Source organism: Myotis yumanensis, unplaced genomic scaffold (genome assembly GCF_028538775.1).
Source record: "Myotis yumanensis isolate MYYU_CA2020_CCGP unplaced genomic scaffold, mMyoYum1.0.hap1 SCAF_9, whole genome shotgun sequence".
Taxonomy (NCBI): domain Eukaryota; kingdom Metazoa; phylum Chordata; class Mammalia; order Chiroptera; family Vespertilionidae; genus Myotis; species Myotis yumanensis.
The window spans coordinates 82594994-82667082 of NW_027223760.1; positions in this window are offsets into that span (position 1 = coordinate 82594994).

Below are 72089 nucleotides of genomic sequence, written 5' to 3' on the forward strand. Positions count from 1 at the left end.
GCCTCTGCATTTTCCATGCTTGGCTTCCATGGCCATCCTGCTGTGCCAGGAGGAGTGGGACTCACTCTGTAGACGATGAGTTGGCAGAATTTCCTTTGTAGCAAATGTGTGCCCTCCCGAGATGAGAGTCTAATAAATGGTCATTTCTGCCATAAAAATATGAGCAGATGAGAGGAGTCATGTCTTGAGTGAACTTCACACATTGATAATGTCAGGACAGAGTTTGCTAGTAGCTGTGGAAGCTACAAAAACAGATTCCATTCCCGCGAGAGAGAGCTGGCTACAAATCTCATTGAACAGACCCCGTGGAAGGCAGCGCTACCTCTCCAGTGGGAACCCTGAGACCTCTCGAGGCGCCCCAGGGAACATGAGCCAGGAGCCAAGCGCCCAGAAGGGACGCACGGATTTCTCTCAAGGCAACACTGGCTTTTGGACATCACATTTCCCATCTCCTCCGCAGAAAGCACACTTCCCCCAGTTGGCGGGGACCCCGACACCTGAGCCTGGCTCCAGTTGCAGAGTGTTCCTTCATAAGGAGAATCTGGTTTGTCTTTCCCACTCACGGGGGCATTCTGAGAAGTGCATGGAATATCTGTCTTCATGTCAATGCTAAACTGCTATTGGTTATGGGAAATGTGTTACTATTCAGTTTGCTGAGTAAACAAAAGGAGGCATTTGTTGAAGAACCCCACCAATGAAACTTCCAAAACGGAGTCATTGGCATCCGGGCATGTCCAGGCGTGAAATGCCACTTATTTCTGTACCACCAGCTAAAAGTCGTTATTGCTTTTTCAATTGTTAGAAACAAAACAGAACAGAAAGGAGTATATATTTTTGACATGTGAAAATTATGTGGAATTCAAATTTAAGTGTGAGGACAGAGTAGAGATAGGGACTATATAAAATGGAATGGCTTTCACCAAGTTGCTAAAATTAACAATATAAAAAAAAACCCCCTCTATTTTTGGAAAGACTCTATTCTTGTTCTAACTTGCCTGGAAGCTTGCTAATGAGGGTCCTGAGGAAACAGAGGGTAAGTAACTTGGCTAAGTTATACTGCTACTAGGATGAAGCTAATAGCTGGAGATGTAAAATAAATTTTTGAAATTTCAAACTTAAAAAAATTTTATACTAACAAAAACTGTTACTATATAAAAGGCAGAGATGCATGCACACGGATGGCCCCTGCATCCACACACTCCCAGCTGTGGGTGGAACACAGTACAGGACTCAGCGAGAAAAACCTGCACGGAGGTGGACTGAGCCCTTCACACTTGGGTGTGTTTTTAAAAGGTCAGCGGCATATTTAAAAGTCATGTTTTATTAGGCAGCAATATGATATAAGTGTTCTAATAATATCTGTCGCACCAGAAATTAACTTCCGATCTCATCCCCTGCGGCAGAAAAGGGGCCAGCCCATGATGATACGGTGGGTAAGTGAAATCGAGTTGCACCCTCATTGAGCTGACTGTTTAATGGGTGAACTAGATTATGAAAAAACCAGGCCATAAAATGTAAACAGAAGGCCTGAGAACAGAATTGGGTCTTTTGCTGTCAACGCCTGAGGATTTCCAACGACCCCACATGCCATCCTATTTTACGGCCCAGCGCGTGTGCCTGTCGGTGCTCTTGTTGGCCTGCTGGACCAGCCAACATAGCTGCACACCCTTAACTGACCTGGGAGCCTGGCTCAAGGTTAAATGTACAGTGTGAAACAGAGAAACACACAACAGCTCAGGTAAACAACAGCTGTGATGAAGTTGCAGAGGCAAAATGTTTATTATATAAAGTGTGTAGGTAACCAAAAATTTTAGGAGTATTGGATTAATGTGAGTGTGGCTACAGGAAATGAGCCCATGACGTCGCCATGTTGATTTTGTCAGCAATTCCCAAAGAGGTGCAGAAAGGGGGAACCTGATTCAGGTGAACAGTTTGCAAACCAGGGAGACACAGCCGCTGGTGGAAACCAAAAGTGCGCTCTCCAGAGACGAAAGTCTCTTTTCATAGAGAAAGTTGCACTCAGGTTCCCAAATAGTTCAAGTTTATGCCAATGAGGCTTCTAAATTTGTACAGTGGTGATTGGTGGGAGTCACGCAATCCTGATTGGTTGTTGTTACGCATTCTGATTGGCCATTATGGAACAGTTCCAATTGGTTGGCATAGATGCAAATGAGAATGTAGTTGTGCAGTTCTGGTTGGACGGGCAGCTCTCAGCCCATTGTCCCAAGAGGAAACCAGGAACTCCCCGGTAAGCGTTGACTCCGAGAGCAGGGGCCCAGAGCAGGAGGCTGGCATCTCAGACTGCGGCTTTTCCCCGAAATGCTGGATGCGTGAGGGGCTTGTGTGAGCAATGCCTGCAGGAGGCTGGTCACGGGTTCGGGCCCAGTTCACCAAGGGAGTCCTGGGCAGACAGATTTCATTCCAGGGCTCACTATATGATCAACTGGATCTTGAAACTAGCAATCAAAATGGTCAGCGCTCATTTACATAGGCAAGCTGTTCATATAATTTTACTTGAAGGGGTAATTTATTATTAATTTTACGAAAAATAAAGGGATAAGCAATTCTAGGACTAATACTTCACTTTACATAGTATTGAACTTTACAGTATATTAAATATTTTCCCACATATTGTTTGAAATGGTCCCCAGAACAAATGGTTAAATCCACAAGGCCATATTTTACTTATGTTTTGTGATTAGAAAATTGTAGTTAAAATGGCACCCTGTTGAATATGTTTCCATTGTAAAGGGATTTGAGAGTAAAATTTGTAATATGATAGAATTAGTAACATAAAATTATGGTGTGAGTAACAAAGCGGAGCCCATTTTAAGGGTTAAATGGGCTCCAAATGAAAATTTTGCTCTTTCTACTGAGCCACACAGTTTATCACACGTTCTTCCACCATTGCTCTAATTATCTAATAGATGCTCTATTTATCTAATAGATGATGGTGCGGAATATTATTTTCTTAGCATCTTCAGATCAGTAATATTTAAATGTATAAGACTTTTGTGTAATATTTTCTATGCATAAAATCTTTCATTTTAAATGAGGTGTTTTTTGCATTTGAAAACCAACACTGAAGAAAATCTATACTCATAAATTTTCATACGCAATAAATCATACATTTCTATCTAAAAAAAATCAATGAGATTTAAGAAGACAATTTTCCAATACAGTAATAACGAAAATAAAACAATTTGCTTAATGTTCTGTTCTTATTGACTTTATTTCCATGGAATCCATAGAGCTCTTTGAGTACAATCAATTATGTAAACCAATAGAAGACCAGACTAATAATACCTCCAATACCATAGAAATTACATGTAAATACATTGGGTTCCAAATGAAAATTCAATATTATCTTCAGTGTGTTGCTAAAAATTGTGTGATATAGAAAAGTATTTTGAAACAATGAATTGATATCCATTTATCTTCCATATCTCTTGAATACCTGTAGTGCTGTCTCATCTAGAACAGAAAGTGAAATTTCCAGTTTTCACATCCAAGGTCATTTACGTCTAGGTGTGCTATTTCCTTTCAACAATTTTCAGATCACAGCATAGACCACGACAAGGTTTCTAATTTGCAGAGGTGAAATATCTTGTTTCTTAGGTTAGTTTTAAGTTACCTGGGACTGAAACCATTGTTAGTGGAAGCATCACTTGGGAAATGAAACCGCATGGTCCCTTCCTGTGAGAAACACCTTAGGCATTTGCTAAAAATAACAGTTTCAATCCAGAGTTTCCGGCAGGTACAATACTTTGCAACTTATTGGCGTATATTGTGAACTCTTCTTCCTTCTGCATTCCATTAAGCGGAACAATGCTCAAGTCAATTACTACTTCGCTTGGACACACTGCGTCGTTCAGGTGGTACTATCCTTTATACCTGCATGTGCGCTCAAAAGCTGCCTTCCGCATGTTTCATTTGTTGTGGAATATTTATAATAACCATTTATGTGCAAGTCTAAGCGCAAAACTCGTTACGTGTCCCTTGGCCTGAGTCATTAATTAGCAGTAATTGTTACACTGAGCGCGAAGATTCCTGCGGTGTACCTGGCTAACACGGATGTGCTCACTTGGAAGACATGACTAGCGGGAAATATTTGCATGTATGTGATGGGTCACTTCGTATTTCAGACATTTGCGTTCGCTTTCCCTAATCCACGTAACTACCCCACGAAAGAACTACTGTCATCTACCCACTGTAGACACAGCAGAGACGTAGCTATATAACCCAACCTGAGCAAAGTCCCACAATTACTTAGAGCTGAAGCAACAATTCTCTTCAGGACATTAGGAAATACCAGCACCTGTAGTGAGACAGAACTTTGGTTATTATTTTTTAGTTTTCGTTTTTTATCTGTTGACTATTCAGTGGGATGCTCACTGCAGACAGTTACCGAGGATGGCAGGCTTAGGGGGTGAGTGGGGGCTTTGGAGGCTGGCAGACTTGTTTTGTACTCAGTTTGTGCCACTTCCTGTTGAAGTCGCCTCAGTGATGTCACTTGACTATGGCGAGCCTGCTGATTCGTAAAAACTGGCGTTCTGAGGTCGTTAGGATGATAAAATTAGATCGCATTCAAATGCTGTCTGACATATTTATTAGCTTAATGAATGCTAATTCCTTCCCTCATCCTGATCGTGATTAACAGTCTTCTCAAAGGTAAAGTTTATTAAAAATCAAAATTAAGATTTATTTGATTTTAAAATTGCTTCCGAAGCAGACACGTTGGCTATTTAGGTGACTCAGCTGTCTGCTGAAGTTCCTTAGGATTAGAGGATATTATTGCTGGTGAGATTTTTATGAGATGAAAGTTACATAATAGACGCCATGGCCTAAAACTATGACGTTAATAGAGAATTATGCCCCATTACAGAGCCATTCCGCCAATTTAAGCACTTTTGAGTCGGATGCTTTGTATCTGTGTAGCATTCCAAAACATCGAATCAAACCATCTGATAATTTCTGTCATGCTTCACAAATTAGGAAGGAGGATACAAAGGCACCCTCACAGCCTTGCTCGGAGGACAGACAGTTCCCTCTTTAAGACAATTATCGTCATTGTTGAGCATATTGCAGATGTCCCCTTTTCTCTCTCATTGACCCCTCCCCACCTCCCCAGGCTTTCAGCCCCTTAATATCTGTGTCTACGGGTTATGCATTTATGCATGTAAGTTCTTTTGTTAATTTCTGCCCCTTCCCTCTGAGAATCGTCAATCTGTTGCATGCTTCCATGTGTCTGTAGTTATTTTATTTTGTTCACTAGATTCCACATCTGAGTGAGATCATGGGATACTTGTCTTTCTCTGACAGAATTATTTCGCTAAGCATGATACTCTCCAGGTCCCTCCATGCTGTCTCAAAGGGTAAGAGATCCTTGTTTTTTTTTTTACAGCTGCACAGTATTCCATGGTGTAGATGTACCAAAGGTCACTGCCTATTAAAGGCTCACCAACATGTGAAAGCAATGACCTTCCCAGGGCTCTGGAGCAGTGGTTCTCAACCTTGGCTGCACATTAGAATCACCTGGGAATCTTTTTAAAATCCTGATTTCTGGGCCTCATCCTCCAGAAATTCTGTTTCTTTGTTATGGGGTGGGGCCACAACATTAGTAACAAAGAAATAGAATTTTCGGAGGATGAGGCCCAGAAATCAGGATTTTAAAAAGATTCCCAGGTGATTCTAATGTGCAGCCAAGTTTGAGAACCACTGCTCTGGAGGAAAGGAGGCTACAAAGAATCATGACATCATTCAACTTCTCTGCTGCGGCTGTCGTCCCCTCAACTCACCCGCTGAGGTCACTGTGCTTACCAAGCCGTCAGGAGGCCTCTCCACCATGGCAGAGATGGTCTCCAGCCTCCAGCCTCCAGCCTCCAGCCTGGCTTTGAACAAAATGCCTCCACATGGTCCTCAAGCTCTTGCTCAAACCCCCCTCCTTCTTCCCTTCTTCCCTCTTTCTTATAAGACTAAAAACATGTTCCTTCATGACATTTAGTCTCCAAACCAGAACACGTTTGAGAGTGAAATATTGCACTAAACAGACTGACAGCTACCAGAAGGGAGGGAGCTGGGTGCTGGGTGAGAAGGGTGACAGGATTAAGCAAAGAAAAAAAAAGACTCATGGACACAGACAACAGTAGGGTGATGACCAGAGGGAAGGGGGTGGGGAGGTAGAAGAGGGCAAAGGGGGAGTAAACGGTGATGGCAGGAGACTGGACTTGGGGTGGTGAACACGCAGCACAATATACGGGTAATGTATTAGAATTGTATAACTGAAATCTATTAACCAATCTCACCCCAATGAATTCAATAAAAATTAATTGTTAAAAGCTACATAAAAAAATAAACCTGCACAAGAGGAGGCCCCGGGCTGTTCTGGGAACACACCGACCTGCGGTCCCTCTACGCAGGGGTCTTCAGGAGCTGACCTTGCTTGCTCCTCGAGCTCTACATCCTGTAATTCTCAACCCTTGTTTCTACATGTTCTGGCTACACTGAGTTGATAACATGCCCCAGATGAGCTATTCTGTGCCATTTTCTCAAACCTTAGATAAGGCTCACATACGTAATCTGTCCTCTTAGGTCAAATAGTCACTTCTCTGACCTCATCTGCCACACTTCACTAAAACCCTCATCCAGCGACATCAGGCTCCCACTCAGACTTTTCGCATTGCTGTGCCCTCCACCTAAAATGCATCTCTCCTGGAGCACCTGGGCCCCTTCTTTTCCTTTTGTGTTTAAATATTTTTTATTAACTTCAGAGAGGAAGGGAGAGGGAGAGAGAGATGGAAACATCAATGATAACAGAAAATCATTGATTGACTGCTTCCTGTCCGCCCCCTCCTGGGGATCAAGTCCACACCCAGGCATGGGCCCTGACCAAGAATTAAACGGTGACCTCCTGGTTCATAGGTCAATGCTCAAGCACTGAGCCATGCTGGCCAGAAAAGACCTTATTTTCTTTAGGTCTTTATTCAATGTCACCTCCTCAGTGAGACCTTCTCAATTTACATCATTGAAAAGGTAACCCTCCCCCACTACATTTTCTAAGTCTCTTCCCTGATTTATTCCCCCTTTAACCCTTATTTTCAATTGTCGTATAGAGTTCACTGGTGCCGGGGTTCATGTCCCAGCATCAGGAAGGGTTCAGGAATCTGGAAAAGGGGCTGCGCGTAGATGACATAGGAATCCAGAGACTAATAAAGAGTCCAGAGACGAGATATAATTTTGAAAGGCATTGGGGTTCAGAGGACCTTCAGCTAAAGGAACTGGAGAGTGCCTCCTTGTCTAGGACCCCTGCTTTTATTAACACAATTTGTCCTAAGGCAAGGTGGAGATAATACACTTCAAAGGGTAAGGCTTCAAAGGGTACAGAGTCCATTGTCAGAATGGGGGAATAGCCTACGGCTGTTCAGGTGTTTGGCCAGTAGGAGGCAATAACATGTAGATTAAGATGCCTTTTAGCTGTCTGGCAGCCACAATCAGTTTCCTATTCAGGTTTGGGGAAATGCCTTCAGCCATTCCCAACAGGTTTCTACATGTGTGACTCAACCCTGTTGAATCCCCAAGTCTCATCAACCTTTTGATGAAACTCTTGAAATGATGACATGCTGGAATTGGTCTCCGGCAACTGGTATTTCCAGCATCTCCCACAGTGTCACACAGACCTTTGTGAACGGGACTCTGTCTATGCCTTTGCACCTTCCTTTGTATCATCCCATCTGCTTTCTTTGTCTGGATAATGTGCCTCAGTCCTTCAAAACTCGGTCGGTTGTAGCCTGTTTCAGGAGGCCTTCCCGACCTCCGTGTCTTTAGGCACCAACCTTGGGGACTACCATGGGCACCCTTTGTTCTCAGCCTGCGTCCGACTTCTTTTCATTGTTCTCCTTGCCTGCTGCAGCGTCAGACTCTACCTCTTTCCCTCTAACGCAGGACGATGGCTGCAACATTGGCTGGGTGATAATTGCACACTCCCGGTGTTAGGAAACTCGCCGCATGTGGAGTCTCTGCACGTCATGTTCAGATGATTACAATGTATACACATTTTCTAATGCTCCTTGATTAATTCCACCTTTGCATAGACCTTATACTCCCTAGACTAATTACAATTCAATCTAAGGTTTAAATTGCTGTGCATTTGGTGCCACACTTAACAAAGTTTTGTCTAACCTATGATTATATAGATTTTTCTCATATTTTCATCTAGAAGTTCTACATTGTCAGATGTGATATTTAGGTAAATGTTACCTTGAGTTATTACTTGTGTGTGATATGAATAAGGGTAGAAATTCTACTTCTGTTCCTCCTCCCTCTCCTCCTTTTTCTCCTCCTCCTCCTCCTCCCTCTCCTCCCCCTCCCCCCCTCCTCCTCCTCCCTGTCCTCTTTCCCTCCTCCTCCTCCTCCTCCTCCTCCTCCTCCTCCTCCTCCTCTTCTTCCTCCTCCTCCTCCTTTTCTTTCTTCTTTTTCTGTGTGTACATCCACTTCTCCTGGCACCATTTGTTAAAAAGACCATTCCTTTCCCTAATTGAATTTTATTGGCATTTTTGTATAAGAGCAATTGACCAAGAATATATAAATACATTTCTGAACTCTCAGATCTGTTTTATTGGCCTAGCGTATTCTTTCATCAATACCAAAATGTTTAGATTACTGCAATTGTTTTGCTTCTTGATTTTTTCATTTTTATGTAATATTTTGGGGTCAGCTTTCAATTTCTACCAAAAAATAAAATAAGCCCACTGGGATTCTTCAAAATTATGGATCAACTCTGGTAGAAAATGGTGTCTTAACAATACTGAGTCTTCAGCCTTGAAGGTAGAATACCTCTTGATTTATTTAGAATTTTAATTGCTCTCAGTAATGTCTTGCTCTTAGTATACAGATGTTACAGCTCTTCTGTTTAGTTTATTCTTATCTATCTCATTCTCTATGATTCTATTGTGAATAGGATTACTTTTTGTATGTTGATCTTATAACCTTGGATAATTGTTTATTTGTTCTGATAGGTATTTTGGCATTATTTTTTATTTTTTTAAAATATATCTTTATTGATTTCAGAGAGGAAGGGAAAGGAAGAGAGAGATAGACACATCAATGATGAATTAGAATCATTGATTGGCTGCCTCCTGCATGCCCCCTACTGGGGATCGAGCCTGCAACCCTGGCATGTGCCCTGACCGGAATCGAACCTGGAACCTTTCAGTCTGCAGGCCGATGTTCTATCCACTGAGCCAAACCAGCTAGGGCTATTTTGGCGTTTATATTTCTTTTCTTTATAGTATGTGTTATAAAAAATTTCTGTTGAATATGTTGTGGACATGCTCATCATCATCGTTTCTGCGTATTTATTATAAACTACTACTAATGTGGATTTCCCACTTCACAGGTCTTACCCATGAGGCAGATGTGCAAGTCCTAGATTTGTTCCATTTACTTTAGAAGAAGAACAGACGGCCATGACCAAAGAATTCTTCCTGCTGCTTACAAGAGCGATCTGAAGTCAAGTTTGAATGTAACATAGCGAAACCTCCACCATATCTTTTGTTTATGGATTGTTGTATAGTCTCAGAATGCTTTCTCACGTGTTATCTGATTTGGTTCTTACATGAACCCTAGGGAGGAGGCAAGGCCTGCAAAATTACTCCCCAGTGAAGACAGGAGCAGGCGGAGGCTCAGAGTACGTTCTCTGGTATTTGGCAAAATCTGGGGGGAAGTCTGCAATCCCTGACTCCTCTTTAGAGTTTACGCCATGGCGTGTCCTCGCGTGGGGTAGAGCACACGGAAGTCCATCCTATCCCATCACTGCGGAAGCTTCCGTTGGATGATGCGTTCTTTCCTGTGACCGGAGAGCCTTGTCATTTGGGATAATTAGCCACAAATGGAAATTGGAATCAATAGCTGAATCACAAATTCACTAGTGTCACTCCACACTGAACAATGCTAGTGAGATTACTGTCCATGAAAAACACGTCAACTTTATAAAAGTACTACCGACTCTCCATAAAAATTCTCCTTGAGTGTATAAAGGCCTATGCATTTATTTTTACAAGAGTCAAGTCTAGAAAATAGGCAATGCTTCTAATTTACATGCAGTGTAATCATCTGTTATCTATTTAAGCTAGATGGAGAAAATGAGATAAAGGAAATAGGCACCAATTTACGCCAGCGATTAACTTTCCCAGAGGTACGCTGTCAGAACTAAAAAAAGTTCTGTTGAGATTGTCCTTCAGTTTAATTTCATGTGGTAATATCACTAATGGCCCTATTAAGGACATTAAAAGTTTCCTTTTCTGATCAGTCTTTAGAATATTGAACTCCATAAAGTATCTACTGACTTGTCAGCTAAGTTAATAAAGGCCACCTTTCAGGTGGTATCCCAAAGCTAACTGTGGTCCAAGAGCTGTTATGCAGTTCTCATCCAGATGTAGTTATTTATTTTTTAAATCCTTACCCGAGGATATGTTTTTATTGATTTTAGAGAGAGAAAGAGAGAGAAACATCCATGTGAAAGAGAAACATCACTTGGTTGCCTCCCATATGCTCCCCAAACAGGGATTGAACTTGCAAACCTAGGCATGTGCCCTGACTGGGCATTGAACCCACAACCTTTTGGTATAAGGGACAACACTCCAACCAACTGAGCCAACTGGCCAGGGAGGTAGTTATTTCTTTTAAGCACCAGGGTTGCACCAGACAAATTACTTCCCTTGCTTGTTCAACAATCTATTCTGAGGGCAAGTTTGCTCGGGGGGAGTTGTAATAATTTGGAAGGAAAGATTGCAGTCAGAACTATTTTTAAAGGAAGTATTTTTATATGTTTTATCCAATATTTGTTTGAATGCTTACAGTCTAAAAGTTACAATCTTAAAGTGAGTGTGTGGGCAAGATGTCCCTTTGCTTCTTTCCTTCTTTATTTTTTAAATTATATTCAGAATTGAGTGGGGAGACTGAGAAGCTTTGTATTAGGTTAGTTACTTACTAGTCATGTACTAACACTGCCAGCTATGGAGGCAAGTTACATAAGTTACTAGTAGATCCTCACTTTGAAATCCAAAGTTAATACATTTCTCTCTTTCTCTCAAAATATAGTTTGTAGGTTCTTTTTGACTGTCTATTCACTATTGCAATAGTATATATATTGTCATATGTATCTTTAATCTTTATAGTAAGAACTGAAAGTGATTAAGTTGAAAACAAAGACAAGATTACGCTCCCAATACCATCCAGTGGTATCAATACACCGAGTTCATTCTGTGTGCAGTCCATGGGGGACACACAGAGAGCCCACAATGTCCTGAGCAACTCAGACATTTGAAACAGACACGAGAGGTAAAATAGAACTCCTTTGAACACTTCATCAAAAATACCTTGTTTGTCTTAGAAGAGAGCCACGGGAGATGATTTAAATGAGCTGTTTCTTTCAAATACTACACGCATAACTTTGTGTCTTTGTTTTCTGGTTAAACAGTTTTTTCCCCAGTAGAAGCAGAAGCATTCGAATGCATTCCATTGGTCTTGCGGTTATCTCAGAGTGGTTTTCTAGGCCCTTCATCAATGCTTGTGGTTGCTTTCATCTTCATGATGATGATCTTGTAAGGGAAATACATTTTTTTAATGTGCAGGTTGGCCCAGTATTTCTCCCCTAACTTGCTCTCATAATTCCTTGAGTTCTTCAAAGCTGACCCCAATGTTTTACCCTTGCAAAGTTACTAGGAAACCGGTGCCTACCACGGAGTTGCTAAGTCACCCAGATTCATTAGGTATAACAGAAATTACTATGCAATTAGCTCTTAAATAGCACAGAAAAATTACTACTATCGGACACTTGAACATGTTGGAAGAATGGACTACCTAAGTCAATCAAGACATGCTTTCTTAGAAAGAAAACGGCCTCTTAAAACTTCAAAGAACACATTTTCAGAGCATTTGGCTCAAATCTGCTACTTTCTGGCCCCCTGGGAGAATGGGAGAATGGGTCTCCCTTTTTCTCTTTCTTTTTTGTTCAAATGTTCTTGGATTCCTCCCAAAACTCTCCACAGCAATGCAAATGGATGACTTTTTCAAATGAAAGCTAATTGTTTTTTCGATATTTAAAAATAGACACATGGATAAATAAAAAATTACTAGATAGATGGTAGATAGATGATACGTAGGTAGATAGATCAAATTTTGTTAATCATACGTTAATTTACCAATTAAAATATGATTTCTGGAACTGATAGAGCTTTGGTGTAAACTATATCAGTTTACGTGGGAAGTTTCATTATGGATGAGTTTGTGCAGAGGCTCCAATGGGCTCTCATCATTTAATGTAGAGCTCACATCCTACAAACCCAGATCTGCATCTGTCCTCGGCATTTCTCCAACTGATGACCATGCCTTGTCCTCACTGAATATTGTCTCAGGTTCTTTCCTTCACAAATCTGCCCTCTATGCAGCCACCTGGAGGATCAGCCAAAGAGCATGTCTTACATCTCACAAAAAAAACACACCCAGAATAATGAGAAATTGAATATAGTAAGGGAACCGTGAAAGCATGAGAAAAAAATCATAAAAGCTTTATTTCATACATAGCTTTGGGAGTGTGGAGGTTTTGATAATTATAAAAAAGTAAAAGGCATAAAAGAAATGCTTGATAAGCTCTTCTCATAACATATTTTTAAATGCATAGAAAAAAGCATCAGGAGAAATTTAAAAGCAAATGATACACCAAAGAAAATATCTATAAATCTTAAAGCCCATAAAGGGTAATTTCCTTAATATATAAAATAACTTACACAAATTACAGCAAAAGAAATAATAGAAAAGAGTATAAATGTGTTAGAAAATGAAATTAACATGACTCTTAAATATGAGTAAACATCCTGAGCTCCTTGCAAAATTTGGGAAATGCAAATTAAAACTGTAATATACCATTTCCCGTCTTAGGCAAAATTCATAATACTATACATATTTATGTGCATATGTGCATGTGTGTATATTATGTAGATAGATAGGTAGAGAGTTGATATAAGGAGAGAGGTAGAAACAGATACAGAGACTATATATTTGTATAATCTCTGTTAAGATAAAGTTGATGATAATAATGCAAGTCATTTATACCCGTAATGTGCTGCTATGTGAAATGACACATGTACAAATGCATTTATATTCTTTGGGGCATCATTCATATTAGCATAAGATTGATCACCCACGAGCATTGGTGGCATCAATGATGCATGCCTAATTCCACCCATAATTTCTCAGAATTGTTTATGTTTTGATTTGGTAAAGAGAGTGAACATATTATTATTACCACTGTCATATTCTGATAAAGATGAGTTTTGTTCTTGAAAGTATTTCAGCATGGTTTGCTCAGTCTCATGATGGAGAAGTTGTAACAGATAAAATGTTCAACTACTAATGGACTGCGTCACTATATGAATGTGAAGGTACTTTTCACCCTTTGGAGGGTACTTTTTCTTGGAGATAATGTGGTCTCTACCATCAATGCATTTATCATCTAAGGCAGCGGTTCTCAACCTGTGGGTCTCGACCCCTTTGGGGGTCGAACGACCCTTTCACAGGGGTCACCTAAGACCATCAGAAAACACATATATAATTACATATTGTTTTTGTGATTAACCACTATGCTTTAATTATGTTCAATTTGTAACAATGAAAATATATTCTGCATATCAGATATTTACATTACGATTCATAACAGTAGCAACATTACAGTTATGAAATAGCAACGAAAATAATTTTATGGTTGGGGTCACCAGAACATGAGGAACTGTATTAAAGGGTCATGGCATTAGGAAGGTTGAGAACCACTGATCTAAGGGGATGGAAATTTCAAATATGATTTTCAGTTAACTAACTTAAGTATAAAAACAGATTATAAAAAAAGGTAAAAAACAAAACAAAAAAAATAGCCTTATTATAAGATGTATCATTATTTAAAGCATTGTTTAAACGGGTTATATGAATTAGAGAAAGTTCTAGTATCTGTGATCTTCTCAAGAATAAATTCTAATTCGGTCAGCTTTATGTAACAGGGTGAAATAGTTCCATTTCTCCATGCTAGCAGAGTGGCTCACCCCGCCTCCGCACGCATTCCTGGCCTTGCCAGGTGATGTTCCCGAGAACTGGTATTCTTGTAGAATTTATAATCCGTTGGCATCATGAATTATCACGATTCATGCCAGAATCAGGGAAACATTAATTAGAGTTTTTTCAAGTTCAGATCCCGTGATTTATATAGTATACACATTAAAACCAAGCTCTCAGTTACAAAGCGAGAATTTGAAAGCAGCAAGAAAAAAATGACTTACCCACACAAGGGGATCCTGATAAGACTATCAACAGATTTCTGTTAAGCAATCTCATAGGTCAGGACAGAGGGGGGTGATACATTCAAAGTACAGTCTTGCCCGCATAACAACTTTTCAGTCAATGATGAACAAAATATATGATGGTGATATCAAAGGTTACAATGGAGATGAAAAATTTCTATCACCTAGTGACATCATAGCTGCCCTAATATCATAGCACAATACCTTACTCGTGTTTTCGGTGATGCTTGTGTAAAAAAACCTACTGTTCTCCAGTCATCTAAAAGTATCCTATATAATAAAAGCCTAATATGCTAAGTTTCCGTGATCCGGTTGCCCTTCAACCAATCAAAGCGTAATATGCTAATCATATGCTAAGGCTGCTCAACTGCTCGCTATGATGTGCACTGACCACCAGGGGCAGACACTCTGACCAGTAGGTTAGCTTGCTGGGGTCTGGCCAATCTGGACTGAGCAAGATGGGCCGGACACACCCTGGAGCCCTCCCGTGGTCCCTCCCTAGCTGGCCAACTTCCTGCATCCCTCCCAAGCCCCAATCATGCACTGGTGGGGTCCCTCAGCCTGGCCTGCATCCTCTTGCAATCCAGGACTCTCAGGGGATGTCAAAGAGCTGATTTCGGCCCGATCCTGCAGGCCAGGCCAAGGGACCCCACTGGTGCAAGAATTCGTGCACCGGGCCTCTAGTAGCACATATAATTATGTATAGTACGTGATGATTGATAAAAAAAAGTTTGCTCTAAAACAGTCTGCTGTGTTACGCTGGCTTTACCCAGTCTCTTGATTGCCTCATTTTATCTTGTGCTTGATTTAATCTTGCTTTGTTTGGTGCAGTGACACATTGCACAGGCTTGTAGCCTAGCAATAGGCTGTACCATATAGCCTAGGTGTGGAATAGGTTTATTATCTAGGTTTGTGTAAGTGCCCTCTATGATAGTCACATAATAATGAAATTGCCTAACGACACATTTCTCAGAACATATCACCATCATTAAGTGGCACATGACAGTATTTAAAGAATAAACTGTCAATTAAGAATACTTTACCCAACAAGATGTCCTTCAGAAATGAAGGAGAGATAAATACTTTATCACCACTACACCTGCTTCATAAGGAATGATAAGGGATGTTCTTAAAGCTAAAAAAAAAAAAAAAGGGATACAAATTAGTAATATGAAAACACTAGAGTATAAAATTCATGTCTTAGGAGATCTGTGCCAGAAACAAAGATAGGAAACATATATATTTACTATAAATCACAATGTGATACAACTTAAAAATTGACTGTGATACATATAAGATGTATTATGCGAGCCTTATAGTATTCACAAAACAAAACCTATCACAGATAAATGATAAGGAGAAAAGAATCAAACAATCATTAACTCACAAAGAAAGAATTGCTTTTTTATTATTTTCTAATTCTTTTTATTCCTTGCTTGCTTTCTTGGTGATTCAGCTAAGGATCTTAAGAATATTATAACTTTAAAGATCGCAAAAAAAAAAATGTAAATGTTCAAAATAGTTTGGAAAGGCAGAAAGAGTTCTGTAATTCTTCTAAGAATGTTTCTATAAGGACAATGACTAGTCACTTTTATTTGGTCTAGAAAACCAAATTCAAAAATATGGGCTCAAAAATACTTCTAAGAAACAAGTGAAAGGAGGTGAGGATGCATCAATACCTATCAATGGTATGGAGGGCTTATAGGAATTGAGGTTATGTTAACAAATGAAAGTATGTAGACAAGAGATTTTTGAGCCCTTTTCAATTTGTGTTGAACTACTATGTCAGTTTGCATATAAAATGTTCAATTTAACTTCTAAGATATTATCAGGGATAGATGAAGACTCGTAAGTACTGTTAAAGGAGAGGCAAGGGTTCTTGAAACAAGAAGAAAAATGGGAGTTCTACCTTGGGAATGTAAAGATACAAGGACTATCGCTTTTCAATTGAAGTCATTTTCTGTCAAAAGAAGAGGCTGAGAATGGTATGCTTGGTATAAAAATAAATGGGTGTCTGTGTTAGCTCAGTAAAAAGTTTTCCTGAACCAGGAATCTGATAATGAAGCATTTGCACGTCTGGGAGTTTGAGGAGAAGGTCTTTACGACGGTGTGCAAGGAATGCAGACATTGATTGATTACAGTACATTTAAGTTCATCCTAAACCTACAGAGTTGTATTAAATTATGATATAGGTCAGAGGGGAGATGTGATTAATATTTAATAGTTGCTTTCTTTAGCTTTTAATGCATAAAATAAACTCAAGTCGAAACCCTGAACTTGCAAGGGGGTAATCACCCCTCCAGCTGTTTTCTTGCTGCCTAACTAAAGTTCTGCAGATTAGTATACTAGTAAATGGTACTTGTGGTATAAGAACTGTTCATTTTAAAAGATTGATTTCAGAGAGCGAGAGGAAGATAGAACATTAATAATGAAAGAGAATCCTTGGTTGGCTGCCTCTTGCACAACCCCACTGGGGTTCAAGCCTGCAGCCTGGGCATGTGCCCTGACCGGGAATTGAGCCAAGACCTTCTGGTTCACGGGTCGATGCTCAACCACTGAGCCCTGCGAGTCGGACAGAACTGCACATTTTTAATTTAGATGTTTATTGTTGAATACTGTTAGATTTGGAGAACTGTGGAGGTATTACAGTTTCCATGTGACTGTCACCCAGCTTCTGCTAATGTTAGCTTTTGCATAACCACTGTACAGCTGTAGGGGTGAAGGTAGCAGCATTGGCGCTGCAGTATTAGCGGAACTACAGTCTGCTGGGATCTCACACTTCCTCCATTCCTGTCCTCCTCCTGCTCCGGTGGAGCGCCGGAGTCCTCCGCGAAGTGCTCTCACCTGAGCCATGTCACACGTTAGGGTTGTTGCTGACCGGGTGGGAAATATTTGCTCAGGTAAGTCTGACACTGAGTCCTCCTTGGGTCTCTCTCTAGTGGGGTCAGGAATGGAGAGGCAGAGATCCCAACCCAATACTTAGGAACTGGGAAACCTTCATCCTTTTTATTTTTTCTTTTCTTTTAAGGAAGGCGGGGTGGGGGGAGGGGAGAGAGAGAGAGAGAGCGAGAGAATGAATGAATCCTGAATCCTTTTCCAACCAGCCAGACGAGCCCATGAGTCTGACTTGGTCTATGTGAGAAAGATGTTGGTAAAATGAATGAAAAATTGGGGATGCTTCGTGAGTGTATTGTGCCCATGTTCTGGTTTATGGCTGAGCAGGAGGGTAGTCAGGGGCCTAAGCGAGCCCTCTTTAATCCCTGCTACCACGTGGGGATACTTGCCTCTCCTCCGCATCTGTAACCACCTCTGAGTAATCCTGATTTAAACCAAACCTTAAGCTGCCTTTGCGTGTGCGTGAACTTGGCAGCGCGCCCCGAGGGGACTGCAGGGCCCTCCCGGAGCAGGAGCTTTTGTGATCACAGGCGTCTCTGCCACAGTCTGAGGTGAGTTACCCTCGTGTTCATCGGGGCGGATGGCCTTGTCCCGGGGCTGACAGGGCTGCTGGCAGAGATGCACAGATGGCCTCTGACCCCGAAGCTCAGCTCCTCCATCAGAACCTCTCTCTTCCTGGGGCCAGTCCCCCATGTGTCCCGTTCCTTTGGCTGTGCTTGGGTTTAGGGGCCATTGAGTTCTCCTCCAGAAGCTGCCCTCCTCCCCTTGAGGATTTGAAGCTCCCTTATTTTTCCATTCCCGCCCCCTGGCCCAGCTTCTCTCAGGTGAGATGTTACTGAGTGCATTTCCTCTGCGGATGGCTACCACCTGTGCTCTGGCCCCGCCTCCCTGGGTGAGGGGACTCGGGGTGCTCATTATTCAGTCTGTCCATCACCCCGTTTCCTGCCTGCTTGACTGAACACCCCTGGCCTTTGAACCTGGTCTAGTCCCTGTGTCTGCATGTGATGCCTTTCGGAAATAACAGAATAATTATAGGGCGAATTCAAGGTAACAGTTGCTTGAACAAATTAGTTATGCAATTTCATCAGCTTCAAAAATTACACAATAGAAAGATCACCCAGAAAACGAAAACAATGTTTCTAGACTGAAGAAAGAACCCCAAATAGGGATGAAGGAGGAATGGGGGACATCTTCCTGCTCCTTGTCCTTCCACCAGAGGTAAGTCCTCAGACAGGCTACTTCCAGAGCGCCCGCCTGTCCGCAAAACTGCCTCCCCCAGTCTTTACGGGGCTCACCCTGTAATGGGCAAATGCCAGGCCACAGAACTGTACCCGAAACCTGCAGGACCTTAGTAACCAATGTCACCCCAGTAGCCTAAATCAATGTTAATTCAGGCCAACTGGCCATGTGGGTAGAATGCATCTGGGGGGAGGGTGCACGCTTACATCCTCAGAGTGAGAGAGTATGTTTATGGTGAAGCTTGTCAATGAAGGCAGGGGAGGTCACACACACACAAAAAAAACAACAGAAAGTGGACTTCACCTCCTGGTCACATTTCAAATAGTGGCCCTAGATCAGCTGCCGCAGTTCTCTGCAGAGCAGCTACCTTCCCCGCCTGTCACTGGGGCTGGCCGGGTCCCTGAGGCTGGAGGGTCCCTGGGGCTGGAAGATCCCTGGGGCTGGTGGGGTCCCTGGGGCTGGTGGGGTCCCTGGGGCTGGCGGGATCCCTGGGGCTGGCGGGGTCCCTGGGGCTGGTGGGGTCCCTGGGGCTGGCGGGTCTAGGCCACTGCATCACCATCACCGTGAACATGGAGCTCCCCTCCCGCAGGCGACTCCGGCCTCTTCTTGGTGCTCACTCCTGTGGGTGCTCCTGTCCGCCGCTGAGAGTCACCCCAAGAGGCGCATCTCTTCCCCCGAGAGGTGGGTGGGAGCAGGCCCAGGAGAAGGGAAGGAGGTGCCTGCTGTCTTTCTCATCAAATCGTTTCTCTTGTGGAACTTAGGCGTCCACAGACTGAGCCACGGGAGCTGCGGGCTGACTTCATCCGAACGTGAACCCCATGGACCAGGGGTGGCCTGTCTGGTTAGCGGCCCGATTCCCAGGTCAAGTCCATCTGCAACCACGCCAAGCTCAGCCCCTCCGCCCCCCGAACCGGGCACGCGGCCCAGCCCTGCTGTGGTTCCCCGGCCGCAGGCCCTGCTGCTGTTTCCATAGTGAGGATCCCCCTGAGGAGGCCAGGCTGGTGTCCGGGGGAGAGGGGTCCTCTGTCCTCGGCTCCCGAGAGCACACACTGGCGCCGATTCCATCAGCAACTTGGACTTCTCGGCACGTCTAGCTCCTGTGTGAGATGAGAAGGACCGTCCGTGCCATTGGCCCCCGGGTGTGACAGGTAAATGCGATTTCATACGGGGACGTGAGTACTTCCCACATGGGATCCCGTCCCTGCCGGGAGTCAGCAGCCCGGGCTGTTCATTTCTGAGCGAGGTGGGCACCAAGTTCGCTGGCCTGCAGCCAAAATACCGCCCTGGTCCTGCTCTTCTCAAGGAAAAGAGCCTTCTCGCCACAGCGCAGACCGTAGACAGTCAGAGTAACTTCCTAAGATCCCACTGAAAAATCAACATCATCCAGTTTTTATTTTTTCTTACACGGTTGTCACATCCGTGGGTTCGGAGAATCACAGCCAATGGGAGACACGCATCCTAAAGTGACTTCAGCGGCAGGGCTAGGGATTTAACTCTTAAAGTGAGGAGACCAGGCGTCAGTGGGGTCTGGGTTCAAATAAATAAATTCAGGGAAATTAAACCAACCCTCCCCACCTATATTTAGATCTGAGACCCAACAATAGGCGAAGTTGGAGGGATTTACCGAAAGCTGTAAGCGAGAGAGCTTCGAGGTAGAGTTCCTCCCAGCGAGCCTCATCTTTTCCTTTAAACATCTATCACTTTATCACTGACAAAATGACTTTTTTAAAGGACGCTTTCTACTTTGCAACATTGACTTTTTAAAACACTTTTCAAATGGAGTTTTCTATGAATATGGAAAAGTCACATATCATCGCATACCTCCGTGTACCAGTTATACACCTGGATGAATTTGCTAAAACTGAGCTCACTCAGGTAGGTCACTAGGAGACCAAAGTAAGCACGTGACTAGTACCTAGCAGCAGCCTTCCCATCCCACTCCCTCTAACAGCATCCGTGAACTCGGCATCTAAGAGCATAGATCCAAGCATTTGTATTTGCTATGTATAAAAACAGGCTTATTCCAAGTAAACATAAGTACTCCCTGTTGGACTATAAGAAAATTCCTAACAGCATTAGCAAGTAAAATAAATATTACGCTTCCAAGATGATTGGGTAATAACTTCCATCTATGGAAAGCTCGCTAGTCTAATGCGAAGAAAAAAAATGATAGCAATTTATTAAAACACAAAGATGAAAAATCCTGTGATAACCTTGTCAAATGAAATACCGTGGTGAATATTTACCACAAGAGCTATGGAGGTTGTTTTGTTTTTTGGAAACTGTTAGAGTATTATTTATTTTTACCATACTAATAGGTTTTAAATGAAAAATAGCATGGTAGTCAAGGCTTTATTGTGGCACATTTTTTCTAGTAATGGAAAGTAGGGGATGTAATTCTCCCTGGGGTATTTTAAGTTCAAACGAAGCTGGCATAGCATTTTCTCTTTATGTTTATAAAGGTGTTCTTGGGGTGCCCACTGGATTCTGCTCGGCGTTATGTAAATTAAAGAAAATTCAATCCTGGTGCAAATATGTTTATCTCAGAGTTTCTGGAAGTTTGTCATATCCCCTGGTCCTATACTTGTGTGAACTTGGACAGACTAATTCCTCTCTCTAAGCCACTGTTTCTTCCTCTGTGAAAGGACTAACAGCACCTGCCTCAGAGAGACTTTGAAAGAACCGAATGAGGTATCACCATGGAACAATCTAGAAGCTTAAAAATGATCTCATTAAGAATGGATTTGTTACATTTGTATTAAGTGGTGTATATTCTTCACTTAGATCCAGGTCTAATCAGAGCCAAAATGGGCATGACTAGGTATGGGTTTCTAAAGCACCCCAGTGGCAATTGTCTAGCTCTGTGGTTGGCAAACTGCAGCTCGCAAGCCACATGCAGCTCTTTGGCCCCTTGAGCCTTAGGAATACCCTAATTAAGTTAATAACAATGTACCTACCTATATAGTTTAAGTTTAAAAAATTTGGCTCTCAAAAGAAATTTCAATCGTTGTACTGTTGATATTTGGCTCTGTTGACTAATGAGTTTGCCGACCACTGGTCTAGCTCATATACATGGGTGATGCTAGTAAGTAAAAGGACAGGTCTCTAGTGGTTGGGTTCAGACAAGTGATAGAGAAACAGGGTCCTGAACGTCCTGAGGTGCCAGCCACCCCTAAGTCCAGATCCTCTGCTGTCCTGACATCTGACTGTGCACGTTAGAGTGAGAGGGAACCATGGATTCTCATGACACGAATCTACATCAGGGTCACAGAGCTGACAGGGAGCCATCAGCACGAACCCCATGACACCCAGATCCTGTCTCCCCTGAGTTTAAGATGATAACATTTACAGCGCATTGTTCTTCCTGTGGTTGAAGGAGGCCAAATGGCCTACACTTCTGTTTCCCCACTTTCCCATAATGCACCTGCAAGGCATTCAAGTTCACTCATATAGTCTGAGCAAGCACATGGAGAGTGATAGCCATCATTTCCCCACGTTTCACCGGCTTAATATTCACAACTGGAGAGAATGACATCATAGCTCATTAGTCTGAAACATAAAACAAGATTGTGTAGGATTTTCACAAGATCTCGGTGAGCGGTCAGACATGAAGCTGCTTGAAAAGAGGTCTCCATGTGAGGAGGCTGGCTTCCGGTTAGAAGCCTGGTGTGTGGCCTTTCGGGTGCAACCACAGGTAATTACCAGGGCTTTCCCTGGCTGACCTGCTGGAGGCTGCCGTGCCCACACCGGGCTCGAGCACAGTCCCTTCATCTCCAGGTCTCTTCATCGGAGGTTTTGGGCAAAGGTCTTCCTTAGGAGCCTCTGAGGAGACCTCTAGTGGGGCCAGGAAGGGAGATCCATGTCCCCATGCTCATTCAGTCCTCAGCACTTTTCTACTCCTGGCCCTTCACAGTGTCTATAAAAGAGCAGGAACTTTTTTTTGGGGGGGGGAGGTTTCAGTAGTGAGAGAACCCCTGGGGTCTGACCCTCAACCAGACTCCATTCCATGGGGCAGCCTGAGTAGGCATGGCCAGCTCATAGACGATTGTCTAGGGGGGCTGGTGCTTCCTCAGGTTTTAAACTCTTGCTTATCCCTTATCACTGTTTGATGAAAGCCTCGCTCCTTCATTTCTGGCTCATGACTTGGGTCAGCTTCTTCCATTCCTGACAGCCCAGCACCTCTCCCTGCTCAGCTGTGCTCCTAACACCACCAACCTCTCCTTTCTCTTTAGATAGCTCCGACATTCCAAGGACATTTATTTTATCTATATTATGCACTTGTTTATGTGTAAATCAGGAAGAAAACTAGTTCTAGGTTTCCTATTGATCTGTCTGCTTCATCAAACTCATGATCATTTCTTTAGTTGAAAGTATTTTTTTTTTCTGGGTCAATATACTCTTTTGTGTCCCTAAATTTTCAGTCATAAGGGAAACATGAGAAATCATGAAATGAACATAAGAAAACAAAAAAGAAAGTTCCAGGAAATTAGAAAATAATAATACATTTGAAAGTAATCTTTTCTGACCTAAACATGGTTTATTTACCTAGGTTCATTACATTAAATTACTAGTTATTAATAATGTGGGTAATAATTAAAGACATTGTAAATAAATGAAGTTCACACTGCTATTAATAAGATCATTTACTCACAAACTAAATATGCTGAACACTTACACTCTGGAGCCCCTGGTCTCCAGTGAACTTGCCCTCCTCCTGCCTTAGCCACTCATCCCAGCGGTTATAGCCAGGGACTTCTTCATCACCTATTCAGTCCCTTGGGATATCGTTTCAGAAATGTCACCGTCCTCCGGGAGAGTCAGCCCTGCATGGGTTCAGTGAAGACCCAGCACCTCACCCCCACCCCTTTACTGTGCACCTCCCTGTTCGCCCAGTGTAAACCCAGGGCCAATCCTTACACCACTTCCTACCATCAGGACTAGCTGGCCCGGCCGGCGTGGCTCAGTGGTTGAGCATTGACCCATGAACCAGGAGGTCAGGGTTAGATTCCTGGTCGGGGCACTTGCCCAAGCTGTGGGCTCGATCTCCAGTGTGGGCCGTGCAAGGGGCAGCCGATCAATGATTCTCTCTCATCGTTGTCTCATGATTTTCCTATTTCTCTCTCTCTTTCCCTTCCTCTCTAAAATTAATAATAAATATATATATTTTAAAAGAAAGATGATCTGTATCCCTTGATAGGGCAGAGTGAACTCTTGTTAAATTAATATCTTTGACAATCCCACCCCTATACTCCGAAGAAAACTAGCCATGCTGAGAGGGGACTCTGAAGTTCACAATCACTGTGCTGATTGAACTCTGACTCTGTCGGACAATCCTGCTGTTTCTACCCCCTGTTCCCTTTCTTCCTCAACACTTTGTATCTTGCCCACTTCCCTTTATCCTACCTTTGTTTTTTCATATACTTTTCATAGAAAACAACTTCTACCAGCTGTCTTTACTTTTGGTAGAAGCTGGGACTTCTGGCAGTAATTATTTGACTTTATATTTTGGAATTTGTGAAACTCAAACTATATAACAGACTTATCTTCTGTGTTCTTTGTCATCATCTTACATCTTACCATTCCTTAGTGCCCAGGATAGTTTCCTCCACCCCTCCTCCCATCGATAATAATAAAAGTGATCGAGCTACCAAATGATCGAACAGCAGAATGACCATCGGACACCACGCTATGACACGCACTGGCGCCAGGCCAGCCAAGGCAGATATGATGCAATTGGTCGAGGGCCCTGTCATTGCCCCACGATTGCCCCAAAGAGGGAGGCCCAGGCCACCCTCTGTGGGGCGATCATGTGGGAGGGGAGCACTCCACGGAACCGGGGAACCGGGGTGTGTGGTGGCGGACACAAGCAGGGCCAGGCCAAGGCGGGTGCAGGCGGGGGGTAGGTGCCAGGCAACCAGGGCCTGAAGGCCTACCCTGGCATGAATTTCATGCATCGGGCCTCTAGTATAAGTAAATATTATGCTAAAAAATGCCTAACCCATGGGATTGTCCTGATTCTTCATTTTCTGAGATAGTTCATGCATTCAGCCAACTTTCATAATAGGCATTTCTAATTGAAATATAGTTCCATTATGGAAATACATGTATTAATGTATAAGTGTCAAACTAGCTAATATATTCCTTTTTTACTCCTCCTGGAAGGATTATGAGTATATCTGGAATGCATTTAAGATTTTTTAAATTTATGCTTTATTTTATTGAGTGTCTCTTAAAATTTTAGGTTGACCTAGTTTCTTGAAGAATGGCTAAATGGATAAGTACTTAGAGGATATTATGTCCAAGAACATAGAATTGTCATAACAGTGACAATTTAAAAATTCTATACAGCATAACTTAAAACTGAGGGTGATGAATGATGCATTTTAACAAAATATGCAGTAAGATTGGGTGAAATACAGTTTGTAAATAAATATCGGTATTGATCAATGCCCGTTTATGGAAGACTGTAAGAAAACCTCTATGTGAAAAAGGCAGTATTTTTTAACCAGCATAAACTCTTCACCCATTGCCTTTAAAGGGAAACTAATTAGATTATAAGATTGCTCCTTGTTAAGTAGGTAGCAAAGTGAACAAAATAAAAGTGATGTTTTACAAGGCGGCTAAGAGGAACGCGGATTCTGTGCTGTGACGCGGACACCCTTTACTGAAGATTCAGATGATTGGGAAGTAGATGCGGGTAGCTAGGAACCCCCTTTTGTTAGCCATTGGAATATCTGGGTTTGAGCCAGACCTACTGGTCATCCCTGTCAAGTCTGCCAACGTTCTTCTAGTTCTTTTATTGTTGTTGTTGGTCCCTGTGTGTGCTGCTGCCTGAGGGCACTCCAGTGCGAGGGCTGCTATTAAGGCTCTTTGCTTCCTCATCTGCTCAGCCGCTGTCCTAACGAGAGGGAATGACACATTTGCACCGAGAGAGACGCCAACCGTAGGTACTGACTATGGAATTCTTGATCTGTGGTGGTATTACAGCTGCTTGCTCCTGAGCCTCATTCCTTTCATCAGAACATCAGAGAGTATTGGGTTTTTCAAAATGATATCACAGCAACCCTCTCGGGCCTTTTAGAAATATTCCAGGCTCTTTTAGAAATCATCTAGGGCCATTTAGACATTTTTCTACCCCAAGTGTTGATGTCATGATCACATGTCACACTGGGCTTCTGATCCCATTGCGGCTCCTCTGTAGGGTTGAGGCACCTAAGGTCTTCCCCAAAATTGGTGGCTGTAAGCCAGGACCTCTCTATCAGAGTGGGAAGTTCTCCCCTTGTATCCGCACATCCACACTCTCCTACCAAGATTTTATTTGGATATCCTAGGTCCTTTATTACCTAAAAGAAATGGTCTCCTATAGAAGCATTTCATTTTTCATTTAGAACATGCTAAATACACATGATTGAGAAAATACATTTAAAAACACCCAAGAAATAGAAGTCTCCCACTAAGCTATGAAGTGATTCTTAAAATGCTTTTTATAAAATATACAAGAGGGAAATATATACAAGCACGCTGAGTATCATGTTTCATAAGTCAGGAGAGTTTAGAAAGGAAAAAAAAATTACCATTAAAATTCATATGCATTTAAAGGTAAATACAGGTACGGGTATATTAGATTCAGTATACAATAAGCCTTTTGAAGTAATATTCACCTTCCCCACTCTCATTTATTCTAGATTAAATATTCTATAAACAGTCTAATATGTTTTCTAAAAGTGGCATTGAACTGTAGTCATGCAAGCTTTTTAATGTCTAAAAACCACCCTAACTAGTTTGGCTCAGTGGATAGAGCATTGGCTTGTGGACTGAGGGGTCTCAGGTTCGATTCCAGTCAAGGGCACAAGTCTGGGTTGCAGGCTTGATCCCCAGGAGGGAGCATGCAGGAGGCAGCTGATCAATGATTCTCTCTCATCATTTATGTTTCTATCTCTTACTCTCTGAAATAAATTTTAAAACATGTATAAAAACTTATCAATGTTATGAAGCCCAAATTATAAATTATGGTTTTAACTGAACTTAGAAGCTACTGTCTAAATTAGATGCATCTGACATGTATGAACTATAAATATTAGATTTCACTTACTGCAGCCTTGAGGTTCAACGTACGGCCTCAGCAGGCTGACCGTGTGTGTTGATGCATCTTTAACTACTTTTCGACACTCAGAAGGCAGTCACTGAGCCTGAAGGTTCTCAGGGACGAGTGGACATACTGACAGCAAGAATAACAGCACTTGGAAAGCCATCTTATCTGTCTTTCAACCTTAGCCATGGCCTCTATTTCCTACCTTCTTGAATAATCTTATCACCACTCTACAACTTTTAGGAAGCAATGATTTTATTCCAGAATAATATCCCTGTTATGTAAATTGATATCTATTTTATTTTGAGTGTGACTTTCTGGACCAATACCACATTTTTTAAAATTGATGTTGTTGTTTTTTTCTTCACCAATGATCCTTCATTTCAGTGTCCTGAACAATACCTATGATCAGTAATATTATTTTCTGAGATTTGACATGGACAATTCAAAATTAATAAAATCTGAATGTGAGTACTTTATTTGGGGAGATTATTGAACATAATGTTAGCTCTAGGTTGTGTGACAGTCGCATAGTAATAGACGGCTACACGTTCCCAGGAAATTGTGCTGCCTCTGCGAGAGATTGCATCCTGAGCAAGTGGCAGCCTTGGGAAGTGAAGCAGAGGAGGGACGCTAAATCTCAATCCTTCCCTGTCGTGGAAAGCCCATCAGATAGCAGCAGGTACGCTCGCTGTGTTCAGATTGGACTTGTAGGTAGGCTTACCCATAAGCAAGTTGACATATGAAAAATGGATCTATAAAAAAATTCTGAATGAGGAAAGTAAGCATATATATCTTTGATCACCAAAGATAAGGAACCATCAAAGCAATGCTTGCTAGCAATAAACTAGACCCGTAAGTGTAAGCCATTTTGATTTCAGATAAATTTAGTTTCTCAAAACAAATTTATCTCTGTCTGGCTACAAAAATACATCTAAACTTGCACTTCATATTTGAAAATGAAGCAGCTCCGCAATCGTTTTCTCAGCAGAGTGACTATTGGGAACATTATTTCCCCCTTGTTTGTGTTTACTTTAGTTAGCTTTGTCCTGACATTATGAAAAGTAATGGGATGTAAGTGTAAGTCAGTGGGTAAGCGTTTCGATGAAAACATTTTAATAAGCGACAGTATGTGTGGAATACTACTAATAACTTTCTAAACTCGTAGAGACCTATCTGGTTGGAATTTTCCATCATAAAATCATGGGGTTGATAACAAAGGGGTTGGTCTGAATCCTGGCTGCCCTAATTAATGTGTCCTATTTAAATCAATAAGCCTCAAGGACATTTTTATGGGCTGATTGGTTCTCCCCTCCCCCCACTGACATTCACAGCCCCAGTCCCTTAGAGCGTGACTGTACTTTCAGATGGAGTCTTTGAAGAGGTGACTGAGTTAAAATGAGGTCCATGGGGGTGAGTCCTGCTCCAATATGACCAGTGTCCTTCCAAGGAGAGGACATGTGTGTGCACACACCCAGAGCAAGACCACGAGGGGGCACCGGCGGAGGAGGTGGCATCTACACCAAGAAGAGAGGCCCAGGAGGAACCCACCCTGGACACTTTGGCCTCAGACGTGCAGCCTCCGGAACCGTGAGAACATTTTCTGTTGTGTAAGTGTATGAGACTTTGCTATGACAGTCCTAGCAGATGAGGGCCCATGCCGTCTCTGGAAAATGGGGGAAGTAACCATTGGTTTCAGGCGTGTTCTGATGATGAAGTTACCTCTGCTCACAGATGCTGTACCTGCTGTCCCGCCCCCTTTCCCCTGGGTGACGTATCTGGCCTCTCTGGTCATCGCTCATAATGGGCGCTGGGCTTTTGCTCTGTTTCTCACTGAAGGTGACAAGATGTGCCTCCAAATGGGCCACCCCCCTCCTTGGTGGGTGTGAAGGGACATGGCCCGTGGCTATCGTTACTTGCGACATTCTGCAGCCAAAGTCTCCCTGCTCAGAAGAGGCCTGTGTGTGCAGAGTTCCAGTCGTGTCACGGTCATTCAGACCCAGACGTACTGAATCCTCCACTGCACATACTCAACACAATCCAGAAACAATGCGATCCTCACAAGGTGTCTGCATAAAGTGATATGAATAAGGCCTATTTGCTTAATACTAAACAAGGAATGAAAGATTGCGTAATATTAACTCAGAAGATTAGAAGTTAGCTTTTCTAGTAGGGATGAAGAATGAGAATATTTTGATATTAGAATGTTTAAGTTAGAAAGGCATGCAAAAAAACTACAACAGTCTTTAATTCACTAGAAATAATGTGCATAGCTTCTAAACTAAAGGAAATGTATATTTTGAGATATAGAACACAATATTTAAAAGTCACCACTAAATGAAAATACCTCAAGACAAGAAAAAGTAAACTTTAAAAAAATCACAAGATAAGATGTAGTAAATACAACCAAATACATCATCAATGATAATCAGCATAAACTTACTTTGCCAATATCACTGTTAGATTGATATATTCTACTCCCATGGTGAAAATTCTGGTTCCCAATATAATTTTTCATTTCACATCTAAGAATGTTAGAATATCTATCATCTATCTATCTATCTATCTATCTCTATATGTGTATATGTGTATATATGTATATATATATATGTATATATGTTATTGAACTTAAGTCATTTGGAATAGTTTGACTCTGTAAGGCTTTGTGACAAAATTAATAATTTTTAGTTCTTTTTTTTCATTTGTTTCTTAAGATTTTGATTTTAAAACATTTTTTTATTATTTGTGTAAGCTACTTACATGGTTTCAAAATAAATTTGTCAAACAAAGTATATTTAAAAAATATTGGCCCTTATCCATTACTATCTTCCCTTTGTATAATTATTAAAATTTTTATTATTTTATGGTTATAGATAAACATCTATTTATACATATGTATTCTTCTTAGATGAAGAGTAACATAACCTCCAGATTTTCATTAAATTTGCTTTTTTTCTTGGAAAACAATCCAAAGCAGTATGTAGAAAGAAAAGCCTCTTTACATTAAAACTGTATAGCAGTCATCATTGTGCTGGGATATTCAACAAATCTTCTATTGATGCACTTTTTAGTTATTTTTGGACTTATCTATTACTAATAGTGCTGCACTTATTAGAAAAAAAGCACATGAATGTTTGTAATTTTAATACATAATTGAGTGGTTTTACACTTCCTTTTTCTCCTTTAAGACCTATTAGCTGCATTTCATTGTTTTGGTTCTTTAGTGATTATCTTCTGTTTCCAATATACATTGTCAGCTCACCCGAGTCTGCGGTCAGGTAGGATCATGCCCCCACGAAGGCCCCATTCCGCTGCCCGTCTTCTCTGTGTGGGTCGGCATCCTTTCCGCTCCCTGCGGGGCTTCCTTCACCGTCCCTGCAGCTCTACCGCTGGTGAAGCCTTTCTGATCCTGTGCAACTAAATTGTTCTTATTTCCCCTTCGTTTCTGAGAGATGCTTGGTTGCACAGAATTCTCAAGAGATCTCCCCCCACCTTTTCCTTCGTTAAACGTGTTCTTCTACCGTCTCGCTAACTTGCATCATCGCTGCTGAGAAATTAGTGTCTGTCCACGTTTTGTTTTCTTCTCCTCCACCTCTGACTGGTTTTAAGATTCTCTCATTGTTTTAAGAATTTTGAATGCGATGTAGGTGTAGCCTCTTTTGCTTGCAGTTCATTGAGCTTCTCAGCTCTGTGGGTTCACAAATTTCAACATTGTTTAAATGGATATTGGTCCTGCCCAGCCGGAGTGGCTCAGTTGGTTGAGTGTCATCCTGTGCACCAGAAGGTTGCCCGTTCGATCCCTGGTCAAAGCACATACCTGGGTTGTGGGTTTGACCCCAGTTGGGGCATGTACGGAAGGCAACCAATCAATGTCTCTCTCTGTGTCTCTCTGTCTCTCTCTCTTTCTGCATGTCTTCAGCTAAGGACTATATATATATATATATATATATATATATATATATATATATCAAGGCCTGGCCGGTGTGACTCAGTGGTTGAGCACCGACTTATGAACCGGGAGGTCACGGTTCGATTCCCGTCAGAGCACATGCCCAGGTTGCAGGCTCAATTCCCAGTGTGGGGTGTGCAGGAGGAGGCAGCCGATGGACAATTCTCTCTCATCATTGATGTTTCTATCTCTCTCCCTGTCCCTTCCTCTCTGAAATCAATACAATCATATTATAAAATGGACATTGGTTCTTAAATATTTTTCATCTTCAATGTTTCCTCTTTGGGGATTTCGGCTGCACCTACTTGGGTCGCTTGACATTGTTGCTCAGCACATCCATGCCATGTCATCATGTTCACACAGCTTTTCTTCTGCGTCTACTTTTCTTCTCAGCCACCGTCCTCTCTTTTTGCCTCTAAAATTTCCAATTTTAATCTTATTTATACCTTCTGTATCTCTCCTTAACACGCTCCATCTTTATCTTCTTGAACATATGGAATAAAGCTCTATCACAGTTCAAGCCATTTCGAATTAATTCTCTCATTTGTCTCACTCTGGATCTGCTACTACAGATTGATTTTTTTCCCTCATCATTCCGGGTTATACTTTCTGCTATTCGTTTTGAATGACTCTATTTTTGACCACTTGCCAACCCTTGTGATTTTCACCCTGCTGGGAGCCTTACAGGCAGAACAAGAAACCTCTAGTTTAGGGCTAATTTTACACCGATGCCGAGGCAGTGCGCTTCTGAGTAAGTAGCTGCCGCTGCTGGACTCTCAAAGCTTCCCATGATGGGAGGCATATCAATAGTTCCTGCACGAGCTGTCAGATTTGTTGCTTCTGCCCCATCGGGTGGTTCTCTCCCCAGTCTTAGGTCGCCAGCCCTTGCGTTGACCTGCACCAGGCTTGGCTCACACAGGACCCTCTCTGAACGTGGAGTCTTTGTCGCTCTGTAGCTCTCACCGCTGCGGTCCTCCCCTCCCTGGGGACTCTAGATGCTTTGGCTTTTCTGGGCTCCTGGTTCTACCTTTTCAATTCAGGGAGAGCCTGTCCCCTCTGCCTGTCCCCTCACTGGTCTGTGGCCTGGAAACTCTCCCCCAAACGTTAGCTGGGAGGGAATACCATACATGGAGCCGCGTTGCTACCCGCATCTCAAGGATCAGTGTCCTGAGCTGACTAATGTCCAGAGTCTGAAACCCAACTTTATACCTTTGCTCTGTGGTTTTAGTAAGTTCAAGAGAGAGAGATTTTTATTAAACATTGCATTTAGGTCAGCTTTTTTCTTTTTCTTTTTAGACTTTAAAGAAATTCAATTGATTCTTGTTTCCAATGGCTCTTTTGGGCATTTATCTGTCAATATAATTGTCATTTCATGTAAGATTATCTGTTCTTTTCCGGATTTTTGCCTTTGTCATTGATTTTTCAGCAGCTTCTGTGTATGTTCTTAAGGAGGCTTCTTTCTTCTTTATCCAACCCTGGCTTGACCTCCTGGATATTTTGAGTTGTTAGATTTCGTCAGTTTTGGAACATTCTTAAATATTTTGCCTACATTTTTCCTATATTTTTCTGTTGAACTGATTTTTAAAAAATGTATTAGCTTAAAGGAATTTATTGTACTTTTATGATTTTCAGAATCTCCACACAGCCTGTGAATGTCCCATTCTTATTTTATAATTGTTTTCCTAATATTTTTTGTATTGTTGCTTGGTTGTTTTGGTTAATCTCACCATAATTATTTTTATTTCACTATTCTTACTTAAAGGACAAATAGTTTGTATTGGCTTTCTTTTTAATACTTATTTAATTTTATTATTTTTGCTCTTACATTTCTCATTTAAGATTTTCTGTTATATTTTTTACTTATTGAGATTAATATGTAGGTAATCAAGTTTTTAGTAAGCATTATTTTTAGAATATTTTTTTTTATTTACAGAGTATTTGCAAAGAAAGTAAATAGAATATTTACTTCACTAGAAAATCAATGTGCCTGCTTCTTCCTGCACGTGGGTCCATGGCTCCAGCTGGTCTTGTGGCCTCAAGTATTTCTTTCATTCTTGCCCTGACGCATCATGCATTCAGAGTGATCTATTTTTAACCAAAATATGAGCAGGTTACTTTGAAGTCACTGGAATGATTTCTTTAACCTTCAAGTCAAATTCCAACTTGCTGACATGTTTATAGTGGTCTACATGGTCCTGCTTCTTTTTATTTCATCATTGCATCCTCTGCACAATATTCCCAGATGAGCCAAAGTATCAATTTCGCTCTCAGTTATATCATGTTGTCATTTGCCTTTGGTATATATTATGTTTCTTATACCCACCTGGGATACTTCCAATCCTTCTCCCCGCCCCTTCTTGGCAATCCCTGTCCATGTGTACCTGGCTGATAGTCAGGTGCCTGTGGGTTAGAGTCTCTTGTTCTCTGACTCCCTAGCACTTGCCACCCCCCTCACCCCATTTATCAGGGTTAGTTTGTTTGAAGAATTGTCTGTTTGACCAACACCATTGCAGTCGCTCCGAGCAGGAGCAATGCCTCTCTTGTAAATCATGTTTATCTTTACACACTGACAAAGAGGAGACACTCAATAATTATTAGTAGGATGAATTAACTGACTTTTTCTCAGCTGCTAAATATAAAGCATATTAATCTAAAGAAGATATTTTAATTCTCCTTAAATATTTAAATAGCTTTCACGAGAAAAACGAATTAAATATATTGTATGTATAGTGCAGAATCCGGATCGGAAAGCAAACATTGTACAGAAGAAGAATGCACTTGAAGACACCGAGATCCTCTCTAATGGGGAGAGAGGTCTCAGGCTAGACTGTGTTAGCTCAGGGGTGAGTGGGCCCCCAGAACCAGAGGCTGGATGTGACGATGGAAGAATAATGCAGAGGCAACTCGTTCGTCGTCTGTCTCAGGAGGATTTCACAGCATTGTGCTGCACTATGAATAGTTCTGAGGCATTCAAGAAGGTTGAGAGTCACTTATATAATATTATCCAAAATCTGTGTTCAGTTTTGCAAAAGGCGACCATGACCTGCATCTGTGGAGAAACAGTGCCGGTGAGCATTGCTGGTCGATGTAGCGCTATTCCTCCGAAGTCTGAGGCCACAGTGACTAAGCTGCCAGCAGGTCATCCCCAAGGCATTCACAACTGACTCACGAGCCCCGTGCTCTGGAGAGTGTTTTTGGGAGGAGGGTGTTTTAACGTTTCCAGGACGATGGGACTATAAATCTAGAGGCAGGATAAGCTCCCTAGGCTGCTCCCAACGCAGTCACATTGCTGCGCTTGCTGCCAGTGCTCAGGGGTTTGATACTCTGTGGTCGTTATCTTGAAATTCTTACTAATTTTGTCTTTGAGTTTGGGTTTTGTATCTTCAGTCTAATAGAAGAACAGAACGTGTGTTAGGGGCTTGGTGCCCCAGCTCTTGTGCAGTCCCAACACTCACTGCCTGCCTCCCTCCCTCAGCTCCTTCGCTGCCTCCCTCTTCCTGCACCAGCTCCATGACCCCTACTGCCTCCACCTGGAGCAGCGGCCAGGAAGTTTGGGGGCATGAGGTGGAGGTGGACACCTTTTGATCTTACCCTCTACCAGCCCCCCCACCCCCCCATGGGGACTTGAATTCTAGGAAGCGTTGGGATCAGATGTGTGGTCCATAGCATCTCTGGGCAGGTTGAGGCATGGCCATCCCATCCCAGGCTGAGAGGGTCTTGGTGTATTTGATGGACAGCTTCACTATGATCTCTCACCCACCCACAATCCAAGTGCTGAGAGCATCAAGCAGGGAGGTTGCAATGGTCTGAAGTCACCTGGGTTGAGAAGGTAGGCCCTTGGTGAGGGGCTGGAACTTTCTTTCTCCGGCTGGGGTCCTCAGGTTTCATTTTGCCCTGGGCTTACGGATTGTTTTGCCAGCATTTTCCGGAAACCAAATCCATACTCATTTAAAAAGTAGTTTCTAAGTCAAATGGAACAGGCTAATGATATGCACAGTTGTGATGAGGTGTACACTGCTATGTTTTGGGCTTAAAAAAACACATTTTTATAAGGATAAGCTGTGAAGGACAAATGGGAAGTTTGAATATATTAAAATAACAACCGATTCTGTAAGGAGATAAAGAGTTTAGCATCATAAATGTGAGGTAGATTCAACTTTGAGTTTGACCTAATCCTAAGTGGGTAAATATGTATTTTAATCCATCTGTTAGACAAATCCCCTCAGGAAACTCGCGGTGGCTTCACACGGCGATCTTTGGCTTTTTGTGTCTGAACTTCATGTTTCTCGGCGATGTCGTTCCCCAGCACGTCAGGTACCTGCGCTGTGCTGCTGCCGTGTCAGTCTCTGGAAGGTTAATCAGGTCCATAAAGGGAGTGGTTATCTCCCAGGTGGTGAGACTAACATGATAAACTCTAACTTCTTGAATCTGTTTCAAAAAAAATTTAACCTTTAATTCACGTTGTTACGCATTAGTTTTGCTTCTAAGACCCAATAATACCGCCTCTTTTTTGCTTCCACCTCGTCGATAGGGCGTGCAGCCCATGGATGTGTCCCGTGAATGCAAATAAACCAGAATTGGTCTGGATAGGATGCATTCCAGTAACTTCCTGTGAAATGCTAATTGATTAAGTTTCAAGCGCCAACCACTTTTTTGGTCCATTACCTCCTGGGAGTAATTCATGGAAATTAAATGATACATTAACGTATAGGTCAAAGTCAAATGCGCCACCCCAGGCAGGGATTTTCACTGAAATTTGCCTTTCTCCTTGAAATAAACCTCTCTTCTTATGTTTCAGTGCTCGGAGTCCAACTTCCAAGCTTGTGGAGCTCAACAACATACCTCCAAGGTAATATATTCTCCCAGACAGACGGACAGACAACCATGTGCTGGTATTTTCCCAGAAAATGCCTGTTATAAGCAGTGGGCCTCCTAGCAACCAACATATTACAAATTAGAGTCAGGTAACAAGGAGGCTTAGGACAGTGTAATTCATGTAGATATTACCTCTCATAATTTTGCTATTGTAATACTTTCCAAAGATAATGTCTACATAGAGTAATGGAGATGTGAAACAAGTAAGCAAGCATAAGTTAGGCAAGACTGTTAAAAACCTATTTAGGTGAATCTGAAGAGTTGGATGAGTCAGCAATTTAATTCCCCATTAAATTATTAAATAGATTCACGCATCTGTGCAACAAGAGAGATGTCTGAGAATATTCATAGATATGATGCTTATAATAACATGTAATAAAAACTATCCGAATGGCCATCAACAGTAAGGATTAGCATAGAGTTGTGGATGGGAACGATGTACAGCTATAAGAATAAATTTGAATTTTTTATAACAATAAGCATGAATCTCACACATATTATTGAGACAAGTTTGCCAGACACACAATAATACATATATATTATGTGAGTCCGTTTAGATAAATTTTAAAAATAGGCAGAATGGTACACAAGTGTTACAGTTAAAGTAATTGGTTTCCTTGAGAGAGACAAGAAGTTTGTGATTGAAAAGGGCCTTGAGGTAATGGCTGGGTTGCATTTCTCAGTCCAGGTGGCAATTCTGCAAGTGCCCATCATGTGATAATTCATTAATCTGTACATTCATGTCCTAGGACATTTGCTGTAAGGGTTGTCATATTTTAATTTTAAGTAAGGATCTCAATACTGACTAATCTGCAACAATTTCTACCAACATATGATGTACCTTTCTATAAGTAGATGTATGCCTTTAATTAAAAAGTATCATATTGTCTACCTAAATATTCATTTTATTTTTAAAATGTGGGTGTGTTTTTTTCATTGCAGACTCCAAAATGTCTGTCTTTTCTAATTTGTCTTTCATTTTCTCTATAATCATTTTAAATTCCTTATTTCTTTTTAATGCTTCTTTCTTATCCATTCCTTGAAATCATTACTGAGCATTTAATAATGGTCATGTTTCTATATTTTTTCTATTTCCTTTAAGTAATCAATTTTCCAATTATTTTCTCTGTTCTATCAGCTTCTTCTGCATATACACTGAGTGGCCAGATTATTATGACCACCTGATGTTTGTAGGCAAATTAGCTATAATTTCACGCTGAAGTTGCTAGAGGGCCAGACCATTATAAATGGGGAAGCAGGTTGTTTACCATGACAGTAGAAGTGATTTTTTCCTGAAGACATGGGTAAACAACGTGATTTAACAGCCTTTGAACGTGGGATACTGAGGGAAATTCCCTTTTGCAATTTTTCTAATTGCTTGCATAATTCATAGATGAGATTGAGTTATCGTTACTAAACTTGAGACTCGATGTTTTAAATTTTCATCTGTTGCAACAATTTGTGGTTGACAGGCTTTCCTGTACTTCTCCTACCACCTCCTTTTTTATGCCATTGTTATGCAGCTGCTCTTTTAACAACTTTAAAAAATGTATTATTTCTTTTCAAGGCAAATGGATTTTTCCTGATCCAACTGTTTGGAGGAGGTCGCTGGAGGATGAGTAGATTTTAGACAAGCATCGTGGGTTGTCAGCTTTCACAAGGCAAACTCCTTCCTAATGTTGCTTTCTGCAAATGCTACTGGGCTCTCCTCAGAGATACAAATAATAATAATAATAATAATAATAATAATAACTGCTCGTGTCAGTCTGCTACCAGAACATATAAGCACTTTTATTATTGTTCACTAATTTTTGGTCCATGGATTTTGAATATTCTGTTGCAAACAGATACAGGTTTCCCACCTTGAGGTGGGCCTTTCACATTCAGGGAGTGTATTTCTGCTGTGTGTTTTTTTACCTCTTGATATTCTCACCACTTCTTTCTCTGTGTGTGATGTATATGTCTTTCAGCTCCTTCTTTGCAACCCATCTATACTTTCATTGGATGTATAAGGAGCTTCAATTTATCTTATTTTCTAGAAGGAGAGCTGTTTTTTCCCTTTGTTAATAAATAATTTTCAGGAGCTGAAGGTGTAAATGCTGAATTTAAGATACTGTGTTCAAATCATAACTATAAAGTATGTCACGTGTCTGTGTGTGTCTGTGTGTGTGTGTGTGTGTGTGTGTCTGTGTGTGTGTACGCACTATAGCACTTATAAGAAATACCTCAAGGCAAACCATTGATAAACTTATGTGTTTGATAATAAGTTGTATTTCTGTCAAGAGGAAGAGTAAAATAATGGAGTGTATACCTTTAATTATTATTATTTTAAAGCAATTTGTATTAAATAATTGTTGTTTGACGACCCGGTTGGTGTAAGTGCTTTCACCAATGCAGGAGAGGGGTGAGGTTGTCTGATTCTTCAAAAGACCACCCAGAGGACTCAGGCAACTTTGAATATTCATAATGTATATTAATTCCTATGGAAACAAACAAAAAAAGTAAAGTACTATATAATTTCATATATTATAAGTTTTCTCCATTTTTTCTAGGCCTATAGTCTGAAATCCACAAAATAATTTTCTTTAAAATGCCAAAGTTGAAATATGAAAATCCATTGGATTCAGGTTACTAAGCTACGGCCTCCGAGAGAAGGAGAAAAACGCCCTCAGTCTGCAGGGTATATGTTCTAACCTTCGCAGGTGCCATTTTGTGCATTGATCCACTTTAATTAAAAGTGGGGTGTGAGTGTGTGTTGAATAGCAACTCTGAATATAGCCCCACACCTTCCTGCTCGTAATAGCATTCCCGTTGGACTTCAGGTTCACGTTAGATGTCATGTATTGTGCCATTGCTTCCCTTAGAATACTTCCTCGATATTGAGATGTTTTTGAAAACAACATTTTGTCTTCTTTTTGGTTATTGCATTTTTATCTATTGTGGCAGCTGAAGGAATTCAGTTTGTGTTATTGGGCGCGCTGTGCTCCCTCTCCCCAATGCGTATGTTGAAACCCCGACCCACAGGGCCTCGGAGTGTGACTGCATGTGGAGGCGGGCTCTTGGCAGAGGTGATTCAGTTAAAACGACGCCACTGGGGTGGCGTCTAACCCAATGGGACCGGTGGCCTCATAGGGAAGGGTTCACCCGGACACAGACTCACACCGAGGCAGGACCATGTGCAGACACAGGGAGGAGAAGCTAGCCAGAGAGAGGTCCCAGGAGATTCAAGCACATCGGCCTCAAATTTCTAGCCTCTATCACTGTGAGAAAATAAATGTCTGTGGCTTAAGCCCCCCAGTGTGGCGACGTGTTAAGACAATTCCAGCAAAGTAGGGCGGTTCACAGGCTATTTGCGGATATTGTTACAGATCAAGAAAACAAAGGAATTCAAGACCACTCCTTTGTCAGTATTCACACTGAAAGATGGAAAGATTTGCAGAGATTATTTTGTTCCAGAAAGGTTTCCAGTGTCTGAAAAACTGACCTTCGTCAAGACGTCTTTCTGTCTTGACAACGTTCACCTCATCACCTTCAATGGTCAGGTGAAATAGTATTGGGCTCGTCCGCACATTTCTGTTGCTCATTGCCTTCTATTCTGTGTGGACCCAAATTGAAGTGCTTTATTCTTTCATGAAATGTATTATCATTTTCACAGAAAGTATAACATAAAATAATAAAAGATGGCCTCGATTACCAACTATAGGTTATGTAAGAAGTAAATAAAAGAGAAAGTCACAGAAGGTCAATTTAAATAACTAAAGTGTGAAATAGGAATAATTTTCCCCACCTTCTAGAAGGGAGTATATGCCACTGTTTTGGTAACATATAGAAAAGTGTAGAAAATGTAGATAATAAATGGTATTTTTTAAAATTTGAAGATTTCTTATATTTTATCTGGAGTATGATAGTATTATGTACCCACTTATTTTCCAAATGATGTTCTCTGTACTTCCTAAATAATCTGCTTACAATTGTATCTTTATCTTAGAGTCTGCAGCTAAGGGACTCCAAGTCGACCGTGGTTACATTTTAAGGCAAGCGTACAGTCCTTAACCCAAGAGACTGTATCTCAGTATCTGTGAGTTAAGTGGACTCAGAAGTAACCTTAGGGAAGAGATCTCTGAATAAGAATTGGATGGCTCCTGGGAAAGATTCCTAACTGCCCTACTATCATATAACCCTGTCTTCTGTAGAAATAACAAGCACATTTGGGGATAAACACACTTTGGAAAGTGCTGTAGCACCGACATTTCCATATGAGTGTGATTGAGCTCATGATGTTATAGAAACACATTTTTTGGTAATTGTAAAAGGTGGTTTGTCCTCCCAAATGTTCCACTGTAAGCTTGTTTCTAATTTTCAGTTTCATGTGATGAGTCTGTATTCCATTTTCTAGGAGTAATCTGAAAACCTTCCTTTCTCCCCCCTCTAATATGGCTGATTAAAAAGTGAATAAATAACTAAGGAAATGGCACTCGCTCCCATTCTTGCCTCTTGCTTTGATGATCAACTAACTCTGTCTATTGATCTCACGATATTTTGAAATCACAACCATGCCAGGGGCAGCTGGAACTGAGGCTGGGAGATGATTAATTTCAACAATCACTCGGTGGGAGGGACTCTGCCTCAGCCTCTGTGCCAATGCCCGTGGAGATGGACAGTTTACCAGTTCACTGCATTGCTGGGCGTCGGTAATTCTTAGATGGTGTCCCTTTAAATTAAAAGTAAATCTGACCAAGCGAAGCTAACTCCTTGCTTCCAACGTCTGACACATGTTCCAGAGCTGGCTGGAGTTCTATGGAGATGCTTCCCAAATGTTCGCGCTAAGCTGCTAAGCCGATTCAAATATCATGGAAATAAAGCGAGCTCATTAGTGCATTAGGCACAGATGGTCAAAGACAATGTCCAAGGAAATGCCTTTGGTGAATACAAGCCAGCGGAGTGACCAAGATGCTCGCCATGTAAACAAGGAGTTTATGAAAATGCTAACCTGTCTGGCCTCTTGGATCAGACCAAGGGCAGAGCTGAGAGTAATGGGGAGCGTCTAGAATAAATGGCATTGATACACCATGTGCCTTACAGTCTTTATTTCTTTGTATCAGTCATATAAACCTACATTTTGAATCTTGAGATGGACAAATTTATAACTTTATGCGTATTATGGAAAAATGCCAAATGACACTATGCTATTTGGTCCATCCGTCAGGTAAGCCACTTTGATGTTTCAGGACATCAGAGACATAAATCCTACCCCAAGGAGATAAGAGAAGCTCCTTACTTCCTAACTGCTGTGAGACTGTCAGCACGCTGTTGAATCATTTATAAAGGGCATGCAGACGTGTTAGATCCATGCCGTTTTTTAGGCAGAATAACTTCTGTGTCTATATAGAAGTCTACTTTTCAATTAATACACTTTAAAGCAAAGATTTGAAACCAAAATAAAATCTTCATATACATTGTATACAGTATTTGTTATAATCATTTTTTTTCTGAATTATGAGGCAGACCTTGTTGATGACAATTTATGGTCCAATTAACTTCAATTCCTGCTCTGTTATTATTTGCCATTTACGCTTTTTTTTTACATTTACCCGTTTATTATAAGAGAATGTGATAAAGGACTCAGGTGAGCCTCCAGCTGGAAGAGGTGCGTGGGCGAGGTCTGCGGAGGGGGCTGAGCTCCCTGCCTTCTGCAGGCGCACCCTACTTCCAGCAGGTCCCTGTGCTCGCCCACTCGGAAGCTCTCCAAACCCCACACGTGTGGGATTGTATGGAAGTTTCGTCAAACAGACATGATCAGCCCGGCTGGCGTCGCTCAGTGGTTGAGCGTCGAACTATGAACCAGGAGGTCACAGTTTGATTCCTGGTCAGAGCACATGCCCCAATTGCGGGCTCGATCCCCAGTAGGGGGCGTGCAGGAGGCAGTCAATCAATGATTATCTCTCATCATTGATGTTTCTCTCTCTCTCTCTCTGAAATTAGTAAAAATATATTTTAAACAAATAGACATGATCAATCATTAACTTCATTTCAACCCTTCTCCTTTCTCAATAGAATGGGGGGGGAGGGGGCAGGGCTGACACTTTCAAGCTTGTAATCATAGTTTGGTCTTTCCTGCGACCAGCCCCCGACCCCCCAGGAGACAGCCAGGAGCCCACCCAGAGTCACCTCATTAGCACAAAGGACGCTTGACACAGAGATCCTGAAACCCTTGCCATTTCGTCTTTTTAATTCAAGTCGATGTGAAGCAATGAGAATGAGTTGCCAGACACATTAATATAACACCCAGTAAAGGTTATGATTGAAGTTAATATCATGATGAACATTCACATAGCCAAATTACCCTCACATGACATATTTATAATATGGGCCCAGAATGACTAAGAAAATAAATTTTACAAATTGGTACGATATAACATGTGGCAAATATAAGATTGTGGGCGTGGACTTTCTTCCCGGGTGACAGTCACACTGAGATTTCCTGTCCCATATAATCCGTGTACTTTCTCTTTGAGGCAAGCTAGCATGATGGGAACTTACAAAGTACAAGCTGTAGCATCATCACTTTATAATCCAGTGATTATGGAATATTAGTCATGCCCACAGAGTCATTTAAAAGTCAAAGGGGGGCCAACTAGTGGTATGGTGATGGCATTGCAGGAGTCCCTCTCCCCCCACCCTTTGCCTACCTCCACCCTCCCCAGTCTACCTTTACCAAATTCTTGTCCATGGCCATGGGTATGCATATATGTTCTGTGGTAGCTAGAGAAAATTAAGCTCTCGTCCATGTAAAAAGTCACTGTCTTCGTGAGCTGCCATGAGGTGATACATGACAAATGCACTGGGCACTGCCCGGAGGAGAGTAGATGCTCTGTAAGAGGTGATGGTGTGAATGCTGCACTAGGGTCTCAATGACGGATATCTAGATTAAGTGCAATTACATGATTAATGACCAGATCCTTTTCTCGGCCTTGCCTTTCATATGTGCTCAGGAGGTTAAAAAACATAGTCACTTCCTTTCCCCCCCACGCTGCTAGCATCCCAGGCAGCGCAGTCCCCATCATCTCCCACCAGGACTGGGTCAGACTGGGAGAGTCCCGGCCACCGCCTTCCAGTCTCCCATCAGGAGCCAGAGGAGTGTCAAAGCCACACCGGTGATGAGGGACAGCGTGTTGCTGAAAATCCTTCAGTGAATTCCTGTTTTCTGTGTTAAGCTCCTCATTCCTTTAACATCGATCTCATAAAATTCTCCCTGGTGTTTTGCTTTCTTACCTATCCAAACCGCATCTAACAGCTCTGACCATCCTACCTATTTTGACTGGGTGTCTCATTGCCTCTCCTGATGCAGGCTTTAGTTTGCGTGGACACTTTACATATGGTAATTCAATTACGAGGCCACTCCCACTTGACCCTGTTCTCTATTACTCTCTATTATTCTTTCATCTAAATCTACAGATCACTTCTCAAAGAAGGCTTTCTCCGTCCTCTTGAAGAGTTAAGCTTTCCCTAATGTATGTTTTCATGGTTTCCTTTTTCCCTTATTCTGTCCATCTGACTTCTTTTTTAAGAACTTGTTTAATTCTTGTTATTCTCTCACTACATGTTAGTCTTGTGAGGGCCAACCTCTGTCTACTATGTTCAACAAAGTAGCCATAGAGCCTCGATCAGTTCATGCCACACGGGAGACTATTGAATGATGATGATGATGATGATAATAATAATGTTTTGATGTTTCTCCTGGGTTTCTTGGAGAGAGTTTCTAAAGTTTAAAGTATTCCTAGTTGTTAAAATGCCTTTGTTATTCTTGGTAGATCCTTGAAAAACACTCAAGTTTGTGCTAAGGAAATGACTCAGCTTTGGGGGCTGGTCTTGCCAGAAAGATGAATCATGTGATCAGAGGACTGGAACTGAGCCACATGCTGTTGGTGTCACCTCCTGGCAGGGGAGAGGGCTAAAGATTGAGTTCAGTCATGTGGCTAATGGTTCAATTAATCACATCTACCAAATGCGACCCCAATTAAAATCATTGGGGCCCAAGGGAGCTTTTCTGAGTTCCATCAGTCATTCTAACAAACCTTCAAGCCTGAGATGCTTGTGAAACCCCCAGGTCTTGTTGTGTCTATAGTGTGTGCAGTCTCACTGGTGGCTGTGCCTTTAACGGTGGAGCCTGCCGATTCCCAGTACTTGGTATCAGAATGGCATTGCAGTATAGTAGGGCTACTTTTACGTCTTTACTGAAAAAAATTGATAAATGCATGAATGAATTAAAAAATGGGGTTCTAAATGTTGATAGAGAATGTAAGTCTTCAAGCAATCTCAAATATACATGTAAAAATTACATATATATATATATATATATATATATATATATATATATATATTAATCATGGTAGGCAGACTTCTGAGATGCCCACCAAGATTACCGTGCACTAAGTAAGGCACATGTCCCTTCCTATGAGGGTAGCAAGACTTGTGTATATGACAGGAAAGCACTTCCTGGACTAGGCTACACTGCTACACAGTAAACAAAGGCGATAAGATGCTATATAATATGAGACTCTGTTTTAGGAGACTAGAGTCAGACTCTCCTGTTGGCTTTCAAGAACTAAGCTGCCACACTGCGGGAAGGCCATTCGTCTAGTAACCTTGAGGGCGGGCTCTAGGGGGAAAGAGTGTACCCCTGGCCAACAGTCCGATGCGATGAGGGGAGCTCACTTTCACAGCTGCAGGAAATTGAATTCCACCAGCACCCTGAGCACGTCAGCTAGTGGGCATCACATTCTAGATAAAAACACAGCTTAGCAGACACCTTGCTTTCAAACTTTTGAAACCCTAAGGAGCGTCCGATGACTGTGTTGAACTTCTGAACTGCAGAAACTGTGGGATAAGGAATGGGTGCTGGACCCCACCAACTCTGTGGCGATTGTTACACAACAGTAGAAAACTCACACTTTTCCTCCTACATTTATCCACAAGGAAAAATGTTAGCAACTTTGATGTCCTCCTTTATAATAAAAGCTTAGGAGGCAATTTCTTATGTTGCTGATTAAAGGAATTTCTTCATGTTTTGCTACTCAGCCAAGCATTGGAAAAGGTTGACAACCTCTTGGGAAAACTAAAAGGACATTTTTATTTTCTCTGTGCCATCTTAAAATAGGTGGCTCAGAGCTGAACATTCACAGATAAAATACCCTACACATGAAGAGGAGTTTGGGGAGGAAAAGAAGACTTATTCACAAGACTTTATTTCAAGGGTCTAATGTTTCCCATTGGAAATAGTTATTCATAAAGCACACAAAAGTGAACAAAAGTCCAAGTGTAACTTAAAAAATCATGCTCTCAAGGGCTTAGAGACCCGTAAATTAGAAGACCATAATGTCAAAGTCATGAAGTGATGCAAACATAGGGACAAGCATTTCCTAAGAATGAGGCGTGTTTGAGGGACAAGAAGGACTGGCTGGAAGGGGTTGCTGGTGATTGAACACACGGAATCGTGTGACTATGGACTTGAATATGTGCTTCAATGGCATTGATTATCCTCTTCAATCTTTACAATCTTAAAAGCCTTGTAATAAATGTCCTTCTCACAGAACTCTATTTTCTGATCGTGAAACTTTGGTGATAGTTAGAGTGCCATGCGTGTGAGGGGGAAGGAGGGACAGACTGTAAATAAAACACTCAGAGCTCGCTCATTGTGAACACCTGGGCTCACTGTTTAGGCATTTTAAGCTGCAGCTTCCAATTGCGTCTCCTATAATTGGATAAGTGTGTCATCTATGTCATTTGTGATTTGATAAAAAGGATAAACCTGAGGATGTTAAGAAAAATCATTTCATACAGAAGACCATTTAGTTGGGCATTTTTTTTTCCTTACTCATTGGTATGATTGCTGAAGCCATCTTTATTATTCCACCACACGTGTGGCCACAGATAAATCCTCAGGATCTTGAAAAATCATCTTGTTAAAATTCAAATATTCTACAAATTGCCATAGTTTCTGGATGAAATTGTGGACCTATGCAAATTTCTCAGAATAGGCATATAAAAAGCGAACCAGATAATTCCGGCTGCAGCTTTCTTTTGCAGGATTTAGAGAAGGTCCATGCAGTCAGCCAGTGCCCTGACTTGTATATAAAGACTGTTCCATATTCATTTCTGCATAAGTTGTCTACATCCAGCAACGTGTCCTTTTACAGATATTCTTACTCTGCAGTTACATGTATTTTCCCTTCTCCCAGCCCCTGGACAACAAGAATTTTTTTTTTTTTATTGTATCAACATGCCATTTAAACTGTTTGCCTTGCTCTAGCCAGTTTGGCTCAATGGATAGAGCCTCAGCCTGCATCCTGGGTTCAATGCTGGGCTTGCAGGCTCCATCCCCAGTGTGAGGCGTGCAGGAGGCATGATCCATGATTCTCTCTCATCATTGATGTTTCTCTCTCTCTCCCTCTCCCTCCCTCTCTGAAATCAATAAAAATATATTTTTAAAAAGTGGACTGTTTGCCTCTTTGTAGCTAGTTTCTTTTCCTTGCATTATTAATGAACAATGTTAAATACATTTTAAATATAATTTTGATACTGACGTCATAATGAAGTTCCCACCGCCATTCACTTTCCCGGATGAAACTTGTCAGCTTCTATGTACACCTGGCCCCCGAGCCTCCCAGACTCTCAGCGGGAGCCATGAAGTCACCGCGACCTGGGTGATATTTACGATGGTGCCTTAGTCAATGGCCCTGCCCCTGTCTGGATCGCAGGTTTGCAATAACGCAGAGAAAATGATTTGGATGGGTCATAGGTCTAATGTGGGAGGCACATAAACAAAGACTGCCCACGGAGAGTGTTCATCCACGCTCATTAATTTTTGAATTCGCATTCTGCAGGTTCATCCAAAATTTATGAACCACATCCGAGTTTGGCTTCCACGGCCATAGAGACATAGTGAGACATATGGCTGGGGGAGGGGTGGGGAGGGCTCCCTCAGAACCAGGCGAAGTTCGCCCAGGCAGCCCTCCACGTGGCCGTGAGCGTCTTAGCCCTGGAGGAGGAATGCTTCCCCGTGTCTCAGAATCTGTGACAGGCGAAGCAGACTCGTCTCAATTACTCCCAAAGACAATCTCATTACCCTTGTTTAGTGGGCTCTCTTTTTTAGAGTATATCAGTGTGCTTATTTATTTAAACCACGTAAAATCCATTGCCCTTATTTTTCCATGCCCCATGCATATACATCCATATCCAGAGATAAGTGTGTATAGATGTGTACTTGGTAGCTATCTCTATATATAAAAGGCTAATAAGCTGTGTCTGACCAGTCGCTATCCTGCGCAATGACCACCAGGGGGCAGACGCTCAACACAGGAGCTGCTGTGACTCGCACTGGCCATTTACAGAGAAACGGCACTGCAGACCTGGTGCCAACAAAGCAACACTCAGCTTCCCCCACAGGCCCCGCCACCACCCTAGAGCTACAGCCCACCAAATTGCAGCTGATGCTGCAGAGACCCCATGGTGCAAAATGCGGCCCACAGCCCAGCCTGGAAATGGTGGCTGTGGGTGCTGGGTAATGACGTCACGTAGCAACACCTGGCTTCCTCTCCCTAGTGACGACTAGCCTCCTTGGAGTTTCTTCAGCCCGGAAACACGACTTGCTCTATAGCCAGGTGCAAACATTTCACACTTTAACCAAATGTCTGTGAAGCCTTTTTACGTGCCTCATCTCATTTGATCCTGACAGAAGTCCTGGAGTAGGTAGATAGGAGACTCGGTAGAATCCTATTTTGTTTTCATTGGCAGGAAAATGGAGATTTAGGAAGTTTAGAAACTTGACCCTACTGAAAAGAAGTAAGAAATGGTGGAACTTGAAAATGACTTCAGATTTTCTCACTGTGCAGAATATAGTCAAATACTGCTGCAGTTAAATATTTCACCTTTTGTTCTCCCTGTGTGATCTAGTACAATAATAATCTGCTTCCTGTTGGTATTTACTGCTGTGTTGCTGACAATTACCTGAAAGAGAAGTTGGGGTGCTTCACTGGGCTGGAAAAAGTTTAGTTAAATCAGAAGCAGGTCTAACTAAGCAAGTTTATTCTCTCTACATATAAAGCTCTTGCTAGCGCCAATCACACACATGTATTTCCACCTGTCATTGTCGATCGTGAATTTGGTTGACACTTCTATTATAGAGAAAGGGTGAATAGCGATATTAAAATATTTCTTCTAATTAATTTCCTTTCAATGTGCATGAATTCGTGCACTGGCCCACCAATATATGTATATTAACCACAGCTCTAAAATGTTATGCAAATTTAAAAAATACAACATCAATTTCTAACAACAAAAATATATTTCTACTTATTATTTTATACTTTAGTAATGGGATAAATAATCTTTTGACTCAAATATTATTTTTTGAGTTTTTAAATAAACTTTTACTTTATTTTCTAACTTTTTTTGTAATTATTTTTATTGTTAACAGTTAACAGTATTACAGATGTCCCCCAATTTCCCCCCTGTTAACCCCCCTCCTCCCAGTCCCTGCCCCAACTCAGGCCTTCACCACACTATTTTAATAATCTTATTTTTATTGGAAAGAAGGTGATTACCTGATTTTTGCCCAGTAATCCCTGTGGTAGGAAGAATTATGTTCCCCCAAAGATATCCATGTCCTCATCTCTAATGCAGTTAACTTATTCCCTTAAATGGCAAAAGAGACTTTGTACTTGTGATTGAGTTAAGGATCTTGACATCAGAAGGTTACCTAGATTATAAGGTTGGCTCTGATAGGATCACACAGTCCATATGAGGGCAGGAGAGCAGCAAGATAATACAAGACGGAGCAAGATGGAGATGTGATGGTGGAAGCTAAGGTCTAGGTGACACAGTTGCTGGCTTTGAAGATGGCAGGAACTATACAGAGAGGAAGGAACGCAGGTGGTCCCTGAAGGCTGGAAAGGTAAGGAGACAGATCCTCTCCCGGAGTCTCCAGAGGAACCAGTCCTTGGCTTTAGTTCAGTGAAACTGGATTTTCAGACTTCTGGCTTCCAGAACATTAAATAATAACATTGTGCTGTTGTCAGACACTAAATCGGAAGCAGGCTTAAATGCTAGGGCATGGTTGGGTATGTTACTTTAGACAGGATGTTCAGGAACCTTCACTCTGGGGGCAGATATGGAAGCAGGTATTAGAATAAATTGACAGTGGTTCTGATTCTGAAGGGTTAAGCTTCTAGGAATGGGTGGTGTTCTGTACTTACACCTAGAGACTGTCATAAACCCGTCAGAGAAAGACAAGTATCACATGATCTCACTCATAGGTGGAATCTAATGAACAAAATAAACTGTTGAACAAGGTAGATCCAGAGACATAGAAGCAGGGAACAGACTGTCGAATCTCAGAGGGAAGTGGGGGTGGGTGGGAAGGGATCAACCAAAGAACTTATATGCATAACCCATGGACACAGACAGTGGGGTGGTGGAGGACTGGGCGGGGGGGGTGTGGGGGACTATAAGGGGTCAATGGGAGAAAAGAGGGGACATATGCACTACTTTCAACAATAAATATTTAATAAAAAATGTTATTAATTTGCATTTATGGTGTTGGTAGGTTCATGTAATATCTAATTCCATGATCTCCCCTTTATGAATTAATATACCGTAGAGTACAAGATAAGAGCTTTCCATGTGAGGTAGTTCCAGATTAATATGACCTATAAACGAAGGCAGTACATCACTCCTAGTGGGTCATAGGTTCATACTCCAACCCCTCTGAGAGCACCATTTTATTAAACCAATAAAGATGTACGATCATAGAATGTCCATAACCTCTATGCCACGGTTCTTTCAGGAACACTAATAGTAAGTATAGTGGGTTTAATTAAATTGACTAAACACATTTGACCCAGCGTAGGAATTGGTCATTATCTACACACATCAGAGAAGTGAGCCAATGCGGCAATCCCTGTCTCTTAAGCAAAGCCAGAGCATTTCGTAGAACCCGCCATGTTCAGGAGTCTAAGGCTCTTAGGTTAAGCAGTGACAGTGAACCCACCATATCTCATGTACTGACACATAGGGCAGATTCTTTAGAGTAAAATGTAATGGCTGAGAGCCTGGGAGTTATATAAAACCTGGATCAATTCCCAGGTCTGGTGCTTTTCAGATCAGTGCTTTGGGCACATTATCTAAGCCCTCTGTGCCTTAGATTTTAAATTTCTACATATTTACAACTCGAAAAGTATCTGTAGATTAGACACTCACTATGTGGTGCATATAATTATTTTTTCAATATAATTATTAGTAATGTAATATAATTATTTGGAAAAAATAAAAAAGAACATTTCATGGACTCTGTTCTTATGAAATTTCTCCCATCACGGGAGACATCTGTTGGTCTAGGCAGCTGAATTAAGCATCATTTGATGTTCAACAAGTTGTGTTATTACTCACCATAATTATGAATTCTAAATCACACACATTTACTGGTTGGAGCCATTCAATAAAGTTTTATGCCAATGAAAGCATTAGTAGCTATCATAAGAATGGACAGGATTGAAGGGCTATATGGAACAAAAGAAACTAAGTTTTCTTACTTTCAAATGGTAGAGTGGTCTAATTCTGTCACCACTTAGTATTCAGTCAGCAGTTTTATGGACCTGACCAGTCCAGCGCACTTTAACATACTTTTTAGAAGGTCTTTTTATAAATTCAGATGTAGTTGAAACATAATATTTGTAAAATAATTAACATCCATTTTATGCATCCTAAGAATGCTGAAACCAAGTACTATAAACTGAATGGCTTACAACAGCAGAAAATAGTTGTCTCACAGTTCCAGGGACTGTAACTAAGACCTCGGGATATCAGCAGGTCCAAGCTCTGTTGAAGGCTCCAGGGGAGAATCCGATCCGTGCTTTCCTCCCAACTTTTAGCATCACCAGCGTCCTTGATGGTACTTTGCTTGCAGCTACATAACTCCCATCTTCGCATTCATTAATACATGGCATGCTTCCTTCTTCTCTGTGTCTTTCCGTGGACATCTTCTGATAAAGCCCACCAATCATATTGGATTAGGGGCCCACACCACTCCAGTATGACCTCAACTTAACTCATTATATCTGCAGTGGTCCTCTTTCCAAATAAGGTCACATTTTGAGGTACAGGGTGAGACTTTAAACATATCTTTTCTATGGAACACAATCTATCCCTCAACAGTTTTTTTAAAGGGTCATAACCTTGTTTATTTACAAGCACAGAATGAGTTCTAAACAACCCTGCCCAGGCCAGTTATGGTAAATAGAACACCTGGAGAGTAGGGTTGAAGGAGGAATTAAGGAAAATGCAGGGCAAGAGGAACATACCCACATTTAATAGTTATATACTCATCAGTTCCTATATAGCCGACCCCACCCTCGCAGGACATAGAAGTGGGGAGAGGGTACTGAGGCCCCAAGCGTGCCCCCTGTGAGGTACAGTAACAGCAGTAAGGTCCTAATATCTTCTTGGCCCCTCCCCCAAATGCATGTTCTTCCGACATGCATTCACCCCATCTCAACATTCCAAAATACCTAACCCATTCCAGCATTATCCATAAGTTCTCACTCTTAACTGAATCCAATGAACTCAAAATGTCCAAAATTTCATTTTCTAAATCATCTAATTCTGATATGGGTGAGACTCTAGTTATGGCTCATCTTGAGAAAAAATAAAATCCTCTTCATCCGGGTCTGTGAAACTTGGCAAACAAGTTAGCTGATTCTGAGCTATAATGGTAGGACATCCCCATTGCAAAGGGGAAAATTTGGAATAATAAAAATAGGACTTTTTACTTTTCTTACTATTGCCCTTTATAGCACAAAATATTTTAATGAAGTCCAATTTATGTATTTTTTCTTTTATTGGTCTTGAATTTGATGTCAGATCTAATCAATTACAAATCTAAGTCATAAACATCTCAATTTTTTTTCTTATAATTTCATTGTTTTAGCTTTCACTTTTTGTTGTTGGTGGTGGTGACTGGGTGTGTGTAACTTTTCATTCTTATTTTACTAGTGTTTTACAGTAAGTGTAAAGACAGGGATGGATAAGGGAAAGGATGGACAGAAAGTATCTTTCAAGGGCCTTGAACTATTGGAACATGTGCTAGGCTAAGAAAGTTCAGTAAAAGCATCCCATTCTAATCACCACAGAGCTCTTAGAGGAGATGTGTGACAGACAACGGCAGCTCTTTAGCTCTGGTGGAAGTGACTGATGACAGGCAATTAATCTTGCATCGAATTTAACACACATGGGAGACTGGGCCACACGGCTGCTACACAGTTAGGCAGATGAAAAGTTGACTCTCCAGATTCTACCTCCCAGTCTGTAGGTAGGAGCTTGTGTGCTCATCCTCTGGTCTCAGTTTCTCTTCCTCTCTGTCAGGGACATGATTTTGTGTGTGGTGCAACAAAGCAGTCTTCTTCCATTCTTTTGCATGTGTCAATTCGGTTGACTCAGGGAATTCATTGGAAAGGCTTTTCTTTGCCCAGTGAAAGGGTTTGTCACCCTTGTCAAAAATCAGTTGGCCATAGCCTGACTGTGGTGGCTCAGTGGGTTGAGCATTCTCCTATGGACCAAGAGGTCCCAGCCTGGGTTGCGGGCTCGGTCCCTAGTAGGGAGTGTGCAGGAGGCAGCCAATGAATGATTCTCTCTCGTCATTGAGGTTTCTGTCTCTCTGTCCCTCTCCCTTCCTCTGTGAAGTAAATAAAAATATATTTTAAAAAAATCAGTTGGCCATAGACATGTGGTTTTTCATACTGTCAATTCAGTTCCATTTATATATGTTTATCGGGTGCCAATGCCACTCTTTCTTGATTTTAGGAGTGGGAGCATTATTCAGGCCACACCCCAGCTAACCATTTTTTAACATTTATTATGGGTTTCTCTTTTTTAAAAATCCTGCTCTACATTTGTAATGTCCTCTTAGGAATATGGGAGCCAATATGCTAACCTATTGACCTTCATAAACTGGTAGAGAATCTAAAACAATGAAGGAGATAATGACATAGTTGGCACACAAGCTATTTTAATACACACAGAAAGCACTATGCTCTCGCAAGTTTAAGGGATGTGAGCATAAGTAACTCCCCAAGTGCTTAAGGTAAAGAGACCAAGATGAACACTGGTAGCAAAGTTCTCAACAGTGACGTTATAGTATTTACTCTCTATACTTAATCCAAGAACTATTTTTGAAAAATTTGAATGCTAGCATCAAAATATTTAAGTAAATTGATCTAGGAACAAAATAAGAAAGATAAACTCGAATTCATTTAGAATTAGGATGCAACAGTTTAATCAGCTATACCAAAAGGAAGAAAGCATCGGTAAAGAGAAGAAGGAAAGAAGCCCAGAGTTTTGAATCTTAAACCCCAAAATTTGACCTGGATTGGATGTAGTCTATGGGAAGAGGAGCCCTTGTCAAGCCAGCAAGTTGAAATGTTATGGACACGAACTTCCCTTTTATGAAGATGAACATGTGGGATTACCAAAACCCAATGCCTAAGTTTCCAAACTATTGAATAAACTACCCAAGTTTAGATTCTAAACCAGCAAGGTACTCTTTGGCAATGTGGCTTCTGTCTACCTTGTGTGTTGAAGATAAAGTATTGACTCATCTCATAAAGTTCCGGCGCTTGTACTGCTTAGAGATATTAACTTAAGTGCATATGTAGATATGGGTATGTGACCCCAAAGGAGTTTTTACTTCTTGGTTTGTTTTCAGATGACCTGCATTATTTATACACTCAAATGATTATAAGCAATTATGTATTTCATGTACAATAATGGCAGGAAATGTACAGAGAAGGCTTGGGTGAGAAGGGATATGCACTTCTTAATAATGACCTTGGTTTTACAATACTCAGAAGTCAGTTATTTTGCTACATTATTCCTCTCTCCTTAGAATACATTTCTTTGTGTGCCTGTGTCGGGGTTTTTTCTAAAGTATTTAATACTTGTTTATATCTCTACAGAAAGAGGTAAATACACTATTTTCAATTCAAGGTTATTGGAAAGCTAAGGAGATATATATCTTTTATGAACTAGCTGTTCTCATGCTTTTTAAAAAATCTCTCCCCCATTATTGTTCCCTAAAGCGCAAAACAATTACAATGTTGTAAATATTTTAGTGATAGGATTTGGGAAGACCATTCCCATGGAAATAACTGAGCAATAATGAGTCATTCAAGTGACCATGGAGGAGAACAGGTCCTGGACTGAAGGAAGAGAATGAGGTGCTCCAGGGGTCAGGCTCATCTTACTAAGATGCCCAGGGCCTTTGGTGGGGTCTTACTAGGAAGCAGAGCTCTTATCTCTCACTGCTCTCCACTCATTTTATATGAAATTCCAGCATAATGCTGATGTGAACCTCAAGCTCTTTTTCCCATAGAAGCTCAGAGCCTAAATAAATAATAAAGGAAATAGAAAAAAACCAGCATCTTATTTTTCCTATGACCAGTAGGTCTCCAGGTACCACTTGATAGGATAGGTTTTCTTAAACACATTGGTAGGAAATGTGCTGACAGTGCAAAAGCAAAAGGTAGGAAATGTGCTGACAGTGCAGCAGCCTTATAATGACTGATAACAGACTGGCTTTGTTGTGATCTTTTATAAACACAAAACAACAAAGTGTTGGTAGAGCTGTATACACAGTATCACGCTAATCATGGGGAAATACCAAAATATTTTGAAGAATAAGCATCAAATCATATCAGCTATGCCTTTTGTTGGTATGAATATGTGATTTTCCATTTCTCACTGTTTCTACATTTGCCAAAATTTTAATTAAACCAAAACGTAAGTGAACGTAAGGGTGGTAATGAGAGAAATAGCAGATGCATTGAACATCTTGGAATATTTGAATGTTGATGCTGTTTGCCAAGGAAACATGGTGCAGGCATTGTGAGAGTCATTCTTGACTCCACCAGGATTCCCAAGCATGTGACTTGCCCTTTGACAAATGTATGTTTTTTCAAGTATTTGATGCGCCATCAAAAAGAGGGGCTGGAGCTTTGTGATGTCTTGCCCATGACTTCACAGCCTTCATGAGCCAAACTTCCACCTGGACCCACATGAGCTTCCCACGCTCAGTCACCCCACCTCTGTACATGGCAACAGGATTTATAGAGTATTTGGTCATTTTCTCTCCTCACCTCTCTCTCTCCCTCTCTCCGTCATTCTTGTTTTCCATAAATCTCCCCTTGAATCAATTCTATTTAAAATTCTATTTATAAAATACGCCCACTTTTACATTTTCTCTCCATGTCTATTGACACTGTGTTAGTATAAGCCCCGTTGGCGTGGCTCAGTGGTTGAGCATCGACCTATGAACCAGGAGGTCATGGTTCAATTCCCAGTCAGGGCACATGCCTGGGTGTGGGCTCTATCCCCAGTGTGGAGCATGCAGGAGGCAGCCCATCAATGATTCTTTCTCATCATTGATATTTTTCTCTCTCCCCACTCCCTTCCTCTCTGAAATCAGTAAAAAAAAAAAATAATAATAATAAAATAAATAAATAAATAAATATAAGACCTTGCTTTGGGAATGCTGATCTTTCTGCTTTCACTTCTTGGCTGCTCTTGATGCAGAATCAAGAATGATCTCTTGTCATATGACATCCACTTAATCCATTTGAATGACTGTTTCTCTTTCTACCAGAAAGAACATGTAATATCTTAAGAGAAGCTTAGAGTCTCTTCCGATATCAACATTTTCTTTGTTCATGTCACTCCACCCAGGATGGAGGTTAAGGAGAAATAGTGCAAAGTGCTTTAAACAGAGGACCATCCTGCATGGTTAGCTCAGAAGCTGGCTGAACAGAGGGCCAGACGGAGATGTGATGTGCTCTCTTCCAGGCAGCTAGTGGTTCTTGGGGCAGTTTGCATCCATCACACCCAGGGTGGTCCTTTATCTGCACATGTTCGTGACAGCAGATTAGCTGTGGAATTGGTGGTAGAGCTAAGACCAGGTTTTGTCATTTCCCATCATACCTGGAGAGAGACAGCACTGGTAATGGAGGCTGAGGTACTGCCCAGGGATTGCTGGACATTGGAAACGGCCATGAGAAATGTCAGTGACAACCCCTTGTTCCCTTCCTTCCTCAGTCAATTATATGGAGAGAGTGACAAATGCTCATGCCACAGAATTGGAAATTCACTAGCATTTATTAGTGCAAAAGAAGCCTAGAAGTTGCAGGGGAAATAGAAAAACTCTAATATACTATTTTATCTGATGTCACATAACAAAAGGACTTTGAAAATTGTCTTATCACGTCTCTTGTGTTTAAAATAAATTTCTGTCTTAAGTGTCCTTGACTGTTTTATTTATTGATCTTTGTTGCAAACTCAAAACACAGAATGTAAACAGAATTGAAGGAATTCTAGAGAAAAACATGTGACCTTAAGTAGCTAGGGGCAAAAGAAGATCTTTTTTTTATTTATTTTAAACTAGAGGCCCAGTGCACAAAAATTCGTACACTTGGGGGGAAGTCCTTCAGCCCGGCCTGTGCTCTCTCACAGTCCGAGAGCCCTTGGGGGATGTCTGGCTGACGGCTTGGGCCTAAGCCATCAGTCAGACATCCTTAGCACTTCCGTGGAGATGGGAGAGGCTCCTGCCACCACCACTGTGCTTGCCAGCTGTGAGCCCAGCTTCTGGTTGAGCGGAGCTCTCCCTGTGGGAGCACACTGATCTCCAGGGGGCAGCTCCTGTGTTGAAGGGGAACAGGCCAAAACCACTCTCCGCCATCCCTCGAGGGGTCCTGGATTGCAAGAGGGTGCAGGCCAGGCCTAGGGACCCCACCGGTGCATGGTCAGGGTCAGAGAGGGATGTGGGAGATTGGCCAGCCAGGGAGGACTGTGGGAGGGCTCCCAGGCATGTCCAGCCCATCTCACTCAGTCCCGATTGGCCAGACCCCAGCAGCAAGCTAACCTACTGGTCAGAGCATCTGCCCCTGGTGGTCAGTGCACATCATAACAACTGGTTGACCAGTTGATTGTCTGACCCCCGGTGGTCAGTGCATGTCATAGAGAGCAGTTGAGCGGCCTTAGCATATCATTAGCATATTTTGCTTTGATTGGTTGACCTGACACTTAGCAGATTAGGCTTTTATTATATAGGATGGATTAGAAGTAAAATTTAGGAAATGGTATGTAAGAAGGAATAACCCTGGGAAAAATAACAAATAAGTTTGGAGAATTTATGTCACAGATGCTCCTGCTGCTGGGTGTCGCTTAAAACAATCTCCATCCATGCGTTTGTTAGCAACTTACTACTTGTTTTCCTTTGGGGGATGTGGAGAGAATGAGTCAATTGTGTCATTATTATTTTATTAATAATAATTGCATTATAAGGTCACTATCAAACATAAAAGTTCTTAGGAGTCTAGATTGAACATATGGATAAAATAAAAGAATATTTTATGTATAAAATAATTACTTAATGAAAGCAAACTTTGCCAAACAGAAATAAACTCTAAATTGCATAAACTGCAAACAATTTCTAAAGTTCCTATCAACCAGAGAAGTATAATCATGCCTTCTTGGTGTAAATTCGTCTGTTAGAGTCCATTTCTAGCATAATAGTACTAGATGTGAATGGGACCTATGAATAATTGGGCTTGATTTACCGTCGTTTGGGTGTACATACCCCCAATGAAATACACGCATGTCCCCCAATGTCCAACTAAGAAGGCACCATAAAATAGGACATAAGTTCAGAGAACTTAAATTTTTCTAGAGCCTTAGAGTTTCTTTCATTTATGAACTTACTTTTAAAAATGTTCCTAAGCTTACATTATGTGTTAATCCTTACCATTGATGTCTTTGCTTTACTTGCCCTTATTTTATTTCCATTCGTCCAAAATGCATTTCTCGATGTTGAGGGCTGTCCCAAGTTTTGTGTCCCTTTCCAGGGCTTTAAATTGCCCTGTGTGATGACAGCCATCTGCTCAGCATCGCACTTATCTTTGCCACTGAAGCAACATGAAATTAAAATCGACAGTAATGCTCTTCTGTAGGCACTTATCCAGAAAGCAAAGTGTGTACAGCTCTGCTGATCAGAAACTCAAGTATCTGAGTACTTACATAACTTTTGTATTTAATTATAATGTTATACAGTATGCTGTGCAAAATTAAAGTGGTAGTGCCGAAATAAAACCCCACAAAAAACAGATCCAACCAAGGAGACAGACGGTGTGGGCACTTCAGGAGATCTCACCTCCATGGCAGAATACGGAACAGAACTTGTGAGTATTTAGGTGTCTTGCACCAATATAGAAGGTGTTTAGAATTATAATGTGAAAACTCAAATGAACTCAGATAATTAATTTTACACACCCTTGTTAATTAATTAAATTTCACAAAAAGGGTGTGTAAATGTAAAAGTAATTTAAATGAATGACTTCTTAAATCCCTAATGGCTGTGTGATAAGAACAATACTGCATTTGGGTTTAGAATGACTGAGTTTCAATTCATGCACTATGGCCTCTTAGCTTAGTATAGTTGGAACATGTGTTTAACCTCTGTGTACTGGTCTGGATCTTCATCTAATGGGTAGTGCTTACAAAACTAAAGAATGCACTGTGTTAAACTTCGTGTAGCAGTAGGCCAGGCAGTGGGTGAAACGTTCAGGCTATTTGCAATCTATAAAGAAATGCAGGTCTGTGTTGTTCACACAGGCCTGGGATGCAGGGCCTTCCCTGCTGTACCGTCTCACTCCCCCCTTTGTGAGCTCAGAGGCACCTTTGATGAACCTTACAGCTGGGTAGAAGTCGGTTAAGAAAAATAAGTTTGAACAATAGGAACCATCATACAATTGCCATACTTTGTGAAAAGAAAGTTTTCTGATTTTTAAAAGATTCTTTATTGTTTAAAGTATTACATAGGTCTCTTTTTCTCCCTGTTGACCTCTCACTAGCCTCTCCCACCCCCCAGCACATGCTCTCACCCCCGCTCTGTCTGTGTCCATGGGTTATGCTTGTATGCGTGCATACAGTCCTTTGGTTGATCTCTTACATCCCCACCCCCCCCCCCACCCCCCCACCGCTTTCTCTCAGAGGTAATGTGTGTCTGCCAAGTGCAGTTCAGTTTCAGAACAAGAGCAAGTTCTGTTGATGGGATTGGGGGGGTGGCGGGGTCGTGCCACTCGATGTCCTTTGCAGACCAAGGTCTTCTGCCCCATGGTGCTCAGAAGGGCGGACTCCCAGCTTACAGATGCTTTCCTATTTGGGAATTGGCCAGGGAAGTTGACTGGCACCTGATCAATCTCCCTCCCATGACTAGTCAATGTGGGTACAAAGTCTGGCTCTTGCAACTCAATTCAAACCATATTTAAATTTAAATGTTTACTCCAGAATCTCCCTTAGGATCAGTCCTTGCCTCTTTTGCAACTCAACCACGGTTTTTTATCTTACACTTCATCCTGCTTCCCTCATCCCATATAGGGTCTGTCTCCCAAAGATCTTCCCCATGAGCCTCCTAGATGCCACACTCAGAGTGGAAGGGAGGCGGGGAGACAGAGAAAGGGAAACATGGATGTGAGAGACACATTGATTGGTTGCCTCCTGCATGAGCCCCACCAGGGCCAGGGAGATGGAGCCTGCAACCGAGGTATGTGCCTTTGACCGGAATGAATCCAGGACCCTTCAGTCCACAGGCTGATACTGGCTAGGGCAGAAAAATAAATATACTTTTGATTAAAAAATAAAAACAACATATTAATAGGAAAAAAAGCATCTCCCATAGTTCAGTGCCAGATAACCACTCTACTTCATCAGCTATATATCAGGTCATAACCCAAACTACTGAAGTGGAGAGACCTGGGCTTTCTAAAAACACTGCAAAAGTCATAGTCACACTCAATAGGCTGCTTGTATGACCTAGTGTGGTCATTCATTGTGCTGTGCATCATGGAGATGCTGTGTTAGGATATATTGTGCTTTCTCTTACTTTTCATTTTGCTGTGAAACTTAAAGATTATACAATCTTGTATACAGCTGCAGATAGTAAAATAAAGGGTGTCTAAAAAATAAACATCAATAATATAAATGTTTGTATCTGCTCATAACTTCCTATAATATAATTTTTTACAAAATAATTTTTAAAAATGTCAAGAAAATATATCTAAGACCTAAGTGTGTAATAAATTCAATCATACTTTAGGAATTTGGAGGTGACCATGATCTCTGTACCCTCGGGGTAGGTAGGCATGTGGGAAAGTTAAGAAAAGAAAGTTGTGACTAGAGCTGGTCCCTTACTCTTCAGCTGTTGTGATCATGGAGAGGAAGAGGAAAGACATTAAGGCCAAGGATTTGGTGTGGGAAAGAGAGGGAGGCAACATGAATCATGTCAAGACCTGAGAGAAAACATGAGGAAGAGCTCAGTAGTATTGGCCGCTGGCCAGCACCCCATGGTGTGGGGCTTTCTCCAGGGGTCTAAGGGTTATGACTTTACATCAGAGGTTTTGATCTGTTTGCAGAACAGATGGCATTTTTGAGCAGTGAAGCATCAGCTAAAAATATGGTCTATTCACATTTTTTAATGTTCCCCCTAAAAGATATTTCTTGTGCCATTTTCTCAAGTTATTGATTTGTTAGCTCCACTGATTACTATCGAGGTGAAGATTTTGGTAATCATCTCTGTACACAGCCTGGCATTTTGGTTAGGTAACATTATTTAGTCCTAAACCCAACTAGTATCCTTGGAAAATATATATATATACAAACATATATGTACAAAACTTCACACACATGACATCAACATTTCTATCTCCAAATGTTTCTGTACACAGATACAGAAATGCTTCTAATAGTTTATTCAACAACATTAAATACGTCTGCAAAGGAAGCCATGCTTTTCCACCCAAATTGCATCACTTCCGTGTTTCTTGTTTGCCGAGTGGTCCTATTGTCTATCTTGTCTGCAGCAAATTCCTGTTGATCTCTCACCCACTATCTCCTCTGGATTTTATCTACTCTGTTTACTTTCTTTCTTTTTTTAAAAATCCTCACCTGAGGAAATATCTTTATTGATTTTTTTAGAAAGAGAGGAAGAAAGTGTGTGTGAGAGAGAGAGAGAGAGAGAGAGAGATGGATTGGTTGCCTCCCACACACTCCCCCACTGGGGAATGAACCTGAAACTCAGGTAAATGCCCTGCCCAGGAATGGAACCAGCATGGAACAACACTCCAACCATCTGAGCCACCTGGCCAGGGCATCTAGCCTGTTTTCTTAATTCTCTTTGTTTCCTTCCATAGCTAATAGAAGGAACTACCCCTGTCTCTGGCCTGCAATACCGCCACGCTCTCTCAATTGTTTTCTCCATGCCCACCTCTGCCCTTGTAAACGACTCAGAACCAGATTGAACCTTAAGCAACACGAGTATCGCCATCCTCCTTAGAACATTTGGGTGATTTACTATTTTATTGAGTATAAGGATCAAAATGATTCACAGCAGGCAGCAGGGTCTGCACACTGTAGCCGTGACCCTCCTCCCAGCCTGACTCAGCCCATGTGTGTCCGAGTCTTCTTTTTCTTCCTTAAAGGTGACATGCACCTTCTTCACCAGTCGATTTCTCTGTCTATAATACATGTTATTTATGTCTTCCTTTTTCCTAATGACACCAGTGCTACCCTTCAACAAGCCTTCCATACCTTAGTTCATGTCACATCCTTAATGAAACCACCATGAAACAACCCCCCAAACTGACCAGAATTCTGTGTGTGCTCTCATAGATCTTATCTCAGTGTATAGTTATCCCTTCCTATAATAAACTCAATATTGTGTACATTTGTTCAATATCTCTCTCTTTTCTTCACAAACTAGCATCGGGGCAGTCATGCAACAGAATCGATGCTCAGTAACTATGGTTGGAAGAATAGAGAAATGGTGAGATGAATGAAAGGCAGTGAAAGATGAAATTTCTGAAGAAATATTCGTTATTTTGGGAGCTAGGGAAGTCAAATCTATTTTGATTTCTGGCCTAACATATTCAAGAGTGTGATTTAAGCACATGAAACCAATTACAGTCATGCATGAAGGACTACTCAGTCTTTATTAATAATGCCCAGGACATCATCACGGCTTGCAAAATCTTGAAAATCCATGGAGTATCCAAACTCTGAATTTTATATTCCCACACTCCATAGAGACTAATATCCAATGATTAACTATTCCCATATATAAACCAGGCTTTGACTCAGGGAGCTGTTGAGCTTTATTCCGGAGCCAGCCTGCAGCGCAGCCCTAATTTAGGTAAAGCAATCCCACGTTACAGAAATCACTTTCTAACACTTTTAAATATGCAGAGACTGTAGCCACAGGTATGATCCTTTAATGAACAGGTAATTAATCCTAATAGGATCTTCAATACTCAGTTGCTATGTCTGAAAGATATGGGAGGTCTTAGAGCTCATAATTAGGCTGTGTATATTGCAAGCATGAACATGTCACTTTGGAATTTAAGTTTTATGTAAGTGTCGTAAAGGCAGGAGCTAGTGTCTGTTTTGTTCATTACCGCCTTTTTAGTACCTAGGAGAGTGGTAGATCCATAGTGGTTGTTAAGTTGATGAATAAAATTATTTAAGTTTAATAACTGTTCTTGTGTGTGCACGGGAATTTACTCATGTAACACAAATTAAGTACCTACTATGTGCAAAAAAAAGTCCAGTACTGATGACAAAAGAAATAACTACACCTTTTCTACTCTCAGGGAACCCCAACTAATTCTACAATTTGCAGTGTAACGTTGGAAGAGACAGCAAAAATGAGTCTCTCTCATTACATTGTTGTTGTTGTTTTGCTTTTTTTGAGGCTATAGGGAGTGTTAGGTCAAATTTTGTATTTCTTGTATCATATCTCAGTCTGCCCAAGAAATTGTAAGTTTCTCATGCCATTCTTTAACTTAATAAATAACTGAGTAGCTCCAGCCTTATGCAGCCTTATTCATTAATTCGCTAAATACTTTTAAGCTCTATGCCAAAGAGAACTAGTTTTTTTTTTTTTTTTTAGTTAAGCTAAAAAAAAATACAGTTTGAATTTAAGGGGGCTCACAGTCTAGCGGAAAACCAAAATGTAAAAGTGAAAAGAAAAAAAAACGAAGTAAATTTTTACAGGTAAAATGTTAAAAGAAGTCAAAAGACAAAATCAGAATAATTAAGACTACTATCATTGTCAGGAGAAAAAATAATCCTGAGAGAGGAGGTAAGTTCTGAGTTGCGTAAAGGTAAGTGTGAGTAGGTGTGGACTTGGTCCCGGTGGGGAGGGTGCTGGGTCCTCCCGGAGCCCGGCCATCACCTTGGGGTCTGTGACGCCATCAGAGAGTTCGAAGATGGGAAGAAGGCACACCTTCTTCCTTTTCAGACATGGGATTTTTTTTTTAGATTTTTAAGATTTGAAACAGCTTTTTATAATCTGAGTGAATAACAATAATCCTGTGCAGTTCAGGACATCATACTTGTCTTTAGAAAAATATGGAAAATATCCTAATAACCTAAACTTAATTTATACACATACAAATCATGCTATGCTTTTCTTTAATAATCCCAAAAGTTCTTTAATCAGATCATGGTTATTTCTTTCTTATCTTATTCAGAATACCCGATACCATATATATTAGCTATATCTTTATAATAATATTTAATTTGATAACAAAGTAGACAAATCTATGTTTTGTATCATATTCACTTGATGCAGATATTTGCCTTTTTATTTTATCATTTTATTTTTTAATTACAATTGCCTTACATTATTACATTATTTTCAGGTGTGTACCGCAGATATTTGCCTTGGAATGAAATTATTATCAGCATTGCAATCATAGTCACAAAATGAGGACTTTGCAATACTGACCATCCTTTAGTAATGAAAAATCTGTTGTGTGTTTTTTTTTTTTTTAATACTATTTTTTTTTATTTTATTGATTTTTTACAGAGAAGAAAGGAGAGGGAGAGAGAGAAACATCGATGAGAGAGATCGATCAGCTGCCTCCTGCACACCCCCCACTGGGGATGTGCCCGAAACCAGGCACATGCCCTTGACCGGAATCAAACCCGGGACCATTGAGTCCGCAGGCCGATGCTCTATCCACTGAGCCAAACCGGTTCAGTGAAAAATCTGTTTTTAACAAGGGAAATTGCAGTGCAAATATAGGTGTTAGGAGCCAAAACCCTTGATTAAAACATTGAAGAGCAGGAGTGTGTGAGCGCTGAGGGAGGCGTGTTCGGGTTAGGGGCCTGGAAGGCAAGCAGTCCGCGCTGTGAGGCCTTCATCGGCAAGTCAGCACTTTGTTATCAAATCAAACTTGATTTCGGGTCTTCCCGTGATTACATTGATTTAGAAGATTTTTAAAAACCATGTCTAACCAGAATGAAAAGGAAACCCATTTGATCGCTGCTTCTGGTGCAAACAGCATGATGGGATGAGGTAAACACTGGTAATTGTGTTTAGTTCAGTAACACTGTTAATTACCGATCAGCTCTCCCTCAGAGGCGATGGATTTTACTGACACCAAACAGAGGGCTGAAGCCTGGGCAGGCCCCTCACGGGTCCTGCGGCCGAACTGAAGGACAGATGCATTGCTCCCCCTGCGGCTCTGAGCAAAACAAGTTTCTGAGTCGGAACCCTTTTTGGCTTTAAATAGGAGACTAGTGGAATTATGTCTTTAGTTTTGGTTCATCGGGGTATTCTATTTATCCTTTTGTCTGGAACAGAATAGGCACTCCATTGATTCATGTGGAGTGGAGGAAAGATAGTGAAAATGGAAGTAATGGAGAGAAATGTAATGGCTGATTTGGGGCGAGTGTGACTGTGCCCAGGCGTAGGCAGTGAAGGGTTAACGATGCATTGTCAGAGCCCGTTCCCTCCCCGCCCTTCCACCTGTAACACAGGACTTTCCTCCCTTGTGTTCGGTCTAGAATGAGAGCGGGAGGAGGTAGTCCATGCGCCTGCGCCCGCTGAGCCCTCGCTCTGGCAACATGCATTTCCTTCAGAGAGTTTATCCATATTTGCTAAATACATAGTGACAGAGTAGATCAATGACACAATTAATTGCGGTCCATCGTGGGCTCTGCTGTTCCCTCCAGCTTCCCAGGCAAGGGCCGCCTCGTAGGGGAGACGCCATCGATCACGCAGGCTTGTGTGCTTGCTCTGGGGCTTTGGAATGAAACATGACAAAGGAAATGATGGAAAGACCAATTAAAAGATCATATTTATGCCGCTTTTTTCTTTTTATGCTTCAGGTTTGTGTCATCAGCTTCTCTGGCCAGGAGAAATGGGTTAATGTCTAGAACATCAGTTAAGGAGTCACTTAATAAAATAGGGATCCATACAAACTAGCTGGGAAGGATCAATTGTCCATGGTTCCGGGAGCTTTGAGAGATGCCAAGCAGTCACTCTTGGTGCCCGTAGATCTCTCTTGAGGTCTTTGTTTTTGACACAAATGGGCAAAGAGTTACCTTCTCCCCAGAAGATAACATCCTTGGAATCTGCAGCATCAGCAAGGAGGGGATAAGGAGAAATGTGGGACATGATCAGAGAGAGAGAGAGAGACACAGAGAGAGAGAGAGAGAGAGAGAGAGAGAGACAGAGAGAGAGAGAGAGAGAGAGAGAGAGAGAGGCTCAGACCAGATAAATGACTAAATGACCAAAGACAACAGAAGAAAAAAATGGAGGAGGAGAGGCGGAAAGCCCTGGAGGGTGTAAAGGCTCCTGCAGGCAGAGTCTACCAGCCGTGGGCAAACTACGGCCCGCGGGCCGGATCCGGCCCGTTTGAAATGAATAAAACTAAAAAAAAAAAAAGACCGTACCCTTTTATGTAATGATGTTTACTTTGAATTTATATTAGCTCACACAAACACTCCATCCATGCTTTTGTTCCGGCCTCCGGTCCAGTTTAAGAACCCATTGTGGCCCTCGAGTCAAAAAGTTTGCCCACCCCTGGATACTAAGCAGCGGTTCTCAACCTGTGGGTCGCGACCCCTTTGGGGGTCGAACGACCCTTTCACAGGGGTCTCCGAAGACCATCGGAAAACACATATATAATTACATATTGTTTTTGTGATTAATCACTGTGCTTTAATTATGTTCAATTTGTAACAATGAAATTGGGGGTCACCACAACATGAGGAGCTGTATTAAAGGGTCGGGGCATGAGGAAGGTTGAGAACCACTGGAAGGCGCTGGAACTCAGCGTCACAGCTCACACCCTTGTGAGGAGAAAGGAAACCAGGGCAAGAAGGGCTCGTGGAGAGGGAGGTCGGGGTGCAGGGCGAACGCAGACTGTGGAGAGATCTCACCCGATGTGTGCACAAAAGAGAGTGGCGGATGGTGCGCCCAAGAGAAATCATCTTCTTCAAAAACGTGATTGACGCCCAGGATGGAGAAACCCTGAGGGAGCCGTTTCTGAGCGTGCACTGTGCCGAAGCAGGCCAGTGGTCAGCGCAGCGCAGGCCGGGGGGAGTCTGACCCTGGTGTCAGGGCGGGATCTCAAGCCCATCAGCTCCGTAGGAGGAAACGGTCACTTCGTGGCATTTTCCCTGAAACTTCTGGCAATAGAGGCCGACTGTGATTTTATTTTATTTAATTTATGTATTTTTAAAATTTCTTTATTAAGTTATTACATATGTGTCCTTACCCCACATTAACCCCCTCCCCCCCCCCCCCCCCCCACACACACACCACCACCACCGACTGTGATTGTAAAACAGAGGCTGGCATTCCCAAGGGCAATCTGCCTCCAAGACTTCAGATGTGTCAGAAATGGCCCCGCAATTATTGATGACCCTGCCACGCAGATGATTCTGACTGTTTTAACAGAGTCACTTCCCGGAGGACAGTGGGCACCCCAGCGAGCTGGGTCCTGTGTCCAGGGAACCCCTTCAGGGAAACGGAATATCTCTTCTCTACAACCACCAGCTTCTAAAACGGATTGAAAAAGAAAATGAGGATTTGAATGGCGTTCCCTTTTAAATTTTGAAATGAATGATTTCAGGCAATACATTTAGATAAATGAATTCCAGCCCCCCCCCCCCCCCCAAAAAAAAATAACCTTGACTATTAGAGTTCTTGTGACTGAATGGGACTTTTCTTTTTTCCTAGAAGCTGTTCACAGTACTGGTATTATGTAATCATTACACTATACTAGTGTTATCTCTTGGAAATTTTCTGGTTTATTTTCAAATTCCAAAGCCTCTACAATAATTGAAAATTACAGAGGGGATTGTTGGCTATTATAACGGCCAGGAGAAACCAATTAAGGTTCATAATTTCAGTTTTTAGTGGATCTCTACCAAATAGAGGGATAAAATGAGAATCCTATAACCGTGGTCAGCAAACCGCAGCTCGCAAGCCACATGCGGCTCTTTGGCCCCTTCAGTGAGGCTCTTCCACAAAATACCACGTGAGGGTGTGCACGTACAGTGCGATTGAAACTCCGTGGCCCATGCGCAGAAGTTGGTATTTTGTGGAAGAGCCACACTCAAGGGGCCAAAGAGCCACATGCGGCTCGTGCGCCGCGGTTTGCCGAGCCGCGGTTTGCCGACCACTGTCCTATAAGAAACTTACTTCAGCTCGCAGGAAGAGGGAGAACACGGATTTTCAGAAACAAGGATAGGATGTGCTCCGGGAGTGTTCGAGAAGCTTCGTGGAGGCTGCCGTTGCTGTGCACATATAACAATGAAACTGTTGATGGCAGGAATGTAACAGACAAACATCGCCGAGACCCCGGCTCTCAGGACTCCCGCCCGGCCCCGCCTGGTCTCCCGCCGCCACACTAACGGATCACACCTGCCCCCGGGACCTGCTCACTCAGAACAGACTTTGATGAACCCGCTCAGGTCAAACGCATCAACAGGATAAACAGCAGCAGAGAAAATGAAACGTTCCTGCGGGAAAACATGGGAGCGAAGATCAAACTGACGGGGCTTCAGACCCCAGGTTCATCGGGCTCAGGAGAGTCGGGAGACAAGGACCTCTGCCGGTTCCATGGCCGCCAGTTCCATGGCCGCCGGTGCCGTGGCCGCCGGTTCCATGGCCGCCGGTGCCGTGGCCGCCGGTTCCATGGCCACCAGCGTGCGGGAGCATCTCCCAGGAACAGTGACCTCCCGGCACGTCCACCGTCCCGGGTCCCTGGTGAGCACGCGAGTTTCCATAATGCACGACCGGGGGAAGTCATGCCTCTCGTCCCTTATCAAGTTGTACAGAGCTGGCATGTTTTAATATGTTTCTTACACTTCAGCAGAGATATGAATGAAAAATGAGGACCTCAGACATGGTGTGGATCTTTGTTGCATCCCACTTGATGGAACTAATAGAACGGCCGCTATAAACCTTCTCCTAGCCCGGCCGACGTGGCTCAGTGGTTGAGCATCGACCTATGAACCAGGGGGTCACGGTTAGATTCCTGGTCAGGGCACAGGCCCAGGTTTCCGGCTCGATCCCCAGTGTGGGGCGTGCAGGGGGCAGCCGATCCATGGTTCTCTCTCATCATTGATGTTTCTGTCTCTCTGAAATCAATAAAAATATATTCAAAAATAAATAAATAAACGTCCTCCTGGACCACATTGTAAACCCTGCTGCCATGCCTCATTGTTGGGACAACATGTGAATTTCTTAAAACCTGAGGACAGCATCCAAATAAATGTAAGTGATCTGTTCTCTTCATTTTCTGAAGGTTCTCTTCATAATTCAGAAATGAACATGATGGACGAAAACACCAGCTAGTTGACTCAGCAGTGTGGGTATGTGTTCTACATGTTAGACACCCTCAGTGAACAAAGATAAAGGTGGTTTAAATGAAAATAGTGGGCTCCCATTTTAGAAAAGTTGCATTAGGAGGTAAATTAAAAGTGATTGGAGGATCTGCCCACTCTCCAATCTCAACCCTAATGCAGTCATTTTATTATGGAAATATAAATTAATTTCTAATCCTTTGAGTGTTGCCTAGTTGTTATGTGGCAAGTTAACTATTTAATGTAAGATATTTACAAAACATTTATAAATACTTCATAAAGTCCTCTATAAACTCCAGTGTTACAAAAACCTGTTTTGATACAAGACTGTGTTTGTTACTTCACTAGAGAGAGATTATAAAATACAATTAATCACATCATAACTACCTCTGTTGAACACTTATTGTGTAATTCAATGTAACTTACTTTTTTGATGATCGATTTTATATACCTAGATTTGGCTCTATGATGATGATGGAACACATTCCCTTTAAAAGTTACATGTATTTTTTTACACATTTGATGTCAGCTTTTTTTCCCATTTGGAGATTGAACATAATAATGTGTAAGCTTAGTTACCATTAATTTCTTAGGAAATATCTCCAAAAGCCATAATTTCATGTATTCTAACCAAATCAAGCTCTTCAATGAAGTTGACTACTCTGTAAACTTCTTTTTCCTACAGAAAAAATAAAATTTATGTTTCCAAAATAGTCAAACATTCCCTTCAGTCACTTCTAACAATAACATAACAATGCTAAGCTCATATCTATCCTACCCAGCCAGTTGTTTGCTTGTTGATACTTCTTTTGTGACAGACAAGGTTATTTGGGCTCTGATCTGTGTGCCAAGCGCCCGCACTGCCTCTGTGGCATGTCCTGAGTGTGTGGGTGAATGGGGACTTTCAGATTAGAGGTGTATAAATCAAATGCCCAAGCTGCTCCGGGTTCAGCTAGCTTGCTTTGAATAGAAATGAATGGATTCTTTATTGTTTTTATCTATGAGGTCATTGGCTTCATAACCTCTCTAAGATTCCAGTATTATTGCTCCGTGTATTGACTTTGTTATTATCTTGAAAGAACTATTCTTCTATTTTTAAAATGCAGGTGTATAGCTGGACCATGGTTACCTAACAATGAATCTTCCTAAAACCATCTGATTATTTCTTATATTTTTTTCTCGTCTACTCTTGTCTCGCTTCTCACTGCAGCATTAGAACAGCAAAATGATGTATATGCCACACAATGCTTGTCTTCTTCTAACATCTTCTACCTGAAGAAAGCCTGTCTTATTTCTCTCATCAGAACTTTCAACCCTAGGGCTGTCAATTAAACATTAGCCATTCAAAACATACCATCCCTTACCAAGTCCAACTTTCTTCGCTAGAAACTGACTTCAGACTTTATGCTAGCTGCTCTCTACCTACTTGCCCCCCGACCCACCCCCAATAAAAAAACAAACACACACAAGCAACAAAAATAGTTGTTATTACTTGGTATTAGTCTTAAGCAAATATTATCTTACAAGATGTCAGATTCCAAATAAAGTACACATCTTAAGTCTGGACAAATAAAGCATGATTTCCCCACAGGTATATAATGTTTGCACTGAATCATTTAACACCATCACTAGGTACCAACCTATTTTTATGATAGACTGGGCCAGTGCCATTAGCATTATTCTGTGCTGGTGTGAGACCAGAGAGAAGAGAAGAGAGCGGAGGAGAAGGGAGGGGAGGGAAGCATTAATGCATCTCCAGTTCAGCCCCACTTTGACGCTAGGTAACACCCCCGTATTTTTCATTGAGAGCTGTCAGTTTTGAAGACACTCGGGAATGGAAATTGATCCTAGAAAGATGACTTGCTGGAGATTTGCATGGACTCTGAGGAAATCATGACAAGGCACCTGTGCCGGGGGCTCAGCCTAATTCACTTCGTTCTCATGCAGACCTCTCAGCAGTCATGCCAGGATCCTCAGAGAAGACTTTTTTTCGATCCACAGACAGCTGGCGGCTGGCAAAACAGGGCTGCTCGATGAGGTCTGCCAGGCATCACTGCTGAGAGAAGAGGAGCGGAGAGAGAAACAGCAACAGAAAAGATATTACATCTCAGAGGCTTTCTCTTAGATCCGTTATGTTCCCCGAAGCCACAAACTCACAAAATGCAAAAGGTAGGGGTAATATACACACAACTACCAGATGAAAGCGAGTTACATGCCGGATGATCAGAAGCAGTCAGATTCCCCCGCCTCAGAGCCTGAGCTCCCTGGTCTGTACATCGTCCTGGTTGAGTCAGCGATCAGGAGGGAACCCTAGAAGGAGCCCGGGATGCTTGCTCCTGGAAGGGTGTGTGATTTCACCCAGCATCCTTTGGTTTCCATGGACTATTCTGGTTTGCAATAAACAGCGTGGCATTGAGTTCACGCATAACTGCAGATGTTTAGGTCTCGGCCAGCGCGCACATTCTGGGTAGACTTAGTCAGAAGGCACCGTAGCTGACCCTCCTCTAACATCCTACCCAGCGCTTCCATGCCCTGACCTCAGCACAGTGGACAGTACAGTCCCTAGAAACTGACTCCTTCTGGATTTAGAACATCCTGTGTGGCCCAACCCTACATGTTTGTATTAGTCTCAACACAAGTGGATGGTGAATAATATTATGATTATCAAAGAAACTTCTGAGGCTTAAGAAAAATTTTTGAAAATATAGAAATGTTTCTCACCAGGAAAGCATAGGAAAAATAACTGTCCCAAGAGAAATTGCAGAAGTTGGATGATGCGTGATGACTCCTGATGGAATTCATTTTCTTTACTCTGTACCTTAACAGTAATGACTCTAAAAGAAGGACAAAGACAGAAAGAATGAAAAAGCAAAACTAAGCTATAGTTCATATTTAGATACAGTTAGACCCAGGAAATAAATGCAATAGATTTTTATGCCTTTAGAATTTATAAGAGCAAATAAACATTGTCCAAATAAATGTGTTTTAAGAGTGAGGTTGACCTCCAGTCAAATTTTATTTTTCACTATCTTGTGAATAGATAACATTTGTGCCCTCTGTTATATTCCAACAAAGCACTTTATGGGAATTATTACATAAATCCTACAAAATGAGGGCAGTAGCAGCCAACTCACTGTGATTTTGACAGGATGAAATGACATAGAGAAGAGGAAACATTCTGTATAGAAACAGCCTTCTTATTTTATACGCGATAAATCCAAAGCTGGTAACAAGCAAGCCACCCAATGTTTGCCATTCGACATCAGAAGACTCAAGAGAAACATCCAGAATTTCTCAGCATCACACTCTAAGGCTGCGATGACCATATTTGGTGGGTTATTTGTGAGAGCTGATCCGTGTAAGGACCATGTGGGATAACTTCCATGAGGAGGGGGAAGGTAGCTAGAGGACCCCACTGGTCAGGCAGGGTCAGGGTGGGGGGTGAAGAGGGGATGAAATCTTTCCTACAGGTCAAGGTGACAAAGCACTCGGAGAGACTGAAGGTGCAGGGGGGTATCCTAAGATGATTAAAGGCTGAAGAATCTCTGTGTTTGATTGCATTTCCTTGGAAAACACTAAGCACAATTTGGGGACTCAGATAAAATAGAGGCTCATGGTGATCAGTGATAAGGAAGCAGGGTACATGGTTGCATAACCGAGTTCTAACTATGAAATTCATAGGCATTCTTACACTGACTATTTCTTCTTCTTTCTGTTTTCTTTTTTGGAAACTCTGGCTAACGTTGGGTCATAATGGAATTTATCAATAGTAAGTAAAAATGGCAAAATTTAAGTTTTCATTTTACAATTTCCTATTTATCCCCAGGCAGAAAGAAAAAAGATAACTCTACAATTCCTGGTTGAATTTTGTTGATATGGCAATTCCCAGCTCCCAGCGTAGGCTTCTGCATGTCTTCAAAGCTCCCAAGCTTGGAGGGTCTCT